General features: G+C 47.2%; 4 protein-coding genes across 5 annotated transcripts; 2 read left to right on the top strand and 2 right to left on the bottom strand.

Moving 5' to 3' along the window:
* The first annotated feature begins 38,391 nt into the window (after positions 1-38,391).
* On the top strand, positions 38,392-39,838 carry LOC108077143 (headcase protein-like). Of its 2 annotated transcripts, none has more exons than XM_070285689.1 (2): positions 38,392-38,617; positions 38,941-39,838. In XM_070285689.1, exons 1-2 carry the CDS (start codon positions 38,604-38,606, stop codon positions 39,707-39,709), a joined length of 783 nt encoding a protein of 260 aa, XP_070141790.1. In that variant the 5' UTR covers positions 38,392-38,603; the 3' UTR covers positions 39,710-39,838. The 2 variants fall into 2 exon arrangements, with proteins under 2 accessions (XP_070141790.1, XP_017025850.1); XM_017170361.3 differs by having other exon boundaries at positions 38,393-38,617; positions 38,960-39,838.
* A 12,774-nt stretch (positions 39,839-52,612) lies between these two features.
* LOC138928404 (uncharacterized) lies at positions 52,613-55,051 on the top strand. The gene has a single exon (XM_070285475.1). The coding sequence runs from the start codon at positions 52,613-52,615 to the stop codon at positions 55,049-55,051; it is 2,439 nt and encodes an 812-aa protein (XP_070141576.1).
* A 1,588-nt stretch (positions 55,052-56,639) lies between these two features.
* On the bottom strand, positions 56,640-56,969 carry LOC138928403 (uncharacterized). The gene has a single exon (XM_070285474.1). The coding sequence runs from the start codon at positions 56,967-56,969 to the stop codon at positions 56,640-56,642; it is 330 nt and encodes a 109-aa protein (XP_070141575.1).
* An 8,986-nt stretch (positions 56,970-65,955) lies between these two features.
* LOC121502778 (uncharacterized) lies at positions 65,956-66,456 on the bottom strand. Its single transcript, XM_041776492.1, has 2 exons — positions 66,384-66,456; positions 65,956-66,326 (listed from the first exon to the last, which is right to left on the bottom strand). The coding sequence occupies exons 1-2, from the start codon at positions 66,454-66,456 to the stop codon at positions 65,956-65,958; spliced, it is 444 nt and encodes a 147-aa protein (XP_041632426.1).
* Positions 66,457-71,193: the final 4,737 nt, after the last annotated feature.

The raw sequence follows: 71,193 nt of genomic DNA, 5'->3' as shown, positions 1-71,193 counted from the left end.
AAAACTTAACTAACTTAACTAGGTGACATTGGTTGTGGATAGATAAAGGCAACAATTAAGTTGAAAAGAGCGAATATAATTTCTTAAGAGAGCCAGCACACAGCATCCAAAGAAAATGGATATCCAACGGCGAAACCAAGCACAGAGCGGCATATACACGCAAAGCAGACGATGAATACAACAACTCCAGCCAAAATTGTTGTATCAGCGGGGGCGTTGAGAGCGTGGATGAAAGCGTCAAGCCAAGGCGAATATCGCATTGTGAAGACTCACATTTTTGCCTTCATATTTTTACATTCACTTTTCTCATATGTACATAGTTTAGGATTAAGTAAATAGTTTAAGTTCACAATTAATAGTTTTAAGTATATATATATACTGCAGTAGTTTTAAGAGACAAAAACCTGAAGTAAATAATTTTAAGTTAGCCCTAAGTGGCAACCCAAAACTATCGAATAAGTCAGGAGAATAGTTGAACTTCCCGCCGAAGCCAGGACACCAACCACGATCACGCCATGGAAAATACTAAGAAGAAATCCCCGATAAAATCCCACAGGGGAGATTTCTTGGAAACGAGACCAACAGCCACACTAACTTCCGGGACTTGGAATTTTGTGCGCGGCGAGAAATGTTCGGAGTTTGGAAAAGCGGAGAAAACGACGAAGAAAGACACCAAGTCCAAGATTGAACCGACGCAGTGCGTCGGACGCACAGTAGCGCCTCTCGAACAATTAGCGTTGCAAAAATAAAAAAAGTCATGTTCGCAAAAACGATTTTAACCATACTTATTCGACAGAAAATTTCCCAAGGATTCAGAATCTGCAATAAAATCTATTTTAAGATTTTTTTGTAGAAGATTTGAGCATTCAAAGTTGAACTTTTTTTCGTTTTTTGCATCATACTAATAAAAATGGGTAAAATGGTCGACTTTCAGGTAATATTACACTAACTTGGGTGATTATTGAATCACCCTAGTATTTAAATGCAAAATCAGCGTAAACACCTTTAGGGGCCGTACCCGATTCCCATTGGTGCACGGTATGGTGAGTTATGTCGGTTTTGCTAGTGTCAGCACTTTGCTGCACGAGCGGTCGGCTTGCCGGCCGGACGTTGACTTATGTAAATTCCTTTGTCTTTAGTTTTAATTCAGATTGAAACTCCGGCATTGGCCGTAACTTATTCTTTATTCATTGAAATTGGTTAATGTGCCTTAAGGGCCGTTAATAACGGAGTCGGTGACTCCCAACATAATCTTCCTAATTTGGAACATATAATAGAGCCAGCGGCAACCGCCCAGCTCGGCCGGAATACAGCTAGCCAAGGCTGAACCATCATCCCCTCCCCCGGAGCCAACTGACTGCAGCGAGGGACTGTGCGGGGAAGATATCTAAATCATAACTGGCGCCCAACTTCAGTAGAGAATCCACGACCCCAAAATATGTAAGTGGGCTGAACAATACTAATACAGTCATACTTCAAATACACGTATAGGGAAAAAATAAATAATAATCCCTACGAGTTTTAAAAATAAATAAATAAATAAAAAACACAAACAACATACGATTTAAATAAAGCAACTGCAAATGTGACTTACTAATAAATAAAGTTTTATAATATTGGCCGTCGCTAAAAAAAAAAATTTTTTTTTCAGACACCAAGCTTCCGGTTATTATTATAAAATCATAATATACAAAATTGATTTTGTCGAATTAAAACATTCGGCCACCCAACAACCAGTGTTAAGTGTCAACCAATTAGTGGCCTTATGAGTTTTCCTGGCCCATATAGGGAAAATAGACGTGAGAGTGAAAGTGATAGTGATAGTGAGGAAGAGTTAGCCATAGAGCCCCGCGAAAATAACACAGGAACAATGAACGCGGCGCAAATAGAGGCGTTAATTCACACCGCATTAACTAATCAAGAACTGAGGATCAAAGCCGCATTCGCGAGTCAGATCAATGCTGTTAATGAACAGCTTCAGAGTTTGCGTGTAGAAGTACCAGAAGTATAATCCTACCAGAGGGTAGCAGTAAAACCAAACGCAAAAAAATTCGATATACCATTACATGTAGTGAAGTCAATCCCAGATTTTACTGGTGTACAAGACGAGTACGTGGCATGGAGACAATCCGCCACCGATGCCTATGAACTATTCGAATCGTATGAGAGCAGTGCCGAGCATTTCCAAGCCGTTACTATTATTAGAAACAAAATTAAGGGTCCAGCTCGCGCGCTGCTAGTTTCGAATAATACAGTGCTTAATTTTAAAGCCATAATAGCAAGATTAGACTGCTCTTACGCAGATAAAACATCTTTGCGCCTATTACGGCAGGGACTTGAGTCGGTCCGGCAGGGCGACCAAACATTAATGCAGTACTACGATGAGGTCGAACGAAGGTTGACCCTCGTTACCAACAAAATTGTCATGACACATGACGACGAAAGGGCTGCACTACTCAATACAGAAGTTAGGGCTGACGCCCTACACGTATTCATTTCCGGTCTAAAAAAATCACTAAGGGATGTTGTTTTTCCAGCACAACCAAGAGACCTGCCAGCAGCACTGGCATTAGCTAGGGAGGCAGAGGCCAGCGTTGAGCAAAGCATGTTCGCGGCCACATATGCCAAGGTAGCTGAGCAAAGAAATCAGAATACTGATTTTCACAAGGGCCAATACCGAACGCCCGAGAAACAAGGGACAAATTCTGATGCCGATCGCGGACCAGAAAAAAACCCCCATTTTTTCAAAAAGCCAAACAAATATCAAAACAATGATTCATGGCGTAAACAAGACAACTGGGTAGATCAGGGTAAACCAAATCAACCACCAGAGCCTATGGACATTGATCCATCGTCTTCCAAATTCCGACAGCCTACGGGCTTTAGACAGGGAAACAACCCTCAATACCAAAATGTTCAGGGTTCAAAAAGACCAAACTCTTCGGAGAGAATGACTGGCCAAAGGCGCCAGCGGGTTAACAATGTTGAGCAAACCGCAAACGCGGATGATTCTCAATATTACGAAAACGCGGCCATAGCAGCACTAAATGCAATCGATGATGACAGTGACTCATTCGACGTTAACGACATCGTCAATTTTTTAGAGGAAGGTCCCGCTTGCCCTTCATTGAGCGAAGGCTGGCGGGAAGAACTATAAAAATCCTCATTGACACTGGAGCGGCAAAAAGTTACGTAAAGCCCCTAAAGGAGCTGAAGAACATAATGCCTGCCGCCTCCCCATTCACTGTGAGTTCCATTCATGGCTCCAGTAAAATCAAAGAAAAGTGCTTTATGCACATATTCGGCCAAAAGGCTAAATTTTTTTTACTTGATACTATCAACACCTTTGATGCCATAATAGGTTTCGACTTGCTAACGCAGGCCGGAGCGGCATTAGATTTACGTAACAGCGTAATCAGGTATGGAAACATATCTGAACAACTCAAATACCACGAGTGCGATAATGTGAAATTCACAAATATCGATGACTTAATAGTCCCAAGTTCAGTGAAAGCTGAGTTTAAAAAAATGATCCTTAAGAGGAAACAAGTGTTTTCGCACTCTAACGAGGCGCTACCCTTTAACACCTCGATCATTGCCACAATTCGCACGGAAACTAACGAACCCGTATATTCCAAGCTATTCCCTTATCCCATGGGAGCAGCTGATTTTGTTAACACAGAAATCAAACAGCTGTTAAAGGATGGCATTATCCAGCCCTCTAGGTCTCCATTTAACAGCCCGACATGGGTTGTTGACAAAAAGGGACTTGATGCAGATGGCAACAAGAAAAAACGGCTGGGGATCGATTTCAGGAAACTGAATGAACGAACCATCGCCGACCGTTACCCTATGCCAAGCATTCCTATGATTCTAACGAACCTAGGAAAGGCAAAATTTTTTACTACTCTAGACTTAAAGTCGGGGTACCACCAGATTTACCTGGCTGAAAAAGACCGGGAAAAAACTGCTTTCTCCATAAACGGAGGAAAGTATGAATTTTGCCGTCTACCCTTTGGACTGAAAAATGCGGGAAGCATCTTTCAAAGGGCAATTAACGACATACTACGTGAACAGATCGGGAAAATTTGTTACGTCTATGTAGACGACGTGATAATTTTCTCCAAAAATGCTGCCGACCACGTCACACACATTGACACAGTCCTAAAATGCCTGTGCGAAGCCAACATGAGAGTGGCTCCAGAAAAAACAAAATTCTTCAAAGAAAGTGTTGAATTTTTAGGCTTCATCGTTACATCAAACGGAGCCAAAACAGATCCGGAAAAGGTAAAAACCATACAGGAGTACACTGAACCAAAAAATTTGTTCAGTCTCAGGTCTTTTCTAGGATTGGCTAGTTACTACAGAAGTTTCGTTAAAGACTTCGCTGCCATAGCTAGACCACTTACCTCCATACTTAAGGGAGAGAATGGCACTGTTAGCAAACACATGTCAAAAAAGGTTGCCATCGAATTTGATGAGTCACAACGCAGAGCGTTTGAGCGCCTGCGAACCATTTTGTCATCAGAAGACGTGATATTAACGTATCCGGATTTCAAACTTCCTTTCGATTTGACCACCGATGCCTCAGCAAGCGGTATCGGTGCAGTACTATCCCAAAACGGCAGGCCTATCACAATGATATCTCGCACATTGAAAGACTGCGAGCTCAATTACGCAACCAACGAAAGGGAATTATTTGCTATTTTTTGGGCAATAGGGAAATTGCAAAACTACCTATACGGCACAAAAGTGATCCGAATTTTTACGGACTATCAACCCCTTACTTTCGCTGTATCCGAGCGAAATACTAACGCAAAAATTAAACGATGGAAAGCATTCATCGAAGAACACAACGCCAAGCTATTCTACAAACCCGGAAAGGAAAATTTCGTTGCCGACGCTTTGTCGCGGCAACACATAAACGCTATGCAAAAAGAACCCCAATCTGATGTAGCCACTCTTCACAGTGAACTCTCGTTGACCTACACGGTCGAATCTACCGATAAACCCGTAAACTGTTACAAGAATCAAATAATCCTAGAGGAAGCAGACCAACCTTATATTGAAAAGGCACAACAGGTTAATCTTGATAGGTGCAACCCAACTAGACAAAACAGAATTTTTGAGGTAGGAGAAAAAGTATACCTCAAAAATAACAAAAGGTTAGGAAATAAACTATCCGCACTGTACACAGAAGAGCGTGTACAAGCAGACATGGGAACGTCAGTTCTTATTAGAGGGAGGGTGGTCCACAAGGACAACCTCAGATAAAAATACCCCTCAACTTTTTTCCTTTTTTACTTTATTTTCCTACACACTACACCTTAGCATACTTACTCCATTTTTTTACACGGTAGATTTAACCTTTCGCCTTCTTACGGGATCGCGGGAATTTTATTGATAACGTTAACTATGGTTAACGCTAGGATTACGGATTATTCGCACGCTCAATACATCCCAACCACGGACGGAATTGCGTTGGTATGGGAACATAGAAATTTGCTTAGACATTCAAGTAACTTGTCCGAATTTTCAATTATAGTAGAAGAAACTGCTAGGTTGTGCGATTTATTCACACATGTAATGCTTACAGTCACACTTGCAAATGCCAACATTATAAACCCAGCAATTTTTAACCAGAATGATTTGAAGTCTGTATTTGTTGATCACCCCACAGAAGTCCCCATCATTAGCTTACTAGAGGCGTCTAACATTAGAGTCCTTCAGTCCGATAGTATAATCCATGTGCTAATCGCATACCCTAAGATTAAAACAACTTGTAAAAAGGTCACGATCTTCCCCGTATCACACCAACATACCATACTGCAATTGAAGGAGAACACGGTAGCCGAATGCAATAACGACGTCTTAGCGGTCACCGATTGCGTACCAACAACTTACGCATCATTTTGCAAGCTGGCGACCCATGAGACGCAAGCCAGCCACCTAAGCCCCATCACGTTAGTAGACGACGGAGTAATAATAATCAACGAGTGCCCAGCTAAAATCAGCACTGATGGCGGCCCTGAAATAGCTACCAACGGCTCACATCTCATCACGTTTGAGCGAGTGGCTTTCATCAATGGCACTAAGTACTCAAACCAACGTGAAGCTATAAGAAAGACCCCGGGCATGGCGGCATCCCCATTAATTAACATCATCGGCCACGACCCCACGCTAAGCATGCCACTTCTCCAAAGACTTAACAACCAAAACTTGGAGGTCATCCAAGGGCTTAAGGAGGAAGTGAAGTCAGCGGGAACTACCGACATCTGGTTCGCGGTCGGCGTGGGAGCCAGCCTTCTCATCAGCTGCTCCTTCCTACTCATCATGATGCTGAGGAGGAGACGAGACGCACGGGAGATCCAGCAAGTAGTCGATAAATTCCAGATGACCGAGGACGGTCATATTCCTAAGGAGGGAATTGTTAACACTATTAAGGAGTAATCATAAGTCAGTACTAACCTTGGGTGATTATTGAATCACCCTAGTATTTAAATGCAAAATCAGCGTAAACACCTTTAGGGGCCGTACCCGATTCCCATTGGTGCACGGTATGGTGAGTTATGTCGGTTTTGCTAGTGTCAGCACTTTGCTGCACGAGCGGTCGGCTTGCCGGCCGGACGTTGACTTATGTAAATTCCTTTGTCTTTAGTTTTAATTCAGATTGAAACTCCGGCATTGGCCGTAACTTATTCTTTATTCATTGAAATTGGTTAATGTGCCTTAAGGGCCGTTAATAACGGAGTCGGTGACTCCCAACATAATCTTCCTAATTTGGAACATATAATAGAGCCAGCGGCAATCGCCCAGCTCGGCCGGAATACAGCTAGCCAAGGCTGAACCATCATCCCCTCCCCCAGAGCCAACTGACTGCAGCGAGGGACTGTGCGGGGAAGATATCTAAATCATAACTTACATTCATAAACTGTTAATTAACCCAAAAAAAATGGCACTTTGGTTTGGGCTTGTACAGGTAAATCGCTACCTGCCAGGTGTCCATTTTTTCACCTTTTTCTGCCTAAAGTAGTCTATAACTTCTGAAGCCGATGAAAGCCACCGACTACACTATGTCTACAAGTTACGTGGATCTTTCCTGGACCAGAATTAACTTTCATCGGCTGCGTCGAGCTGCGTCTGCGAAAATGCAACGACATAAACCAAAACTACTCAGGGTAAAATATACCAAAATACCGACACAATTTCATACATTCCAAGAAATATACTAACAGTAGCGCGTGGCGATTACACTTTGAATTAAAAAAAAATTTTTTTTTTCAGTTTTCAAATTATTTTTATTTGAGCAAATACATAAAAATAAACATAAAAAATTAAAAAAAAAAATATTTTTTAAAAATTGTTTTCTTTGAAAAAAAAATATTTTTTCACTTTGATACCCTTTAAAAAGGCGTATTTGTGGGCGTGGTACTTTATGCAGTACATATATACATTTTACAATAATTACCTGTCCAATGCCGTTTAAATTATTCGATTACCTTATTTGGTTCAAAAGATATGATTTTTGCAACGCTAAATGAGAAAAGGCGCTACTGTGCGACGCGTGGCCAGGAAGTGGAAGCAAGCAACCGACGAGACACAGAAACACTGGCTTCGGCAAGCAGGGTGAGCATAAAGAGTGCGACAGAGACAGATAGGGATTAGAAAGGCAAATCCAGAAAATAAAAGTAAAGTAACTCGGAATCAAAGTGTTGGAATTATTTGTGCAATTGTCAAGCCCCGATCGTGCCGTCTGCGAGTATTCCGGGCATGTGCGCAGTAGTTTTCTCGACAGGATTAGTCGCGCCGGTGCCGTCTGCGAGTATTCCGGGCATTTGCGCAGTAGTTAGGGCTGGCCGTAATTCCTCCGATTTTGCTGTCTGCGAGTATTCCGGGCAGTTTCGTAGTAGGAACTGCGTACCAGAAATAGCCGCGACAGTGCCGTCTGCGAGTATTCCGCGCATTTGCGCAGTAGTTAGGGCTGGCCGTAATGCCTCCGATTTTGCTGTCTGCGAGTATTCCGGGCATTTTCGTAGTAGGAATTGCGTGCCAGAAATAGCCGCGACAGTGCCGTCTGCGAGTATTCCGGGCATTTGCGCAGTAGTTAGGGCTGGTCGTAATACCTCCGATTGTGCTGTCTGCGTGTATTCCGGGCATTTTCGTAGTAGGATTTGCGTGCCAGAAGTAGCCACGACAGTGCCGTCTGCGAGTATTCCGGGCACTTGCGCAGTAGTTAGGGCTGGTCGTAATACCTCCGATTTGGCTGTCTGTGAGTATTCCGGGCATTTTCGTAGTAGGATTTGCGTGCCAGAAATAGCCGCGACAGTGCCGTCTGCGAGTATTCCGGGCATTTGCGCAGTAGTTAGGGCTGGTCGTAATGCCTCCGATTTTGCTGTCTGCGAGTATTCCGGGCATTTTCGTAGTAGGATTTGCGCGCCAGAAGTAGCCGCGACAGTGCCGTCTGCGAGTATTCCGGGCATTTGCGCAGTAGTTAGGGCTGCCAGTGTTACCTCCGATTTTGCTGTCTGTGAGTATTCCGGGCATTTTCGTAGTAGGTTTCGCTGGTCAGAATTAGCTGCGACAGTGCCGTCGGCGAATATTTCGGGCCTGTGACAATATTTGTGGCCACCAGTGTTACCTCCGTTAATGCCGACCGTGAGTACTCCGTGCATTTTCGTAGAAAGATTTCTGGGCAGGATTGGCCGCGACAGCGCCGGCCGTGAGTATTTCGGGCACCCGCATAAATTTTGTACCACCAGGGCTAGCTAGGATAGGGTCAGAGCGTAGCCATACCTATGCGTTATAGATTCTCATATTCATATATATTTTCTTCCATCAGCGTCCGTCGCGGCATAGCCAACGGTACGCGACTCGGTTACCCGAGTAAGAGTTTTCCCCAAATAGAATATTATGAAACCCCTCCTCAACTGTCTCAAAGATAAATAAATTTATCTGATGAGGACTCTGGGCGGACTGAGACGCCGACCCCAGCAAAGTGCATCCTTACAGATTGGCGCCCGAAGCAGGGGCTAATTGAGGAAATTTTGGGGGAAAATTCCAGCCATCGTGGCCTAAAGAACCACTAGATCATTTTATTCTCCACCACTGGGAAAATTTCTGTCAAGGGGAAAATACACTGAGAAAAATTCTGGGAGAAATTTTGTTGCATTTTGTTGTTGAGAAGAAATTTCGAATGCATAGAGAGTAATGTTAAATTGGAAAGTTCGGAATCAGCAAGATAAATAAAATATATCTGAAAACACAAAAATAATTTTTAATGGGGAAAATACTAACAAAAGTAGTAGTAATAGTAGTAACAGTAGTGACAAACAGGGCTCGACCTAACCTCTGAGATCGCACGCTCATAATACCCATAGTAAGCAGAAAACCACGTGCGTGAGTTCGACACGAACAAAAACCGACGAGAAGCAACGTGATCGCGCCGCCATCGGGTATATAACAACGAGAACTCATCGCAATCGGGACAGTCGTTCGCGAGAGCTCAAGCAGTCAACATCGCTCAAGACCAGCAAACAACAAGAACATTTTTTTATCGTGAGCATCGTGCAAATCAAGTACAGTCGTTCGTCGCCAAAGAATAAAACCGCGTGCATTGTACAATTAAAAATCGTGAACCACGTGCCCCATACAGATAACAATTAATTAATTAAACATTCGCGGCTGGCATTTCAAACGAAAAACAACAAAGTAGTCCGTGGTCATCGAAACAATATTTGAGAAAATTTTTTTTGTGTGCCATCGTCGAGAATCTAAACGTCACGTGATCCGAACCGCGTGTATACCCTCAAGTAATGGGTGTCAAGTGGATCTCGTATCGTCGGAAACAGGAACTCGAGACCCTGACCGCCGCGTTCGGTTTAAGTAGCGTTGGAACCGTCGAAGAAATACGCCAACGACTCGCCGAATTTTCGAAGCGGGAGGATCTGTCGCCGGAAACGCAAGGACAATTGGCGAAAATGGAAGCGGCATACGGGAATGCCGTTACTCCCGACCAAAAATCGCCGCTTGCCGTCATGGTTGAACCTACGAGTGAAAAAGTGTCGGGCGACTTCAGGAGTCACACCCTCCAGCTACCACGGACCAATTCGGCTCCTAATTTGGTGTCGCTGCTACAAGCAGACGAACGTCGTAGCGCGCAACCTGAAGGCACCTCTTGCGCCACATTGGTGGACAACATGGCCCGATGGGGGCTTACTTTTGATGGATCTGGCGACCCACTCCGATTTATGGAACACATGGAAGAAAGAGCAGCCACGTATCAGGTCGATCTGAGGGCCCTACCCCAGGCAATGCCAGTGCTCCTAGCCGGAAGGGCAGAGAGCTGGTTCCGAACGAGCAGACTGCAGGGCACGACATGGAAAACTTTTAAGAAGGAGTTTCTGGAATTTCTGGAACAGCGGGCGGCGCAGATCGGACGAGGAAGAGATTGGCGAAAGATTCGCACCCGGATCCGATTGGCGGATGGATCCCATCGAGACCTCACCAGGGGCCTTGTAGTAACCATTCACCTGGGCCAACAGCAAGTAAAACTGTTCTTACTAGTGATGCCCACGGTGCTAGATGACATACTACTGGGAATCAACTTCCTTTGTGGCATCAAGGCCATCATTAGCTGCGGAGGAGAACACTTGCAATTGGATTCGAGGGCGGAATTAACCAGCGAGGAACAAAACAATCCGGAGATTTCAGCGAGGAACGACGCACCGAACGAGGAGTGCGTGGCTGCTCCTTCTGGAATCCTCCGAAGCAACGAGGAAAATTCGGAGATTTCAGCGAGGAACGACGCACCGAACGAGGAGTGCGTGGCTGCTCCTTCTGGAAGCCTGTGAAGCAACGAGGAAAATTCGGAGATTTCAGCGAGGAACGACGCACCGAACGAGGAGTGCGTGGCTGCTCCTTCTGGAAGCCTGTGAAGCAACGAGGAAAATCCGGAGATTTCAGCGAGGCACGACGCACCGAACGAGGAGTGCGTGGCTGCTCCTTCTGGAATTCTGCGAAGCAACGAGGACAATCCGGAGATTTCAGCGAGGAACGACGCACCGAACGAGGAGTGCGCGGCTGCTCCTTCTGGAATTCTGCGAAGCAACGAGGACAATCCGGAGATTTCAGCGAAGAACGACGCACCGAACGAGGAGTGCGTGGCTGATTCCCCCGGAATATCCAGGAGCAACGAGGACACGAAGGAGACCCCCACAGTCAAACACAGACGACCGAATCGTGCCAGACGGAACCGAAACCGACACGGAGACCCGATGGTAAGGGAGGCCCAACCTAGCTGGACTTCGGCCTTGCCTACCAGCAGCCAGACCGCTCGGCAACGCAATCCCTTCCGACAAGGACCAGAGGCACCTCTATCAACCAGGAAAGTCCGGTTCCGAGAACCAATTGTGGAAAGCGAAGACGGCGTTAGGCCTGACGAATCAACATCAACGGACCGCCAAAGGGAGGAAAGCCTAGCCAGCATTGACACCAACCCGAGCTTGACAGCGGCACCGGACACCATGGATCCGAGGGTGAGTGCTTTTCTGCAGACCGAATTAGATAAGTTTGACCATCTGGCGGGCACTTCTAATATCGCGGATCATCACATCGTTATGAGGGATGATAAGCCCATTAAGCAGCGATATTACCCGAAAAATCCAGCAATGCAAGCGGTTATAAACAAACAAGTAGATGAACTATTGTGGGATGGACGGATCGAGCCATTAAAAAGCCCTCATAGCGCACCAATAGTACTAGTCGGGAAAAAGACAGGCGATATCCGAATGTGCGTGGATTATCGGCAACTGAACGCGCGATCAGTCCCCGACGCGTACCCCCTACCCAGAATTCATCACATTCTGGAACGCTTACGGAACGCGCGGTTCATTTCCACTCTCGACCTTAAGAGTGGGTACTGGCAAATTCCGGTCGCGCCTGCCAGTCGGGAATACACCGCTTTTACCATCCCGGGACGAGGCCTCTTCCATTGGAAGGTGATGCCATTCGGGTTACATTCAGCCCCCGCGACGTTTTAAAGAGCTCTCGATAGCGTCATAGGTCCGGAGCTAGAACCTTCTGCCTTCGCGTATTTAGATGACATCATTGTTATCGGCACGACTCTCGACGAACACATCGAAAACCTGCGCGAAGTATTTAGGCGACTTCGGCAAGTTAATCTGAAGCTCAACCGAGACAAATGTAGTTTCTTTCAGCGTAGTCTAAAATACCTGGGTCACGTGATAAGCGAGTCAGGGATCCACACTGACCGTGATAAGACCGCCGCGATTCGCGAACTACAACCGCCTACGAATGTCCGTGAATTACGACGCTGCCTCGGTGTCGCGTCGTGGTACCGCCGTTTCGTCCCGAACTTTGCAGCCATCGTAGAACCGATATCCACACTCTTCCGGAAAGGTAGGAAATGGAGTTGGGACACGGAACAGGAGCAAGCTTTCGAGACTCTAAAAACCCGACTCACCGAAGCACCAGTACTTGCGTGCCCCGATTTTACGCAGAAGTTTTCCCTGCAAACCGACGCTAGCGATCACGGGTTAGGAGCAGTCCTACTACAAAGCATCGACGGGGTGGAACGAGTCATAGCTTATGCCAGTCGACGATTAACCCAAGCCGAGGAAAATTACTCGGTAACAGAAAAGGAGTGCCTCGCGATCGTATGGGCCATTCGCAAAATGCGTTGCTATCTGGAAGGATATCGGTTCGAAGTCGTGACGGACCACCTGGCTCTAAAATGGCTAAACTCAATTGACAACCCAACCGGACGAATCGCAAAATGGGCACTCGAACTACAACAATATCAGTTCGACGTTCAATATCGACGAGGGAAATTCAACATAGTAGCCGACACTCTTTCCCGTCAGCCCTTGGACACTGTACAACAAGCCAACGTAGAGCCATCCCAATGCAAATGGGTGCGCAAGATGATACTTCAAGTGACTCAGGAACCGGGAAAATTCCCAGACTACCGGATCGAAGGAGACCAGCTGTATCGAATGACGGGAAATACACCCCAGGAGGAAGACCAGGTTCCGTGGAAGCTATGCGTTGGCCAGGAATACCGCCAACGAGTCCTACAGGAGTGCCACGATCATCCGACAGCTGGACATCTCGGGACACGGAAAACCGGCAAGCGCGTAGCCCAAAAGTATTACTGGCCAGGACTTTTCAGGGAAGTCACAAAGTACGTACGACGGTGCCCCACCTGCCAAAAATACAAGGTAAGCCAACCTAAACCCGCCGGCCAGATGTTAACACGCCAAGTTGAAGAACCATTCAGCGTAGTATGTGCGGACTTCATGGGCCCATTTCCGCGTTCTCGTCATGGAAACACCATGTTACTGGTATTTTTGGACGCATTCACCAAATGGGTGGAATTAGTCCCACTCCGGAAAGCGACAACACCTCACCTGGAACGATCATTCCGGAATCGGATTCTGAGTCGCTTTGGCGTTCCACATACATTCGTATGTGACAACGGGACCCAGTTCACCAGCCGGTCGATTAAAACTTTCTGCAAGAACCTTGGGATGGAACTTCAGCTCACAGCTCCCTACACTCCACAACAGAACCCAACGGAGAGGGCAAACAGGACTATAAAAACAATGCTGGCCCTGTACTTGGATGGAGCTGAACAAAACACCTGGGACGAGCTACTCCCCGAACTCTCGCTGGCCATAAACTCAAGCGTTTCAGACACCACAGGATTCAGCCCCGCCTTCATCATGCAAGGGAGGGAACCGAGACTACCCAATACATTGTTCGATCACGCCACGCCGACTCACACGTCAAATCAGCCACCACCAGGAAAGAAGGCAGAACAGATGCAGGAATTGTTCCGGATCGTCAAAGACAACAGCGAGCGAGCATCCAACGAACAAAGACGGCACTACAATCTCAGACGCCGGGAATGGCGACTGGCCGTGGGATCACTGGTACTCTTCCGCCGCCACGTACTATCCAAGGCTTCAGAGGGATTCACTGCAAAGCTGGAGGCCAAATACGATGGACCATACAAGGTTCACAAGTTCCTGTCTCCTAATCTCTTACAATTACAGGTGCCTGGGAGTCGACGACGACGCACAGCCGGACTAGGGGACGTAAAGGAATACCATTACGAGGATACCGACGACGACGAGCCACCCGCTGCCGCCGAGGGGACCAAGTCTTGAGAAAAGGGGGCCACTTGCTGGTAGTCGCGACTACCCAACGTCCCTCCCCATCGAGGGGGAACTCAGTGACTGGCCACTCAAAACTTTTTTTTGTTATTTACTATCACTAAAACTTTGTTAGACTAAGAAAACACGAGTTACATAGGAAGGAGCTAGGCTTAGTTTAGTCATTCGCACTCATAGGGATATCAAATATTTAAGATATACTAAGTTTCTTTACCCGCAGTGCCATGAGTTCAAGAGACCCGAGACGCCCAGTGACGGGCACCGTAGATGCAGACGACGATGTGGAGATGCAGGAGGCGCTGGACAATTCAATACGAGACCTCCTGAGCGATCCACTGTGGGAACCAGACCAGCTGATCCTGGAGGCTGAGGCCACCGGCCTCTCCCTGGATGATGTCCTCGACCTCTGCGTCGCATTAGGGGACCCGCTTGGAAGTATAGGCGATGGAGACGTCGAACCAGACGACAGAGTTGGGAGCTACCGCAACCCGAGCTCGCCACGGCAGCGACCCTCTACTGACGCCGCAGCACCAACTAGTGCCAGCGAAGCATCCAGCGGGACATCAAGCGGCACCATCCCAGGCAGTTCGGGCGGATCCTCGCGTGACGCCTTGCTACCCGGATCCAGCGGATCCTCTGGCGACGCGCTGCTACCCAGCTCGGGTGATTCCTCCGCCGACGTGCTGCTACCCAGCTCGGGTGATTCCTCCGCCGACGTCACACTGCCCAGCGTTGGCAGGTCTGACAGGGACGCCATGCTGCCCTCCATCAGGGAAGTGGCCAGGACGACCGTCGAGATGCCCAACCCACCGCCACGGTTCGAGGACATCTCCAGTGCCATCGTACCAGGAACTGTTCGGGCCAGGCCCCTACGACAGCCCCCGCACCATGGCCAAGAAACACCTGCCAGCAGCGACTGCACCACAGCCGAGCCACAACAACACCCGGCGACTCAGCGACGAGCTGCTCCTAGATGGCCCCAGCACATCCAGCCAAGCAGCTAGGGCACGGGCAACTGCACCACAGCCGAGCCACAACAACACCCGGCGACTCAGCGACGAACTGCTCCTAGATGGCCCCAGCACATCCAGCCAAGCAGCCAGGGCACGGGCAGCCATACACCAGCAGAACCGCGACAACAACCGGGCACCCAGCAGCAACACCGGCTTCGCGCAACCGCAGCCGGCAACAAAGAGGAGACGCCGACCCAATGGGAACAGGGCCAGGATCAGTCGGCAGCGACTGGAAGCAGGTCCTCAAACCAGGGAGGAGATCCCATGCGGAGCGGTACAAGAGGTTGTGTACACGGGACGCCCTAACCAGCGACGATCAAGGGGAAGTTCCTCCACGGACAGCTCCCCTGAGCCGACACCGAGATCCGGACCCGTGGAACGACTAAGACCCTCCATGGTAGTGGCCCCGGCCCAGTGGCGAGTGGAGACGGCTCCATCTCTCCAGGAGTGGGCGCGTCACCATCTTTTCAGCCACCCCAAAGTAAAGGGGGGGTGTGAAGACTCACATTTTTGCCTTCATATTTTTACATTCACTTTTCTCATATGTACATAGTTTAGGATTAAGTAAATAGTTTAAGTTCACAATTAATAGTTTTAAGTATATATATATACTGCAGTAGTTTTAAGAGACAAAAACCTGAAGTAAATAATTTTAAGTTAGCCCTAAGTGGCAACCCAAAACTATCGAATAAGTCAGGAGAATAGTTGAACTTCCCGCCGAAGCCAGGACACCAACCACGATCACGCCATGGAAAATACTAAGAAGAAATCCCCGATAAAATCCCACAGGGGAGATTTCTTGGAAACGAGACCAACAGCCACACTAACTTCCGGGACTTGGAATTTTGTGCGCGGCGAGAAATGTTCGGAGTTTGGAAAAGCGGAGAAAACGACGAAGAAAGTCACCAAGTCCAAGATTGAACCGACGCGTGGCCAGGAAGTGGAAGCAAGCAACCGACGAGACACAGAAACACTGGCTTCGGCAAGCAGGGTGAGCATAAAGAGTGCGACAGGGACAGATAGGGATTAGAAAGGCAAATCCAGAAAATAAAAGTAAAGTAACTCGGAATCAAAGTGTTGGAATTATTTGTGCAATTGTCAAGCCCCGATCGTGCCGTCTGCGAGTATTCCGGACATGTGCGCAGTAGTTTTCTCGACAGGATTAGTCGCGCCGGTGCCGTCTGCGAGTATTCCGAGCACATGTGCGCAGTAGTTTTCTCGACAGAATTAGTCGCGACAGTGCCGTCTGCGAGTATTCCGGGCATTTGCGCAGTAGTTAGGGCTGGCCGTAATTCCTCCGATTTTTCTGTCTGCGAGTATTCCGGGCATTTTCGTAGTAGGAACTGCGTACCAGAAATAGCCGCGACAGTGCCGTCTGCGAGTATTCCGGGCATTTGCGCAGTAGTTAGGGCTGGCCGTAATTCCTCCGATTTTGCTGTCTGTGAGTATTCCGGGCATTTTCGTAGTAGGAATTGCGTGCCAGAAATAGCCGCGACAGTGCCGTCTGCGAGTATTCCGGGCATTTGCGCAGTAGTTAGGGCTGGTCGTAATACCTCCGATTTTGCTGTCTGCGAGTATTCCGGGCATTTTCGTAGTAGGATTTGCGTGCCAGAAGTAGCCACGACAGTGCCGTCTGCGAGTATTCCGGGCACTTGCGCCGTAGTTAGGGCTGGTCGTAATACCTCCGATTTTGCTGTCTGTGAGTATTCCGGGCATTTTCGTAGTAGGATTTGCGCGCCAGAAATAGCCGCGACAGTGCCGTCTGCGAGTATTCCGGGCATTTGCGCAGTAGTTAGGGCTGCCAGTGTTACCTCCGATTTTGCTGTCTGTGAGTATTCCGGGCATTTTCGTAGTAGGAACTGCGTACCAGAAATAGCCGCGACAGTGCCGTCTGCGAGTATTCCGGGCATTTGCGCAGTAGTTAGGGCTGGTCGTAATACCTCCGATTTTGCTGTCTGCGAGTATTCCGGGCATTTTCGTAGTAGGATTTGCGTGCCAGAAGTAGCCACGACAGTGCCGTCTGCGAGTATTCCGGGCATTTGCGCAGTAGTTAGGGCTGGCCGTAATTCCTCCGATTTTGCTGTCTGCGAGTATTCCGGGCATTTTCGTAGTACGTTCGCTGGTCAGAATTAGCTGCGACAGTGCCGTCGGCGAGTATTTCGGGCCTGTGACAATATTTGTGGCCACCGGTGTTACCTCCAATATTGCTGTCTGTGAGTATTCCGGGCATTTTCGTAGTAGGAATTGCGTGCCAGAAATAGCCGCGACAGTGCCGTCTGCGAGTATTCCGGGCATTTGCGCAGTAGTTAGGGCTGGTCGTAATACCTCCGATTTTGCTGTCTGCGAGTATTCCGGGCATTTTCGTAGTAGGACTTGCGTGCCAGAAGTAGCCACGACAGTGCCGTCTGCGAGTATTCCGGGCATTTGCGCAGTAGTTAGGGCTGGCCGTAATGCCTCCGATTTTGCTGTCTGCGAGTATTCCGGGCATTTTCGTAGTACGTTCGCTGGTCAGAATTAGCTGCGACAGTGCCGTCGGCGAGTATTTCGGGCCTGTGACAATATTTGTGGCCACCGGTGTTACCTCCAATATTGCTGTCTGTGAGTATTCCGGGCATTTTCGTAGTAGGTTTCGCTGGTCAGAATTAGCTGCGACAGTGCCGTCGGCGAGTATTTCGGGCCTGTGACAATATTTGTGGCCACCAGTGTTACCTCCGTTAATGCCGACCGTGAGTACTCCGAGCATTTTCGTATAAGGATTTCTGGGCAGGATTGGCCGCGACAGCGCCGGCCGTGAGTATTTCGGGCACCCGCATAAAGTTTGTACCACCAGGGCCAGCTAGGATACGGTCAGAGCGTAGCCATACCTATGCGTTATAGATTCTCATATTCATATATATTTTCTTCCATCAGCGTCCGTCGCGGCATAGCCAAAGGTACGCGACTCGGTGACCCGAGTAAGAGTTTTCCCCAAATAGAATATTATGAAACCCCTCCTCAACTGTCTCAAAGATAAATAAATTTATCTGATGAGGACTCTGGGCGGTCTGAGACGCCGACCCCAGCAAAATGCATCCTTACAGCATAAAGAAGACGGCAAAAGCCCAGCTGATGTAGTTGTTGGTGCATAGAAAGTGATGATGACAAGCGCAGGTGCAGAGGAAGAGGAAGCTGCTGCGAGTGCTGTAGGCTTAGCACGAGCATATGATTATGCCCATATGATACTCTAATGCAGTTTTCATTAATTAGTTACTTCATTAGAACCTTGAAAGAGTCCACTATATGTGTAAGTTGGCTTGAATTTTGCTTGGATAATTTTGGTAATACGACTACGGTCACACCGAACGTAAAAGGTAAACAAAAAAAACGGCCGCCATTCGCGGCGTATTACTATAAATTTCTGAACTCCTCGTCGAAGTATTCTTGCATAAATAAATGCAGAATCCTTTAAATTTATGTTTTTAACCTATAATGCTTAAATTTTTTTTATATTATTACCAAAAAAAAATTTTTAATTAATTTTAAAGCGCAAGAACCTTGCCACCGCAAAACATAGTATTTTTGCTAATTTTCTAATATATTTTGAGTTCAAAAACCAGCGAAATGATATAAAAAGAAAATTCTCATTGTGAGACCATACTGTCAATGAGCTGGCTAATACATTTTTCAATTACAATTTTCTTCATTAAACCCGTATTTTGTTATCGAGTATCTAGTATATTTAATGTAGCTCTATCGATTATCGCGGCAATGAATTAGAGCGCCATATAGTCGTCTTGCTCGCACTTGTGTAAAACGCTATAGCGCTGTCAAATCTTTAATGAAGTCTCTAATTAATGCGCCAGTGTCATGCCCGTATTACGGGGGGATGGGCAAGAAGAGTATGATCCACAAAGACGTCGACACCAGCGGCGTCGATCACTGGGGGTTTTTTGACAAATGAGTTTGGGTTGATGTTCTTGAAGGACCACCCAGATCAATAATAGTATCCTCTTTATTTGTCCTCTCCCTATGGACAAGCCTTTTGACCTTGACAGAGCCAAAACTCATTACTGAAGATAGCCTTATAATGTTGGTCAGGAACGCCGAGTTTGAAGTTGACGAATTTTAAAGTAGATACGTCTACGTCTTTTTTTATAAGTTTGATGCAGGAAAATGCTTTGGCATCAACATTTAATTTAGAAGAGACATAATTTAAAACAGCCTCGGGCTCCGTAGTCGCTTTGAACTTCCCGGCATGTAGATATTTGACGATTGGTAAAACTTGGAGAGAATCCGAAGCCGATGCAACTCCAACGACGGTTTTTTTATTATTGTTATTATTCTTCCTCTTCCTATGTAGAACTTTTACAAAACCGTCTCTCTCAGCATTCAGGGGTCGTAGACCTTGGCCCTGGACCGACGATGAAGAAGCAGCGGCAGTGTACTATTGAGGAGCTACCGTTGCATTAGCAGCTTGCCTATGGCTAGGCCTAACAGTGACGTTGTTGATGTGTTCAATGAGTCCGTTTTGGTAGGAAAAGCTTCCGAAAATTTAGAGTTTAGATGCTGGTACAAACTCTCTAGATTTTTGATTTTAGAATCGAGTTCATCAATTTTTGAGAGCGAGTCATTGGCTACAACACAGCCATCGCACTGCCACAGTATATTCGGATTAAGTAGGAGTTTGATTGCATCAGCAGGCAAATCAGTTCACAGTCTCGTGAACTTTCATAGCGAACGGTCGTGTTTTTGTTTTGCGCTCCGAACTTTTGTGTTGTTTTGCATTTAAAACCACCGGGGTCCAGATTTTAACTTGTTAAAATACAATATACACTTGGCCCTCGCTTAACACGAACTCTTTTAGCACGAACTCGGTCTTACACGGTTTCAAATTTGCTCCCATCCCCCTTTTAACACGCTAAAAACCTCGTTCTTAAACGATTGCAAAATATCGAAACAATCAAAAATTACTGATTTTTACAAGGAGCCACCAAAAAAGAAACCATGTTAAAACAAATAGGCTTTAACTATAAATGCCACCAAGTGCATTTCATATTATGAATTATGAATTTTTAGTTATCAACTATGAATTAAAATTATGAATTGAAATTATGAATTAAAATTATGAATTATGAATTAAAATTATGAATTATGAATTAAAATTATGAACTATGAATTCAAATTATGAATTATGATATGAATAAAACATATGATATCCTTACTTTTTAACATTTTTAAGTTTCTATAAAATTTAACCTATTAATTAATTATAAAAAGCTACTTTTTTAATAAAATACCAACTTTTAAGTTTGAAAATATGAATAGTATGCTTTTATTAAAGGCATATACATAATAACTTTTGGTTAATTTTGAACAAATGTTTCATACATTTTACTTTAATAAAAACATACCAAATTTGAACAATAAAAAAATTTTTTTGCTGCCAATTTTGAATTTTTAGAACGTAACCCCTTATTTTGTACTGAATCCATGTTTCGCTTAACACGATTTCGCTTAACACGAGGTTTTCTAGGAACGTAACCCCCGTGTTAAGCGAGGGCCAGGTGTATAACTTTGCCGTTTTGCTACGCGAGTGCATGTGCATGTGTCTTTAAGTGTTTATTTAATATATACATATATCTCATTTAATCACTTTTAGTTTTTTGCGTTTTCCTGCCTCCTCTTTGTGTAGTCCCGTTTATTTGCGTCTAGCTGCACTTAGGCGGTTCGAAGCTTTCGTTGTGTCTCTGCTCACCCACGCTTACGCTCCCGCTCTCTTGTTTTTTTTGTTCTCGTTTCGGCTCTGCTTATCGGTGCACCGTGGTTGTAGGTTGTGTAAAATGGTGTCGAATACTGTTTGTGCTATTAAAGGCTGCCAAAAAGAAGTTTTGGCAGAACAGCCCAGCCTTTATTGCTGGCTTTGCGATGCGGTCGTACACGCTAAGTGTCTCGACTTAACGGGCCGTATCGCCGACGTAATTTCTGCCAATAAAGGCATACGTTACTGTTGCCATGCCTGCCGGGAGGTTCAGAAGGAAATGTTATCCTTCATGCGGCAGACCAGGGGCGGATTTAATGAACTTAGGGTCAATTTTCGCAAAGCGAACGACCTGTTCACAGCGCTGGACGCTCAATTTAACGGGATGAAGCTGTTAAGTGAGTCGCCAAAGCGCAAAAAATCAGCTTCTGGTCGGCAGCAATTGGGCGAGCCCCAGCAACCTACGATCTGGCATACCCCCTCGGCCCAGCCCCCGGCACCGACACCAACTCCAATGGTGTTGAGATCGGGAACGGCGAAAGATTCGGCAATCGAACGTGACGAGAATGAAATGGCAGCAGCTCCGCCCGTTTTATTAGTTGAGTCCGCTGCGGAGTCTCAATCACTGACACCGCAGACCTCTGTGGAGCGAAGCTGGGATGCCGAAATATCTAAATTACACTCGGCACACAACATAACGAAAGCGATAATGGCACGTCCGAACGCTTTGAAAGCTAATCAGCGACTTTTTAAAAATGATTTTCAATTATATATATCGGTTCGAATGCTCTACAAGTGGCCGCGACTGTCTGGGATTCCATAAAAATAACATATATGTTGGGTCAACCCCAATTGGATTAAACAGCAAAGACACAACAACAACACACAAGCTTATCTTACGTTTTAGGCACATTTGCGAGCAAATGCAGCTGATCTCTCTGGCTCCGCTGGAGAGGCTTTTTTTTATGATTAGATCTTTATCTTGGCTCTGGCCACTCTTGTAATTGCACTCTTGTAAAAATAGCTGAACTGAACTGAATTGATTAATGAAATATAAATTAATGTCACCTCCTAATAATAATAAATAAATATTCAAGAACAAGCTTTTGAATCAAACATTTTGGCGACCGTGACAGGACACGTGACATTGTTTATATTAATTAATTGGTGAAGTCCGCAGCTTTCAACATTTGTATGTAAAGGTACATGCATGTGTTGTGAGGTTAAGTCGAAAATCATCAGCTACTTTGGAAAACAAAGTTCTCCTCTACAAAGCTATTTTGAAACCTGTTTGGACCTACGGTATACAGCTCTAGGGAACGCTCTATTTTACGTATCAAACGCAAACATTCACAAAGATCTAAATATTCCAACAATAAGAGAAGAAATTAAAAAATATAGTACGAAATATATAGGAAGACTTCACAATCACGAAAATAATTTAGCCCTAGGTCTCGTAGACAATAGCCTAACAGTAAGAAGACTCAAAAGATTTCACATTCTTGATCTCCCTGATAGGTAAAGATATGTAAACAATAAACTAGATTTAGTAGTAGGTTTCACTGGACATCTACTACTCCTGTTATGTAAATATTAGTTATAAAATTTACCTATTGTCACTAGACAGATTGTAAATAAAATATGTACAAAAAAAAAAAAACTCTTGTTACTTCGTTTGGATATCGCTGAGCGTAAGTTATTTGCACAGCGATTTCACTCAAATTGGCACTGCAATTTCACTCAAGTTTCAAACTGAGTGAAACACACACGTACGTATTTACATTGGAGGGTTGCCAGATTATAACAGTAGTGTCGCTGCAGTTGTTTTAGTCTTTGGCAACTTAATTTGCAATCATGGCTTCATTAAAACTTTTAAAACAACAACGCACTAATATCCGTAGAAACATTACTCGAATTCGGACTACTGTGGATCCACGCCATGGACTTTCGCCAGCGGAACTGAATTGCCGATTGTCAATATTGGAGGCGTATTTCAAACAAGTCTTGTCGGTACAAAACGACATCGAGCAGCAAGATGTGGATGAGCAGCAACGAGATTTTCGTGGAGAGTTGGAAGACATGCTTGTGAGCATCAAGGTTAGCATCAAGGATCAACTCGGCCCTGATGTTCACAATACATCTGGCAATGATACGACGCTCAGCGTATTCAACACGTCATCTATCAAACTACCCAGACTCGCATTACCTACATTTGATGGCAAGTACTCGGAATATCAAAACTTTATTACGTCATTTAAACAAGTTGTAGATGCTCAAGCTTTGTTATCCCCAATCGAGAAATTTAATCAGTTGCTAAATTGTCTACGTGGATCAGCTCTTGAAACGGTTAAGGCATTCCAAGTTACACCTGAAAACTACGCAAAGGCTCTCGAGCGTCTAAAGAGTCGTTATGACAACCCAACCCTGGTTTTTCTGGACAATATATCGTCGCTCTTCATTTTGCCAAAGGTTGCGAAATCCAATAGCCAAACGTTGCGCAGCCTTATTGACAATGGAACGGCATTGTTTAACTCGTTGTTATCTCTCGGAAGTGAAACCCAAATTGTTCAGGCGATGCTCATCTCAATTGTTATGAATAAAGTCGATCAGGAGACGAAGAGAAAGTGGAATGAATCTTTAGATTACGGAACTCTGCCGTCCTGGCCCAAATGCGTTGAGGTCGTAGAGCGTCACTGCCAATATCTAGAAGCTCTTAGCAATGCTAACGGTGATGCTAATGTGACCCAGCAGATTGCCACTAAACAACGTCCTCCACAGCAGCATCTGGGGTTTACCTTTTCTTGCTCCACACCAATATGCCATGTTTGTTCCAGTAGCGAACACAAAACATTTAGATGTTCCCAACTTAGTAACACTTCTGTCGATCATCGCTTTCAAATCATAAAGAGTTTGGGTCTCTGTATTTATTGTTTCGGCAAGGGTCACCACGTGGCCAAATGCCCGTCGACACAGAAGTGCCGAATCTGTTCCCAATCCCATCACACTATGTTGCATCCAGAAGTCGTTCGAGCCACTCCTTCGCCACCGTGGCCTTCTCAACCTCAGTCAAATGCTCCTCAGATATCGAATGCAGTTGTTCACACTCACAGGGAATCGCAAGTAGATCGTGTAATATTGGCCACGGCATTGGTTCTGGTCAAGGATGCCTCAGGTTGTTACAAGATAGGTCGCGCTCTGCTAGACTCGTGCTCACAAGTTAACTTTATGTCTGATGAGTTTGCTCAAGCGCTTCGCATACCACGTATCAAGCGCCACATGGAAATACGCAGCATTGGAGAATCTCAAACGCAGATAAAGCATCGCGCATCTACCACAATCAAATCACGCTTTAACGCATTAGAATTGTCGCTAGATTGTTGCATTACATCACATATCGCATACAACCCAGATTCAGATATAGACATATCATCATGGCAGTTACCTCAAAACACGCCCCTCGCTGACGATAAATTCAATAAGTCTCGTCGAATTGATTTGCTACTTGGAACAGAAACATTCTTCGAAATCTTATCGGCTGGTCAAATTAAGCTCGGTCCCCATCTGCCAATTCTCCAAAAAACGTTGTTAGGTTGGATAATCTCTGGTCGTTGCCAAACCAAGCCCACTATAGTTCACAGCTACTCATTAACTCTGGAGGATGCTGTTAACCGAAACGTTGAGCGATTGTGGAAGGTTGAAGATGTTAGCAAGTCGGCTGACATATACACACCAGAGCAGCGGAAATGTGAGGAGAAATTCGTGGACTCTGTTCGCCGTGACGATGATGGCCGCATAGTGGTTCGGCTGCCATTTAAAACGGATCCCAGCTTTCTTGGCAATTCGTATGAAACTGCACGAAGACGATTTCAAGCGCTTGAACGCCGACTCAGTCGCTCAGCAGATATGAGGTCGAAATACATAGACTTCATAGACTTCTGGGACATATGAGTTTAGTAGAGATACCTCGACTCAATGTACCACATTTTTATATACCTCATCATTGTGTGCTCAAGCCAACGAGTACGTCAACCAAACTAAGAGTTGTCTTCGACGCATCCTGTCAGACAACGAGTCAGAAATCGCTAAATGATTTGCTCATGGTCGGACCAACAATTCAACCCGATCTATATACACTGCTTTTACGCTTTCGCACATATCGCTACGTGATCACGGCTGACGTGCTTAAGATGTTTAGACAAGTCCTCGTTGACGCGGATGACCGTAAGTTTCATTACATTCTCTGGAGAAGCAACCCCGTAGAACCAGTACGCACCTTCGAACTCAACACTGTAACTTATGGGACCCCAACGGCACCATACATAGCCATACGAAGCATGATATATCTGGCGGATCAATATTCGAACAAGTTCAAGGTCGGTGCTGATGCCATTAAGACCTCGTTTTATGTTGATGATTTCCTTTGCGGAGCGGACACAGTGGACGGCCTCGCTCGAATCAAGGCAGAGGTCTCCGAAATTCTTAGTAGTGGCGGATTTGAGCTTGCAAACGGCACTCAAATTACACTAAGTTCGTCGACGATCGCACTATTAAGGATTTGAATTTAGAAGAAGATTCAGTGACCAGCACGTTAGGTTTGAAATGGGATCAACGATACTATATATTTAAATTCGCATTTGTACCAAAACACACATCGGAAACAGTCTCAAAACGGACAATACTATCGATAGCCTCATCATTATTTGGCCCATTGGGCTTAGTCACGACAATAATAATAGTTGCTAAAATCATTCTGCAGGAACTATGGCTGCTCAAGTTAGACTGGGATGAATCGGTGCCGCAAAATCTTCATGCAGCATGGACATCGTTTCTCTCATCACTTTCGTCGTTGGAATCGCTGTCAATACCACGCCTTTGCTTACAGCCGAGTCTCCGGAGTCTACAGTTACATGGATTCTGCGACGCCTCGATCAGAGCCTATGGCTGCTGTATATATGCACGTACAGTTGGGGCAGATGGCAGCATTAAGATACAACTCATAACATCGAAATCCAGAGTCGCTCCCACTAGGAAATTGTCGCAACCAAGGTTGGAGTTATGTGGAGCGCACTTGTTATCAAATCTATTGCGCAAGATACAGAAGATATTTGCAGACTACCAACCAACGGTATTCTTATGGAGTGATTCTCAGATTGTTCTTCACTGGATTCAACAACATTCGGCAACACTTTCTACGTTTGTCGGAAACCGTATTTCCGAAATCCAGGAAAACACTTCCAGTTGCGACTGGAGACATGTTCCGACGCACGATAATCCAGCAGATCTACTCTCCAGGGGCTGCAACGCAGCTGAATTACAGCAGTCGATATGGTTCGACGGTCCCGCATATTTACTACAAGATCAGCTACACTGGCCAGCGGATAGTTCTGGCAGTATTGATCTGGATGTGATCCAGCTGGAAAAACGCAAATCGGCCTTTACTATAGTCACCATCAACAATAGTCTTCTGGAAGCTGTATATACTATTAGCTCTCACAATCGTTGCATACTAGTTGTCGCCTGGGTACTTCGTTTTGTTCACTTCGCCAGAAAGCTGCAACCGTTCGCAACATTATCGCCGTCACCAGAAGAATTGTCTCGCGCATTGCACTGCACTTGTTGGAACTTGCAGGCCAAGCATTTCTCTGAGGATATAGGACTGTTGCAAAAGGGCAAGCTGACTCGTACTAACTTAAGAAATCTGAATCCCTTCCTACAGGTTACTGATGGGTTCGAGTTGCTCAAGGTCGGAGGTCGTCTGGAACGTGCCAATGTTCCTGACACCCAAAGGCATCCAATTCTTCTCCCAAGCAAGGACTTCTTTGTGCACCAATACGTACAGCACATCCATTTGAAGAACTCCCACGTCGGCCCAAAGGCTCTAGTCGCACTTATACTCCTACGATTTTGGATCGTCAATGCACGGGACTTGGCACGCAGCGTCGTAAGGGCATGCATACACTGCGTACGCTATCGACCAACTCTGGAGAAACAAGTCATGGGTCAACTGCCCGTCGAACGCCTGACGCAATCAAGACCATTCTCTAGATGCGGTGTTGACTTTTGCGGTCCGATTAACATATACGCGCGTATTCGAGGCAAGACACCGTCTAAGGGATACATTGCAGTCTTCATATGCTTCGAAGTAGTGTCAGTAACAGACAGTCTACTGTCCTTTTCCTGTTACCGACTCAACTGTCATTGCGCCTGCGCGCCAGCGACACCTACAGGCTACCAATACCTGAGCACGCCGAATAATTCTGTTGCCATAGCAACAAGCTTTCCAAATTTGCACTTAGCAACCAACTCGCCGACATTTATATATTTTTATTCTCTATATATATTTTTTTTTTTTTTTATATATGAATATTCACAAAAATCGTTATACTACGCAGAACACGCCATGGGACTGCGCAGATCAACTTTTCGTATATATTTATGTATCGACATCTCTTCTTTTCTATAGTAATAATTTGTAATGTATATAAAACACAATGCAAGGGTAAGACCAATATCGGTAGTACTCGCCGAACACGTCATGGGACTGCGAAACTAAGTCCGAATTGTCCACCTATCCAGTTTAGTATTTCTATAATATTTTTTTGTTTTAATATATGTATATTTGTGAACATAACACCACGCTTGGGTAGAACCAATATCGGTAGTATTCGCCGAACACGTCATGGGACTGCGAAACTAATTCCGAATTGTCTCCCACTTAATTCTTGTATATCTTTATTATTATAATTCCTTTTTTTTATACAATATTTGGGTACCACTGATATCGGTAGTATTCGCTGAACACGCCATGGGACTGCGAAACTACCTCCGATTTATCTTTGTTCACATTAATTTATTTATTATTTTATTTTATATATATCTCTTCCTTTTTTTTTTATATATCGGCCCACCACAGTCGCTACACTGGTTTGCATAATTATTATTTGCATTAGCTTCTTGGTCTTCTTTTATTACTTTATTGCACTTGCACTGATTAATTCACTTCATCTCAATTTATTTATTTTACACAGTCTACAACCCTACTTGTGTGTTTGTGCTTACAATAGTATTAGTGTGAGTAGATCCATCCTTTGTCCGTGATCGGCTGCGCCAGTTATGATCCTGTAAGGATGCGGGTCCGGAGTGGATTTTTGGAATGTCCCTTTTTTTAATTTAGTGAGGAAATAATTACGACTTGCTCGTTTGAGTTTCGTTTTTCGAATCATGAATATATTATTCAGCGGTGGCCAAGTTGCCTCCGCTGCCGAATTATACATAAGTCTTATTTACTAATACATAGAGTGCTTAGGAAATAAACAAATATAGTTTCCAACGAATTCAGCCCAAGTGGCTGCTCGTGTCGAGTTTCCTGTAGAGAGGGAGGTTGGGGCATCCTGTTGCGGCGTCAGCGGAATCGATGTAGGGCAACGACTCAAGTGGTCGTTGCCCGGCTTTGGGTGATGTTGGATTGCAACATATGTATGTAAAAATGCTGACCTCGTCTGGCCGCTGCCCATGAAGTCCATCCGTTAGCGTACCACTTCTAGGGTAGCTCTGGGAGGTTTAGCCGGCGGGTTGTTACCTACCGACTGGTCGGTAACTCGTGCGCGTCGCTGACGTGCGCACCGCTAAGGGAGTCTACCGACGCCCCGTACATAAACTCGCTCTGCTACCTGTCTCTTGAAAGTTGGCTTCAGACTTTCAATGGGGCCGGGATGTTGGGTCAAACCCAATTGGATTAAAACAGCCAAGACACAACCCAGCTTATCTTACGTTTAGGCACATTTGCGAGCGAATGCAGCTGATCTCTCCGGCTCCGCTGGAGAGGCTTTTTTTATGATTAGATCTTTATCTTGGCTCTGGCCACTCTTGTAATTGCACTCTTGTAAAAATAGCTGAACTGAACTGAATTGATTAATGAAATATAAATTAATGTCACCTCCTAATAATAATAAATAAATTTTCAAGAACAAGCTTTTGAATCAAACAATATATTTAAATGATTTGGAACACGAGTTTTACTTTATTTTCCCCAGTGCAGTCAGGCAAGGGTGGGCTCAATACGTCCGACAGTGGCGAGAAAAGATCTAAGTTTTCCCTTTACAATATTTCCAGAATTTTAATTAGGGAATAATCATGGCGAGCGCCGTATTTTTAAATGTGCGAGAAATATTTATTTAAAGAAATTTACAACAGGTTTTCCTCAAATTTGGTCCACCCCTTTTCTCGCGGTGTGGTTTGGTTTGGCGAAAATTTGCAAAGGTCAAGAAAGATAAAACATGGCGGCGACAAATTGGTTTAGATTTGTAAGAAAATATTGGTTTTATTAAACTGTTCCATTTTATTTGTTTTTGTTCTGCGTTTGCTTGCTTTGGGTTTTTTTATTGTCTTAATTTATATATTTTTCGCTCGGTGTTAAAGGTTAGGTTCGGCAGGTCATGGTTATGCAAATTGAGTTTTTGTATATCTAGCCTACTCTAAGTGACGCCTCATCGAGGCCTTTGAGAAATTTCTCTACGCACGTGATTCTCGCTGGCCAGAATGCGGTTCACCCTAAACACTCACCCGTCTCACTCGCACGCCACACATAGGCGCGATCTCCAAATGTCCCGCCGCTGGTCCAGGGCTGGGCACCCGCTCTTCCCAACTAGATCCCCTCCAGAAATTGTCAGCCGGTGGCTGGGTTTCGCTGTTGGCCTCGCTCGCCGAAGGCTGGGTTCCGCGCTGGCCACTGGCTGCAGCACGTCTCGCGGGATGGTTTCCTTCGGTCACTCGGCACATTTCGTCGAGAAACCTCCGGTTTGATCTCGGGTTAAATCAAGAGAAAATTGTCACTGTCAATTTGCTAATCCGTTGGCAAAACTTCCTCGCACCAAAAACTCCGTCGCGCTAGTCAAAAATTCTCGAGAAACTTTCCGCTCGCACTTCCACTGTCTTCGGTCACGTACGCCAGACTCAAAAAATGCCATGCGTTTTTGGCGAATTTCTGCAGCTCCGGTAATTTTCCACTTCTCGAAGTTTCGGTGCATTCCTTCGCTCTCGCTCGTTCTCGTGGGCGCGCGCCAATTTTCGGGGGTTGATTTTGCGCTCGATCGTATGTCCTCTCTTTCTTGCTCTTGCACGGCGCTGGCTCCGTGACCACTTGTTCGTGGTGCTCTCCGGGTTTTTTTTTTTTTTTTGTATTCAATATATTTTATTCCATCTTACAATAACTAATAAACTATAATACACTCAAAGTTACAACTAGGACAAGACGGAAAAGGTACATGGGAATAGAAGCTCACGCCGTGCGGTACCGCCGCCTGGCATTGCTTCGCGGGCGTGGAGGCCCCTACTTCGGCCGCTGCTTCCGCCTTTCCTCCATCGCCCTGAGGGTCTTCATGGCGTGAGCGGCAAATGTTTCTGCCGCTTCCCAAACTTTTGGGTCTTCCAGCATCCTCGGCACCAAAGTTTCGGCGCTAATCGGGGATCCCGCTGCTACCTCCAGTTCCTGTCTCTCGAGGCCGAACCTGCGGCACTCGAAGAGAACGTGGTGCGCATTCTCCAGTATGCCAGAGCCGCACTCAGGGCACCAGTCTTCCGCCTCGTGGCCAAAGCGCTTCAGGTACTGGCGGAAGCATCCGTGGCCGCTAAGCACCTGGCTGAGGTAGAAGCTCACCTGGCCATGCGCCCTCTCTACCCACCGCGCTAGGTCTGGGATGAGCCTGTGCGTCCACCGGCCTTTCGGAGAAGAGTCCCATCCAGCTTGCCAATTCTCCAAGCTCCTTCTTCTAGCGGCAAGCTTCACCTCAGCTTGGGACAGCGGTGATCGCCTGTCCTGTAGTGGTTCAGAGATCTCCTTCCTCTCCCTGATGAGCTCCGTCAGTGGGACTTGCCCTGCGATCACTAGTGCCGCGTCCTCCGAAATTGTCCGGAACGAGCATGCGACCCGGATGGCACATAGCCGGTAGGTCGCCTCCACTAATCGCATGTAGCTTTTGACGGCTGCTGCTTTGGCCCATACTGGTGCCGCGTAAAGGATCTGCGCGGTCACTACTGTTCATAGCAGTATCCTTTAGCACTGCTTCGGCCCTCTCGTGTTCGGCAGCAGTCTGGAGAGCGTTCCTACCGTCCCACTGGCCTTTTTGTGGACGTACTCCAGGTGCTCCTTGAAGGATAGTCGGGTGTCGATAAGAACCGCCCGCTGCGACCGGATCCTCGTCCCTCCCACAAGAACGCTGGCCGTCTCCACTGCCTTCCGACTCGAGATGAGGACAGCTTCCGTCTTGTGAGCCGCCAACTTCAGCCCCGCATGAGCCAGCCACGACTCTACGGTCTGGATGGCCGTGTCCGCTCGCGCCTCCACGGAAGCTATTTCCTTCGCTGCCACAACGATAGCGACGTCGTCCGCAAAGCCAACCAGGCTAGTGCTGGCAGGCATCGGAAGCCTTAGTACGCCGTCATACATAGCGTTCCAGAGAAGTGGTCCCAGGACGGAGCCCTGTGGGACCCCGGCTGAGATGTTATACTCGTGTCCAACGTGAGAACCCTGTTGCTGAAGTAGCTGAGCGCTACATTCAGCAGGTACCCCGGGATGTTGAAGTTCCTCAGGGACTCTAGCGTTCGGCTCCAGTCCGCAGAATTGAATGCATTCCTGATGTCAAGGGTGACGACCAGGCAATAGGCTTTGCTTCCACCTTTCCATCTGGTTCCTGCAATGGCATCCTCAGCGACCTTGACGACCATCGCAATGGCGTCCAGCGTGGACCTTCCCTTTGTGAAGCCGTATTGCTCAGGGGAGAGACCACCAGCGGCTTCGATAGCTTCGCCCACCCGAGTTGAGATCACTCTCTCGAAGACCTTGCCAACCGTGTCCAGCAGACAAATTGGCCTATACGACGATGCCTCGCCTGGTGGCTTGCATGGCTTGGGCAGCAGCAGAAGCCGTTGCCTTTTCCACCTGTCGGGGAACGTCCCCTCCAGGAGGCACTTGTTAAACAAGCAAGCCACCTCAGACGCCAGCAGCGAAAGAGATAGCTTGGTTGCTCTGCTCGGAATGGCGTCCGGCCCCGGCGCTTTCTTGAGTTTCAGGCTTCTCCCGGCCTGTAGAACCTCAGCTTCCGTGACCCAGCGAATGTCGCCTATCTCGGTACTGGGGCAGATCTCTCTCCAGTGTCGCCGGGTCAGTTGGGGCACTGCCGCTCGCATTGAGCCTCTTCACCACCATTCTGTAGGCTCCTCCCCAAGGATCCTCATCAGCGGCGTCGCACAGCTTGAGGAAGCACTCGCGTTTGCTGTTCCTGATGGCAAACTTCAGCTCCTTCCTTGCCACCTTGTACCGATCGTTGCACATGAGAAGGCGCGGGGTGCCTCTGGCTCGCTGCAACAGCCTTGTGCTTCGGAGGCATTTGCGGCGAAGGTCAGCAATCTCCTCGCTCCACCAGAACACCGGAGAGTGGTGCTTCCTAAACGGCTTCCTCTAGATCATGCTTTGGTTGCACGCGTCCTCTACTGCAGCTGCTAGTTTGTTGGCCGACTCGTTGGCTCCAGCACCCTCCCCTGCCATGAAGCCCTCGAGGGCGTTTGCAAAGGCCCGCGGCCTAAAGGTGTCTTGCCTGAACGCCTTCCAATCCGGGAGTAGGGACCCTCTTGTGCGGTGTGCGGTGTGCGGTGCCTATCGAGCACACAATGGCCTCGTGGTCGCTGGCGGTGTAGGCCTCGCTGATCCTATAGTGGGATCTACTGGCAATCGAGCTACTGGCGAAGGTGAGGTCGATTACCGAACCCGCCCTGCCCTGCTAAAGGTCTGCCTGGACTACGTCCAGGGAGGCGAAGGTCTCCAGCACCGCTCGGCCTCTGGCGTTGGTCCGGGAGGATCCCCATTCCATGGCCCAGGCGTTGAAGTCGCCGCCAACCACGACGTTGCTCCGACCACGCAGATCGCTGCTCAGCTCATCCAGAATCCTGCCGAACGCCTCCAGTGAGAGACTGGGTGCCAAATAGCAGCTGTACAACCAAGTGTCGCCGACGTTCGCCCGGACGAAGCCTTCCGCTGCTTTGGTGTCGCACAGCTCCGGAGCATCCGCTCCGCAGAGCCACAAGGCCGCCTTGCCAGAGCCATCAGTGGCCCAGACGCAGCTGCTACCAACCCTGTAGGGTTCGCTCAGGACTGCCACCTCCAAGCCCAGCTCCCGCACCGTCTGCGACAGGAGATCCTGCGCAGCCCTGCAGTGATTCAGATTGAGTTGAATCAACTGCATGCAGGCTTGGGATTCGCATACCCACTGTTTGAGGCTGGACATCCCCTGGCGCCTGGCTTGTGCCTCATCTCCTAATGCAGCAACCGCTCCTGTCCACAGGGCCCTTGCAGTGGATCGCAATACGCCCTGGTTCTAGGCATCTGAAGCACCTCACGGGACCAAGTCGTTCCCGGATCCTGCAGATGGTCCATCCAATCCGAACTTTACCACTATGGAGGACGGCTTTGGCAAGGGATACGGGAAGGCTGACTATTGCAGTTTGGGTTTCAGCAAAGCTGCGGCGCATACTCCGCACTTTCACCCTCTCCGCCTCGAAGTTAAACTGGCCCGCGAGGGCGGCGCAGACCTCCTGCTTCGTCGCGATCGGGTCGATATTGCGCACCTCCAAGACGAGGACTTTTGAGTCCTCTGTCGTTGCGCGCACCGACGCTGAATCTCCGAGCACCTTCTCGATGCTCTCCCTCATTGTCGTGGCGCTCTCGGCGCTACCTTTCGCCACCTCCAGGAGCAGGTTGCCGTTGTTGGTTCGGCAAACCTTTGCCACACAGCATCCCAGGTCCGACAGCTGCTTGTCATCTCTCCTCGCCACCATTGCGAGCACCTCGCTGTAGGACTTGCCGCTCGCTTGGACAATGACAGCGTCTGGGCGAGTGCGGCGCGCTGTTCTCGGCTTCCTCGCCACGACCTCCCAGTCGTTTTCGGGGTTTGCCTGGCTCACAGGCTTCCGGGCTGGCCTATGCTGCTCCGATGCATCATGCACAGCCGCTGGCGGCTTCGCACGGGGCTTCTTGGGCGCCTTTGCGCTTTTCTGCTGCGCTAGACGAGGGAGTGGCGAGGCCAGCACCGGTGCGGGTAATCCCGGCGCATCTGACTGGCTTAGCCTTCTCCAAGGCTCTGTTTAGACCGAAACCTCCTTTTTCCAGGCGGTCACCGTTTGCTGCTCCTTGTCCGCGCTTTTGGTGATCTGGGCGCATTTCCGGCACAGGTTGTTTGCGACCCGGCTCACCTGCCGCGGCCGCTCTGCTTGCCACGAGGATGCTCGAGTGCAGGGCTTTCACTCTGGCAATCATTTCCCTCAGCGGCACGGTAATATGCCGCGTCGACTTGTCCATCATTCTAGATGAGAACTCCTGCAATAGATTGCCCATCTCCTGCAGATCCTGCAGGCAGGCTGCCTTCTCTGACGCCTTGCTCTTCTTGGCCGGCGTAGTTCTCGGTGAACTGGTCGGGTTAGCCGGGTCCCTCAACCTCTTAGGGGGCGGCGTAGAGCCTGTGCTCTGCCCACCTTCTTGAGCCTCGTACATCGGTGGCGTACGGGAGAGCTCATTGCTCCTCCCGAACGCCGCCGCCTCCTCCTCATCCCTCGGTGCACATGGCGAACTCGCTAGTGCAGACCTGGGGTTTTCCTCCTCCATATCCGGCTAGTCGGTTCGCGCAGGGCTCCCACGCTGGCCAAGAATTTCCTCCTGGCTCTACGACGGGGGATATACCGCCCCAACTCGGTCCCCGAAGCCCGTTGCTCGGGACACCGCCTAGGCGGGGAATCGGGAATTGGTCAGATCCGAGACCTTGCACAGTTCCGGGTTGATAATTAATGAGTTAATTAATTATATACCGATTTAAATTTGAAATATAATTTTTAAATTTAAAACGGCACAGGGCGGGAAGGCTTAGCCGCAAGCACTTTCCAACACTAAAGTGTGCTGTTAAGCGCGGCTGTACAAGCTCCCGCGATAGCGTTACACAACACTGGATCAGCTGCGATCAGCTGTGTTTGTGAGCCAAAAAGAAAACGCGGGGAAAGGCTTGTGGAAAGTGGAAAGCAGCGAGAGCGCAAAAGCAAGAGTGGAAGGCGTCTCCTGGGAAGAGAGGCTGGAGTTCCCCCTCCCCCATGCCCACCGGTTCCTGAGGCGGCTTGGATTGCCGAAAACTTTTGGGCGTCCGGAGCCTAGTGGAGCCGAAACTAGGAACGCACCTTTTTCAAGATGCCTGACACACTTAACCGTCTTACAAGGATAAACTAGCGGAGCGCGGTAGAAACACAACTTGTACGTATATCACTCTCACCAGAACCACCTCTCCGCGTGTGTGTGTGTGTGCTAGTGATGCGAGAACGGGGAACAAAAGATAACTACAGATTATCGGTTAAGCTTAAATTTATACAATTATTAATTAGATATAATACAAATCGTAAACTAGAAATATACAAAGTTTATTTTAAAAATTTAGAAATGATTCGTGGGCGTTTTGTTTTGCTCCGACGCCGGTTTGTTTTTATATTGTTTTCGCTGCTAGCTGCTGTTGCGGCTCTCCATGAGCGTTGGCGGCTGTTGTTGTTGCCTTTGTTGTGGCTCTCCATGAGCGTTGGCGGCTGTTGGTATTGCCGCTGGCTGCGGTTGTTGTTGCTGCTGTTGGCTCTGACCGCTGTTGTTGTTGGCTGCGGGAGCTGTTGTTGTCGACGGCTGGCGCTGGCTGCCGTTGTTGTTGGCTGCTGGCGCGAGCTGTTTGCCGGTGTTGTTGGTCGGCGTCGCTGTTGTTGTTGCTGATGACGCGGCTGCTGGCGTTGTTGCCGTTGTTGTTGGCTGCCAGTATTTGTGGGGAGTCAAACGACTCTTCACACTTGGATTGTAGCCAGGTTGATGAACAACCTCGGCTCCAAATGACTACATTTGAAAGCATTCGTTATATTTTTGTGAAAGCTTCAGGAAATTGTTTGATTGGGCTGAATTTCCATATAGTAGCGAATACAACGGCTCTGTTGGATGAGCCAAAACGGGAAATTTAATTTTGCCACCTGCACAGCATAAGCCGGGGGTTTCCAATCGAAACTTCAGTGCATTACAATGCACAGTGGTTGCGCACATAGGCCAAAAATAAAAAAAATTATTACAACAAAAATGTACGAAAAGTAACAAAATTGTCTCTTAAATATCCAAACTTCTTTGTAGCATACCAGATTTTATTGGAAATCTAACAGGACTTTCTAAAAATTGAATTGAAGATTTGAACACGTGTTCATTTGCAAAGCGTAGCTACGCGCATCGCGAATGTTTCACAACCAAACCTAACTTTAAAGTGGTCCGATCGTTTATTACGTGTCCAAATTAATATTTTTTGTAATGGATTTTGAAGTTCAAGGTATTTTCTATAAAATGAGATATAATTTTATATATTAATAATAATTATTGTTTTCATTATATTAATGTGAAATAATCATGTTTTTTGCCTATATTTTGCATGTATTTTTTATGTTTATCTAAAGTTATAGTTGTGACCCCACAAAAATCTACAGTTCATATGTATGCCAATGTCTTTGACGGGCTTTTAAGGAGACAAATGTGAAAAAAAATTTTGCCGAAATTTGCCTATGTGCCTATAATCTTAAAAATACTATCACAGGTGAGGGTAAGGATTTTAATATTTTTTTTCGTATCTTTTTTTTTTTTGTTAAATAAAGGTTTAATATCTTAAAAATATTGTGTGAAAGTTTTACATCGATTATTAGAAAATTGACGAAGTTATGGGTAGTTGAACGGAGGTCGTTTGGTGTTCGATGTATGAGTATCACAAAGTTTAAAGCGCTCTCCTGAAAAAGGCCATTTTGAAAATCGGTCTACTTGATAACTCAAAAACTACTTAAACAATCGGTTTGAAATTTCGAACATAACTTTTTAATTTAATTGTTCAGGTACTCATGTAGAGCTTTTTTAATTTTAAATTTTATTATATTTTTTTTTTTTTAACAAATTAACTTAATTTTTTAATAAACAATCCGGCTTTGGACTTCCAATTTCGATACAAAGTCGGGAAATATTTTTGAAAATAAAAGCATCACCTGAGTACCAAGGGGCACTTATTTTTTAACGAATGCAATAAATTTTTTTGATATCGGATGTTTTTTTGGACAGTTAGGATGTACACCGAAAATCAACTTTTCTTTTTGTGGGGACTCAGGAATTAAAAAAAAAAATTGAACAAATGTTTTGTTAATTTATGGTATTTAATTCATTAAGCTAACTTTAGCCGTTTCGCCAAAATATTTTTTTGAAAAGTGTGCAGTTTTGCACCAAATTAACCATACCCCCCCTTAAGCTGTGTGCATTTGTTGCTAGACAAATAAAATACACAATATATAAGTTAATAATTTATTGTTACTTTTGGGCACTTATATTTCACCAACATTCTCTTAAGAGATCAAAAAATAATTTTAGGTCTTGAAAAAAAAAATTTTTTTTGATATTTTGTATGGGAGCTATATGATGTAGATCCGATTTTAACCAAATTTTGTAAGAATGTATAAACCTGTACCGAACATATAATCTGTGAAATTGGTTAAGATATTTTGAAAAACAAAAAAGTTTTTCATACTAAATGTTGATTTTTAACAGATTGTTCCTATGACAGCTATATGTTATAGACGTGCTATATGGCCAATTTTTTGTGGATATACTTAAAACATTTTTATAGATTTTTGGTGCAAATTTTAACTAGAAGTATTTTTGGCCGCGGCTCCATACAAGCCCAACCACTGTGCAATGCTGACATACGACAGACAATGAACCAATAACAACGCAGCTATGATCTTTGTCGGGTGTTTCAGAATTGTATGCGAATGCAGCGCGATTCAAGTTTTTATTCGGGGTTCGTCTTCCTCTATTATTTTGTCGGGTGGTCTTGAGGTGCCATTTGGGCACGTATTGATGCATTTATTTCTGTACGTTCCTCTTGCGTCCGACTATTACGGAAATTCTGATTACTTATTGCATTACGTGAACGCCGTCCAAGACTTGATCGTCAAACAGCAGGCATTACTTCCAATTGTTTAAGCTCACTTTGGTAATGCTTCGTTAACTCGATTTTTTTTTTGTTTAAATATTTTTTTTTACCGATTTCAACGAAACACAATATCAACGCAGCTATGATCTTTGTTGGGTGTTTCAGAATTTGACATACAACAGTGTGTACAGACCAGCGACTTTTCCAAAAGGTATTCCCAAAATTTCTCTTGTAATATCTTTCTTCTGGCAATTACAAACAACTGAAAAAAATGAGCCAAATCGGCCCAGCCGTTCTCTTGTAATGCCATTGTGAACATTTTTTGTCTATATTTTTATGTATATAGATTATTAAATTTATAAATATCGGCAGATCTCGGCAGGCTTTCGTTTCCGAAAACTGATGGGCTGACAGATGTCAATGGGCCCGGCGGGCGAACTCAGCCAGTCTCACTCGCTCGATTAGTCAGTACACTTCGGCTCGTCTTTTTCCTTTTTCGCTCTCGATTTTCATTTCAAATAAAGGTCAAATTCAAATTGAAAATTTGCTATTGCTATAAATTAATATCTATATTTCGAAGCAGTTTTTCATGAGTGATTAAAGTTCAGCCACACCAACATGAAGCGCATTACAGCTCGCCGAAACCATGGCAGTCGATCGGTAAGACACTGAGGGGGTTTCTAGTGGGTAGTTTCAAGGTCTTAAGCCATGTATCTTGGTAATAAAAGGGAATATGTAGGTAATACAAAAGATAAAAAAAATAAATAATAAATAATAATAATATTAATAATAAAATAAAATTTAGTCGCTCATATTTTGGGCTTTCTTTAAAAATAAATAATACAACAAAATAAATCAAATAATAAATAAGCATTGTTTTAGTTTCTAATACCAAAAACAAAAATTAAATCCAAAAAAATTGTTTTATTATTTATTGATTTAGTTTATATCGAACTTTAAATTAAAAGCCTACTTTGATATAGAAAAACCTTTTTTCCCCAGCACCACCTCCACCTCTACCGATCTTCCTATCAGCCCGCCAGCAACAAGCCAAAGGTCCCCCAAATTGCCACCGCTCAGCAGCAGCAGCAACAGCAGTCATTCCTGGCTCAGACCGGCTTCGGAGGTCCAGCCGACAGCCTGCCAGCTGGAGCTGGTACCGGTGCCAGAGTTGGCGTTGGCCTGATGACCATTCCCAGCTATGCGGACCAGATGCATTCCGCCTTCTTGGATTACCAGCACCAGAGGGTGGAGTTTGAGCAGCAGCAGAACCAGCTGCTGCAGAAGCTTTACCAACAGTATCCCGATGTCTCCGGGGCTCAGATACGTGCCCAGGGGCAGAAAGAGCAACAGCAGCAGCCACCTCAACAGAAGCAGCACCCGTCAGAGTGTCTGCAGGCTGCCAATGGCTTCGTCTACCAACGTCAACAATTTGGCATCAATGGCCTGCAACCCGGAGGGCCACCCAAACCCACTGGAGGATCCATGCCGTTACGCTTTATGAGGGGAGCTGGTGACTTCTATTCGACGCAACAGCACATGGGATTCATGCAGCAGCAGCAACAGGAAGTGCTCCATGACCAGCAGCAGTTGGTGGCGCAACAGTTTGCCACCAGCCAGTTGGCGCCCACCACCAGGCAAAGCTATGGCATGGCAGTGCCCATGTCCTCGGTGCTCAGTGCCCCCAGCTTCCCGGAGCCGTTGGATATCAACCAAGTGAACTTCACAGGCGGCAATCTCGGCTTATTGTAAAGGACTTTGTAGATTAGTTTCGTGATTTTGGAGTTCTACGATTTGATCTGGCTATTGTTATTTTTGCGAAAAATATTTGTGGTATCGACAAGTGGTTATATAATGCGGTAATAAAGTGTGCGACCGATATTTGAATATTTGATTTATTTAGAGTGGGGATTTATTAAACTAAATTAATAAGTTTCTTTAAAGGGGGTCTTCTCATTCTTAACCCGTGTTTTGACCCTTTTTAAAAAAATTCTTATTTGAAAACGCAAAGAATAATTGAAAACTTTTTTTATTTATTGTATTACAAAAAGTTCAAAGTAAATAAACAAATTTTCGATACGAGGGCTGTTTAAAAAGTAATGACACTTCAAAGTGGGTGGTGAAAAAAAAGGTGTCGTCACTGCGGCCACGATTCCGGGTCTCCGGAGCGTCTCAAATGAAAAAAAGTGAGTTAATGGCAGAGTTAAGTTCTATTAGATTTATGTTTTTTCTATTTCTAAGGCTGTTGGGGATGGGGTATTTGTATGGTGGGGAGTAAGGAGCACTTTGTTAGTGCGGAATTCAGGGGAAAAGTTGGAGTCTTTTGCCTGTTTTGACCATAGGTCTCCGAGTGAGTTACCTACCTCAGTTGGGTCTATTGTAGTTGTTTGGCTTGATTTCGGAAATGAACTTTAAAATAGAGTCTCTAATTGACCTCCTGAATATGGCATTAGCTCTTTTATATTCAATCATGTTTTCTGTATTGATATTGTTTCTAAGGTTTCTCCATTTGAGGTTTTTAAATTTTTTTAGGTGGGCTAGGTTTTGTGTTGTTACTGGATTGTCTGAGTGAGGAGAGTTTGGTGATGTGCTCACTAAAGATGTCCCAGTTGGCATTTTTTAGTTTGAATGACGGTTTGGAAATGAATTTTGGGGGGGAAGGGTTTGGGAATATTGAGATTAAGATAGGGAAGTGGTCACTTCCGTGTAAATCATCTAGGATTTTCCAAGAGATCTCTGGGGAAATGTTGGCTGTGGCAAGAGAGAGGTCTATATGAGTTAATGTGTTGTGTGTTGTGTAGTGTGTAGGGGATTTGTCATTTAGCAGGGTATAATCTGTTCTCTCAATGAATTTAGCTATTGTGTTGCCCCTGGTATTGGCTCTAGGGGAACCCCAATAAGGATGCCAGCTGTTGAAGTCGCCCAGGACGATAGCATGTGGGGTAGATGGGGCTAAAACATTTTCTAGGTTTTTTAGGTTAAATTGGCTTGAAGGAGAGATGTATGCTGATATGAGATCTATATTTGTTTTTGTTTTTATTGAGATCCCAACGGCTTCAAATTCCGTGTTAAGAGTTTTTTGTGAGTGGGAGATAGAGTTATGTACTAGGAAGGCTGCTCCTCCGAAACTATTGGTGGTATTACTGCAGTATAGGGAAAAGTTAATGGGGATTGGTAATGAAGTTAAAATGTTAATGTGGATTTCTTGGAGTGCTATGATTTGTGGGGGGTATTGCTTAATGAGGATTTGTACTTCTGGGTAGTTGTTTCTATAACCTTTGATATTCCATTGGATAATTCTTAACATATTAAATTATAGATATATGAGTTGGATGTAGATCTCCTCTGATTCGCTTGTAGTGTTTATGAGTGTTTTGAGCTTTTTTGTGTCTTTTTTTATGGAAGAAGTTATTCGTTTTGATGTGTCTAGTGATAGTTTTGGGGTGGTTTTGGTTGGGGTTTTCTTGGTTGTTTGTGGAGAATTGCTGTCGGTTAAGGTTTTCCTGGTGCTAGGATAAAGGTCGGCATAGGATGTAGGTGCTGGTTTGGAAGTGGATTGATCATGGTTGGAGTTACCTGGACCGGGTCCTTTGAGTTGATGAAGTCCTGTTGTATTGTTAGATTTTTGAAGATTTGAGTGCTCGTGGTGCGTGAGTCCGGGTCCTTTGAGTTGTTGAGGTCCTGTTGAATTGTTGAATTTTTCAAGATTAGATTGCTCATGGTTTGAGAGTCCGGGTTCTTTGGGTAGTCGAAGTCCTGTAGAAATGTTGGGTTGTTGGCGATTTGATTTCTTGGCGATAGAAGAGTATAATTGTGAAGTTTTGATGGACAAGCGTGCATTGAGAATTGTATTGGTCGTTTTGTTGTCACATTTATGCGTTGTTTTAATGGCTTGGAGTTCTTGTTGTCTGAGGAAGACAGGACTTTTCTTGCTGGTGGAGTTGTGAGGATTCGCTAGTTGCTCAATGTTGCAGTTGATGCATTTTAGGGGTCTATTGCATTTGTCGTTGTAGGTCGGGTCGATATGATGTTCTTCTCCGCAGTTGTAGCAAATTTGTTTATTTTTACAGAATTTGTGGAGGTGGCCGAACTTAAAGCAGTTCTGGAGATGGTAAGATACTTTGGTCCGGGAAATGTTAGCAGTTGATCTGTTATTGCTCTTGGTGGGCCACGGTCAGAGGGGTCCCCCATCACTACGTCACAATGTTGAACCGTTTGTTCAGTTGATCTTTTTTTTCACTTGAACTTGACATCAGTAATGAACGGTAAGGATGAAAAGGGTTAATTTTGTCCAATAATAAAATTTGGTTTGTCGGAAAGAAACTGAAAATGATTGTTTTTTCAGAGAAAGAATTTCATTACACTACTTTGAATTATTGTTTCACGTAGTTGATGATAATTTTCTTAAATATGACATGATAATTCTAAAAGATGTTTTTTATTTAACAAATTCGATATTTATAGAACTCAAACTTTTTTAGCGGTAATTGATTATGACATGTTAAATAAGGAAGACCTAATTAATAGTGATAAGTCAAAACTAAACGACATATTGGCCAAGTATTTCATATTTTTCATTGACGGTATCCCTAGTAGGCGTGTAACTACGGGTTTATTGAAAATTTGCCTGCTAGACATAAATAAAATGGTTCAGAGGCGGCCGTATCGCCTTAGTGAGAACAAGAAGCAAATAGTAAGGGAAAAGTTCCAATTCTTCCTTCAAAGTGAACGGACGTGTTTTTTTCTTGCGCTCCCGATTTGTGTAGAATTTGTCTAAAAACCTCCGGGGTTTACTAACATTTAATATTTGGTGTTTCAAATAATTCCCGTTCACTTCGCGTGTGCATTCTACTTGTTTATTTTGTGCTATTTAATTCAATTTTAATTGCATTTTAGTTTGGGCTGCTGCGGTTGCTTTGCATTTTGGTCTTTTTGCATTCCCTTTTGTGCCTTTAGCGTTTGTTGTTGTTTTCGTTGCCGCGACAGCTATAAACGGTTCTACTCAGTGCTTATCTCTCGCTCTCCTGCTCATTGCCCCCCCGCTCATCAAGTGCCGCTGCATTTAATCCCTTGCGCCCTCTCTTAAATAGTGGAAGTACAGTGGTAAGTCTTTATAATGTCCCATAATATGGTCTGCTTCGCCAAAAATTGTAAGAAAAATATTACTTACGGTGAACTCACCATCACCTGTTGGCTGTGTGACAACATAGTACATGCCAAGTGCATTGGCGTTGTTGCACGGACAGTAGATGACGTGGCCAAAAATATCGGCGTACGTTACTGCTGCGAGGCCTGCCGCGAGGTGGAGAGGGAAATGATGTCTTTTATGCGGCAAACCAGGGGTGGTTTTAAAGAGCAATTATTGAGTTTTCGCAAAACTCAAGATATGCTCTTGGCGCTGGATACTCAATTTAATAGCCTCAAGCTGTTAAATGAGTCTCCTAGGCGCAAAAAAACCGCAACTGGTGGGCAGCATATTGGCGGATCCCAGCCACCAGTGATAGGCACTGCACAGCAGCCTCCCTCGACTCTGCCCCCGACCTCGGGACAAATTCCAAGAATCATGAGATCGAGCGCTAAAAAAGATTCGGTATCCGAATGCGTCGCGGGTGCGACCGTGCCCCCGGTGTTGCCCAGTTCCGTTTTGTCCACTGGGGGGTCCCAACTGTTGTCTCAGCCCTCTTAGAGCCCTATAACCAGTCCCTGCCAGGGTATCAGGCCCGGACTACCGGCCGAAAGTGGTATGGTGGCTCAGTCTGCCGTACCAAAACCCCTTACGGCAATTCCACCAACAAAACAGTTATTTGTTTCGCGGCTTTCCCCTGATCAGACATCGGAAGATGTCATAGCTTTTATCCAAGGCAAAATAAAAGTCGATAGTGAAAAAATTAAGGTGGAAAAATTTAAATTTTCTTACCCTAGGAACATTTCGTCTTTCAAGATAAATGTTCCTGACGAAGTCTTTAGCACTCTATGATCTGCCCAAACCTGGCCACAGTATGTGGTTGTCAAACAGTTTGAAGGTACGAAAAAGAAAAAGCGGCCTGTAGGAATTGCTCTTCCTAGGCCAGATTTGCCCAATGCTCCGTCTACGTCTTCCAATTCCGTCCCAAAAAACTAACCAGTTCCCTTGGTATTTCCTATCAGAATGCAAGAGGCTTACGCAGTAAGCTTCCTAAATTGTATTCCGACAGCGTCGCATTTGCTTCCCAAGTTATTGTGTTCACAGAAACCTGGTTAAAGCCGGAGATTCTGAGCTCCGAAGTTTTTCCAGCTGCGTTCACAGTATACCGGCTAGATCGGCCTATCAGACGTGGGGGAGGTGTCCTTATAGCGGTCGACTCCACTCTCACGTCCGAATTAATAATTTTCGAGGAATCCAACAATGTTGAATTCCTTTGCGTGAAGCTATCAGTTTATGGTAGTTCCATTTTTGTAACATGTTCCTACATTCCTCCATTGTCGGAACTTCCTATTTATTGGAACCATCTTTCCGCTATTCAGTTGGTCTCCAAAAGACTTTCGGATAGGGACCATTTAGTAGTTCTTGGTGATTTTAACATCCCAGGGGCTATTTGGTCCCTTGATAATTCCACTAACACACTTCTTACCACAACACATAATGATTTTATTGCTGGCTTGTTTGACATTTCGCTGTCCCAAGTCAATCATGTTCGAAATTCCTTAGAGCGCTTGCTTGATCTTTGTTCTGTCTCAGATCCGGAAAGAGTTAGTTTAGCTAGGGTGGCGCCCCTGACGCAACCCGAAGATCCCTATCATCCCACTTTTGATATGACTATCGACATGGGGACTGTTTCACGGAATAAATCTGACAGTCCAGCCCAAGAAGTCTTCTGCTTTAACAAGACGGATTTCGTACGGCTGAATAATTTCATAACTAATTACAACTGGTCCGATCTATACACATGCACTGACATGGCGGAAGCCGTGGGTATTTTTTATCGTGTTATGAATTCATTTTTTATTGACTGTGTTCCGTTATACTGTCCGTCTACATCAAACAAGCCTCCTTGGTTTACCAAAGAGTTGACCCGCCTCAAAAATAGAAAATCAAATGTATATGCTAAATATCAACGTACCGGTTCTCCGATTGTCCTATCTAGTTTTTTATCTGCTCGATCCACTTTTACTGTGTATAACGCGCAGTGCTACAATAATTATTTGACTCGTTGCAGGTCCCAGTTCTTTCTCTCCGTCCTCGCTCTCTTTCGGTAATTCAACAGCAGATAATGATCAGGCAATAGTCGATCTTTTTGCTCAGTTTTTTCAAACCACTTACTCCAACTCAATAGACCCAAATCAGGCTTATCCTTACATCATCTCCAAATCGAACCAAATTTTCAGTCCTACCATTAACGAAAGCTCTCTTCTTAGAGATCTTCATCGTGTTAAGCCAGTTTTTTTACCAGGTCCCGACGGAATACCAGGCTGTGTGCTTAGGAATTGTGCCGAAGCCCTGTGCAATCCACACCTCAAATTGTTTACCTTATCCTTAGAAACCTCCCACTTTCCCCTTATTTGGAAGGAATCATTCGTTATTACTCTCCACAAAAAAGGTAGCAAATTGAATGCCAACAATTACAGAGGTATCTCTAAGTTGTCGGCCATCCCTAAACTGTTCGAAAATGTTATTACTCCTCATCTGCAGCACCTGTGTAGGTCAATTATTTCTCCATGTCAACATGGTTTTATTAGGCGAAGATCAATTACAACGAATCTGTTGGAGCTTACTTCCTTTATTATAAAGGGATACCGAAATAACTTTCAGACAGATGTAATCTATACTGATTTCAGTAAAGCATTTGACTCTGTTAACCATTCTCTTCTTGTTCGGAAACTCGATTTAATGGGATTTCCGACTAATCTTCTTAATTGAATCTCAGGTTATCTAAATGGCAGGACGCAGAAGGTCCTTTTCGAAAATAAACTATCTAATGTTCTTAGGGTTACATCTGGCGTCCCGCAAGGGAATCATTTGGGTCCCCTACTGTTTACATTATTTATCAACGATCTGCCCGAAGTTTTGACCAATTCCAGAGTACTTATGTGTGCTAATGACGTCAAGCTTTGTGTGCAATATAACGATGCTAGTTGCCAATCAGACTTACAGACAGATCTTAGAACTTAAACGGCTCTACGTGCAAGCTAATGACATTCTCCCGTGTCACACCTAAGCCTGCAACTTATACGCTAAACGGCTGCTCTTTGGAAAAAATTAATATAGTTGATAATTTAGGTGTCCGTCTGGATCCTAAACTCGACTTTATCGATCATATTTCGTGCATGGTGAATAAAGCCAGGGGTGTGCTTGGTTTCATTAAACGGTGGTCGAAGGAATTCAGTGACCCCTATGTTACAAAAACGTTATATACTTCACTTGTTCGTCCTATCTTAGAATATGGATCCTGCGTTTGGAGCCCTCAGTATGGCGTCCATAGTAAACGCATAGAATCGGTTCAAAAGAACTTCTTACTTTTCGCTTTACGCGGTTTAAACTGGGATGCAAACCAGAGGTTACCGTCTTATTCTAGTAGACTCTTACTAATTAACTTACCCTCCTTATCTAATCGTAGAACCATGCTAGGTATTACATTCTTATACAACTTAATCCGTGGTGACGTGGAAAGTTCTGACTTCCTCGGTCAGCTAAATTTTCACGTACCAATTAGAAACACTAGATCATTTTTACCATTAGTTTTGCCCCACTGTAGAACATCCTTTGAACTGCATGAACCCTTTAGAGTCCTCTGTGCAAATTATAACGATTTGTACACAATAATATCTAACGTTGATAGCCTCCCAAAACTAAAAACTTCAATCTTAACCTACTTACGCATGCAAGCAACCAATCCGGCAGTACGACAGTAGTAGTTTCCCCGCATCCTTTTTTTAAGTCCTTCGCGTTTACTAATTGCTAACAGAACAAGCACGTGCTTGGTGTCGCAAGTTCCACTTGATATGTACTGTACATAGTGCATCAACGTCTTGCAAAAAAAAAAGTTCAGCATATTATGGAAGCAAAAGTATTAAGACCTATTTGTTCTCCTTTCGATATCCCAATGTTAATGGTTAAACAAATTGTGCATTGATTATAGAGAACTAAACACAAATACAGTATCCCTTGCCATTAATTTCACATCAGATTGATCGCCTGCGAGGCGGAAAATATTTTTCAAGCTTAGATAGGGCTACTGGTTTTTATCAGGTATCTATTCATCTGGATTCGATAGAAAGAACTGCATTTGTAACCACGGAGGGTTAATATGAATTTTTAATTAACAATGCCGGTTGGACTGTTTTTCAACGTTCCATAGTCAAAGCCTTGGGTGACTTAGTCAATACGTGTGCGGTGGTCTACATAGATGACGTTTTAATAATTTCAAATTCTTAAGAGGAAGCATACGAGAGATTAGTTGAGTGTCCTATCAAAGTCTGGGTTTCCTTTCAATGAAAAAAAATTTCAATTTCTGAGTACAGAGATAGAATACTTGCGTTTCGTTATAAATAATGGTGAACTAAAGCCCAACCCGCGAAAAATATTATAGCAGGTGCACTACGTTAGCGGAATTAAAAGATCATTCTTATGAGCTCGGAACATTGCACTATGTGGAATTTGACCCGTTGCCGTTGTCAAAATTAAAATTTTTAAAATTAAAATTTTTTACTTCAGGTTTCTTGTATAATAATAATTATGACTATAGGAAGGTATTTTAGAAAAGTGGGCACTGCACAGCAGCCTCCCTCGACTCTGCCCCCGACCTCGGGACAAATTCCAAGAATCATGAGATCGAGCGCTAAAAAAGATTCGGTATCCGAATGCGTCGCGGGTGCGACCGTGCCCCCGGTGTTGCCCAGTTCCGTTTTGTCCACTGGGGGGTCCCAACTGTTGTCTCAGCCCTCTTAGAGCCCTATAACCAGTCCCTGCCAGGGTATCAGGCCCGGACTACCGGCCGAAAGTGGTATGGTGGCTCAGTCTGCCGTACCAAAACCCCTTACGGCAATTCCACCAACAAAACAGTTATTTGTTTCGCGGCTTTCCCCTGATCAGACATCGGAAGATGTCATAGCTTTTATCCAAGGCAAAATAAAAGTCGATAGTGAAAAAATTAAGGTGGAAAAATTTAAATTTTCTTACCCTAGGAACATTTCGTCTTTCAAGATAAATGTTCCTGACGAAGTCTTTAGCACTCTATGATCTGCCCAAACCTGGCCACAGTATGTGGTTGTCAAACAGTTTGAAGGTACGAAAAAGAAAAAGCGGCCTGTAGGAATTGCTCTTCCTAGGCCAGATTTGCCCAATGCTCCGTCTACGTCTTCCAATTCCGTCCCAAAAAACTAACCAGTTCCCTTGGTATTTCCTATCAGAATGCAAGAGGCTTACGCAGTAAGCTTCCTAAATTGTATTCCGACAGCGTCGCATTTGCTTCCCAAGTTATTGTGTTCACAGAAACCTGGTTAAAGCCGGAGATTCTGAGCTCCGAAGTTTTTCCAGCTGCGTTCACAGTATACCGGCTAGATCGGCCTATCAGACGTGGGGGAGGTGTCCTTATAGCGGTCGACTCCACTCTCACGTCCGAATTAATAATTTTCGAGGAATCCAACAATGTTGAATTCCTTTGCGTGAAGCTATCAGTTTATGGTAGTTCCATTTTTGTTACATACTTGCGTTTGTAGAATACTTGCGTTTCGTTATAAATAATGGTGAACTAAAGCCCAACCCGCGAAAAATATTATAGCAGGTGCACTACGTTAGCGGAATTAAAAGATCATTCTTATGAGCTCGGAACATTGCACTATGTGGAATTTGACCCGTTGCCGTTGTCAAAATTAAAATTTTTAAAATTAAAATTTTTAAAATTAAAATTTTTTACTTCAGGTTTCTTGTATAATAATAATTATTACTATAGGAAGGTATTTTAGAAAAGTGGGCTTGTCAACGCCCCCCATACGCCCAAAGAAATCGGAAAAAACAAAAATATAAAGCAATTATGAAGTTAGAGACAAATTTGAAGCACAGGATGAATGTGCTATTTCAAATGTGTCCTGCAAATTTGGTCCAGATCGCATCATAAATAAAAAAGTTATTTAATAAGAAAAAGCTCTTCTACCTTTTATATTGAATATCATTTTTGGACGTCCAACTGTTTTTTTTTTATTTCCTCTATGTTGGCTTCTTTTCTAGTTAAATTAAGACTTATATAACCTTTCACCCAATTTTAATATTTATTTTTGAACGTAACCACCTTTCTACAGCATTTTTGCCAATTTCGCCATAAATTTGCACAAAAATGTCGGACTTTATCTGATTAAGATGTTGCTTCGTAATAAATCAAATAACACAAAAAACCGCAAAAAGTGCACAATGAGCTTACCAGTTCTGAATTCAGAATTGACAACTGTACAACATGTATATAGACACTCACTGAAACAATTTGAAATTTGCTTTTAAACTCTTATGAAAGTTCAACTTTCTTTCTAAAAGTAACAACGGGACATACCTTTCTAAATACACTGTAGGTAGTTTCGACGGCTGGGATATACGCAGTCACCCTGGCGTGACTTTACAGACAAAAATTTATAAAGATCTGGGACAAAAGGTCTTTGACGAAAACGGTGGGCTGACGTGAGATGTTGAATGTCAGCCACCGGGATACTGAGTAAGGAAAGGAATTGATTCGGTATTTGCAGAAGAGCGAAAAGGGTCAGCGTTAACGCGTATTGGGTCTGGCTCATGGAACTCGCCACGAGGAGACCGAGAGAGGGGATCGATTATGGAGACACGTTTTTCTAAGGCAGAATCTACGGCCTAAAATCTAGGCATAAAATGCTAGACATAAATAAAATGGTTCAGAGGCGGCCGTATCGCCCTAGTGAGAACAAGAAGTAAATACTAAGGGAGAAAGTTCAGCATAGTTTGGAAGCAAAAGTACTAAGACCTAGTTGTTCTCCTTTCGCTAGCCCAATGTTAATGGTTAAAAAATGGATGGTAGTGAAAGATTGTGCATTGATTATAGAGAACTAAACACAAATACAGTATCCCTTGCCATTAATTTCACATCAGATTGATCGCCTGCGAGGCGGAAAATATTTTTCGGATATGCTTTCGTCAGCACTCGCTGCCGTTCGGCAGTATGCGGCCGGCTAAGCCTGGCCCTGAACAAGTGTCGGTTTTCGAAATACATATATGTCGGAGATAACCGTTATTTAATTCACCCGTAGTCGAGCCAGCGAATTCTGTTCGCCTGCGCAGTCCAATCGTATCTGTCATCATGCCACTTTTCCTGTGGCCCTTTCACCTTTTCTTACTTTTCACTCAGACATCATTCCTAGACAATCTCAAGCTGTCTCTCTCACTCTCTCCTATTGTTGCGACAGACGAACAGGCCTCACTCAGTAACAGACAGTCTTCTGTCCTTATCCTGTTACCGACTCAACTGTCATTGCGCCTGCGCGCCAGCGACACCTACAGGGCTACCAATACCTGAGCATGCCGAATAATTCTGTTGCCAAGGCAACAAGCATTCCAAATTTGCACTTAGCAACCAACTTTCCGACATATATTTATGCGCGGCCAGTTTTTGTTATATTTTCCTACGGGTGCGTTGAAATAGCCGAGAAATATTTATTTTATTATGGGGCCTAACTTTTTTTTCCTAACTTTTTTTTTTTTTTTTTTTTTTTTATTAGGTTTTGCTTTTATTTATTGAATCTTCTCATTTATGAGACTAACAATAAGTGTATCAAATCTTACAATACTACTGTTTACGCCAGGAGGCCCCTGTTCCCCCTCTGCCCACCGAGCGTCTGAGCGTCCAAAAGCTCAAGCGCTCCCAGCGTAGCAACGCTCGCCCGCTCTCGCCCTCTTGATCTCCCGCGCTCGCTCTCCAGCAGCGCTAAGCGCTTTCGCACTCTCGAGCGCGGGCCTCGGGCTTCGTTGCCGAACACTCGGATCGGCCGCTGCCGCTCTCTCGCTCTCGCTTAGCGGAGTAAGCGGGCCGTTTGCTTAAGCTTAGAGTTAGTACCATGTATGCAGCGAAATAAAGCTGATCGACTACGCTGAGATTACCCACGACGCCCTCGTTTTTTTATTTTCTACTTCGCCACTACTTCGCTCGCGCCGTGGGAATTTTCCATCTCCTAAAACTCCACTTTTTCCGAAGGAAGGAAGCGCCGCCCCCAACATTTTGGTCCTTCGAGCCGGATTTTTTGGATTCCGGATTATTTTCAATTCCGCCCCACCAGCAGTTATCGGCGTTTTTTTTCCAAAGATAAGTACGAGCATTCCGTCTCCCCCCCTCTCTGCCGATCTTCAGCAGTGGTCCGAACATTGAATTTCGTTCACTCTGCTGCAAGTTTTTTCCGTGTCAACTCCAAGTCCGAGTTTTCCTGACACAACGGCAGTTGAGGAATTTCCATTCCTCCATTCGTTTCGTGGAAATTTTCTATCCGCCTCCGCTTTGTGTGTGTCGCCATATTCCTGGCTTTTTTCGATTCTCCGTTCCTCCGTTGCTCCGGTGTACATACATACATACTCGCGCGCCAAATATCGGCAGCTCCGCGAAAATCAAAAGGCAAAGTGAAATTGTGTGGTGAAGGAAAAAAAGGCATAATTAATATTAGGCAGCCGCAAAGTAATTGTTTCGAGAGTTCCCTGTCCGCCAAACAGTTCGCCGCTGCCGCGATATTTTTTTTGTGTGCAATTTTTTTCTCCACATAATTTGTGCTCTCCGCCAATCCAAATACAGTCCACTTCTCGAAGCTCCACTGTGAAACACAAGCCTTACACATACACATATATTTCCATATGCATGCATGCCCATACAATATATTTTCCGCCTCCTACACAGGAACGACCAATAAATAAACATTTCAAAATTCAAATAAAATAAATTAAAATAAAATATAAAATATATTAAAATATATATATAAACCGCGACAAAACAACAAACGTTTAGGACAAAACGGCAAATCAATTCACGGGTGCGATTACGACTGTGTTTTTTTTTCCGCCTTTTCCAAATTAACCTGTGTTTTTTATTGGGGTTGTTTTTGCCGGCGGCAGAACCCAGTGCCCGTGTTCTTCCAAACGAAAGCCAAGGTTTTAATTTCACCTTTCCGGCTCGTGGGTCGCCGTTTAGTCCTGTTCTGAGCCGACCAAAGCCGGATACAACTTTCTCATCCGAGACAGCTAAATACAGAATTTTTGTTCCTCGACATTCCGGTCGACGTTCGTTGTTTTATTTATTTCTGGTCCAAGTCGGCGCCCGACGCCCTTACTCGAGTGATTTCCTCCTTCCCGAGTTTTCGTCAATTCTTTTCTCGGTGGTGCCCGAGGCTCTCAGAACCTGAGCCCGGCATTTAATTTGTGAATTCACCCGCAGCATCCACTGATAGTGTGACCGTAAGCGAGCACATTGTCCTCCTCTCCGAGTGCGGAGAATTTTCTGGGATATTTTGTACTGCATAAGTTATACAATTCCGCGGCTTCTGGCAGTTCCTATTGCGCCCCTTTGCCAAAGTGACCCCAAGTCCCATTCCAAAACTTGTTTTCCGTCACGTTTTCGAACCATTGAGTTCGGGACTTGTCCGTTTCCTGCGGCGACCAACTGATTCGCGACCCATTCGACGTCAAGGATGCCCACGGGAGACGAGGAACAGACTCCCCTGATTCCGGCAATTACTCTGGAGGGGTCCCAGTCCGTATCTCCTCGGCCTGATCAAGTAAAGCCAAAGGCGACCACTGCCACTCCAAGGGCAAAAGGTCAAGAGGCACTCGACACTGCCCCCAGTACCTCATCCAGATCCACTCGGTCGGTAGCCAAGATGGCTCAATCCGCTCTCGATATCGCCCTCCGCAAGTTCATTTCCACAACGGACCGTGTGAGCCATTTCGAGGCTGACTTCAACACTCCGAGCGCCCCTGAAACCGATAGATTTTCCCCCGCCATGTGCAAGGTTCATCGGGATCAGATTCGGGCCCTGTGGGATAAGGTGGAGAACAGCTATGACAACTGCTCCGACCTACTTTCAGTGTCCTCCGACCGTACAGCCACCGCCACTGAGCTTGAATCCAAGTACAGTGAGTGCTACTCCGTATATTCGAGGTGTCTTGTACAGCTGCAGGGAATTATCGACAGGGCCGCCGCCCAGTCCACTCCGGCTTCCGCCCCTATGCCCACACCCCCGTCCATGGGTTGTCGATTACCACCAGTGGACACAGAAGTTTTCGCTGGCGATTATCTTCGGTGGCCCACCTTCAGAGACCTTTTCACCGCGATATATATTCACAACTCGCGCCTCACACCGGTGGAAAAGTTGTTCCACTTGTTATCCAAAACAAGTGGCGATGCGCACGCCATCGTATCCAAGGCCCCTCTGACAAATGATGGCTTCATCTCCGCGTGGCAAAGCCTCACCGACCGCTTCGAGAATCGGCGGCTACTTGTCAACAGCCAGTTGAAAATCCTTTTCAACATTCAGGCTGTCCCCCAAGAGTCCGGAGCCGCTCTAAAAGAGCTGCAAGGCACCGTCCAAAGTTGTCTGACAGCCTTAGAGATGTCCTCCATTCAAATCGAGGCGTGGGATTGTCTCTTAGTGTATATGGTTTCCTTAAAGCTTCCCAAAATCACACTTTCGATGTGGGAGCAATCCATACACAACAAGGCTGAAATTCCGACCTGGAACGAGTTAGATTCGTTTCTGACAGAGCGGCATCGCACTCTGGAAGCGATCGACGACATCAGGCCTAGCAATTCAGGGCAAATTCCGCCAAGACCGACAGCTGCGAGCGCCCCAGTGCGCAGGCTGAATTCCTACGAGGCCAGAGTGGCTCCGGCCCCAAGAGGGTGCGATCTCTGTTTGAGGGAGAACCATCCTATTCGCCTATGTCCGCGTTTCCTTGAAATGGATGTAGATGGTCGCTCCGACTACATTAGGAGAAAGCAGTTTTGCCTGAACTGCTTTGCAAGAGGGCACCAACAGCGGGATTGCACTAGTGCCCATAGCTGCTTGACGTGCCGCAGCCGTCATCACACCCTTCTGCACCGCGATAATCCCTCCGCGACCGCACCAAGTCCGACGGCGCCACCCAGGCCTCGACCGGCGCCTACTCCTCAGGGCACGAGCTCCGCTCAAGATCACACTGATGTGCAAGTGTGCTTCGCATCCAGCTCAAGAGCCGTTCTACTGGGCACAGCCCTCATTAACATTTGCCATTTAGGCCGCGATTTCCAAGCGCGAGCCTTAATCGACTCTGGTTCCGAGGCAACCTTCATCACGGAGAGGTTGTTCCGTCAAATTAGTCCAACATTTACGCCAGTTCAGACCAGAGTGTCTGGGCTCAACGAGACAGTTGCCGCCCAATCCACCAAGCTCTGCACTCTCGCCATCCGAGCGCCTTCCAGACCCGGGCTGCAGCTGGAAACTGCAGCGTATGTTCTTCCGCAGTTAGCCGGGAAGCTCCCCTCGTATCCGATTCCACAAAACCTACTGAAGGAACTTCCTGACGTGCCGCTTGCTGATCCAACGTTCTTCGAGAGCTCCGAAATCGACGTCCTGATTGGAGCTGACATTATTCCGTCCGTGCTTCTAGGCGGCTCCAAGAATAACATTTTCGGCTCTCTCCTGGCGCAAGAGACGATTTTCGGATGGGTGCTCTCAGGTCCAGTGTCTTCAGAGGCCACGAGCGGCGTGTCTGTGTTCTCGACACGAATTTCCGTCCAGTCAAACCGATCGGTGGACAAATTCCGTCCCATTCGCAGTGCCGAAAGCAGGCGTACCCAAAGCGCGCAGTCCTACCGTCGCCGAATCTGCAACGGGTTCCACCCGCTCAGGAAATGCCAGCAGTTCCTGAAGCTCAGCGCTCATAAGAGGCTCCGTGCGGTTCTCGACAACCGCTATTGTTCAAACTGCTTGGCCCACGAACATTCTGAGGGAACCTGCCGCAGTGGTGACCAATGCAAGACGTGCAATCAGCACCACCACACACTCCTGCATAAGCATGATCCAGGGCATGCACCCCGTTCGCAGCAGCGGGCACCTTCATATGTCAAATTCGCACACCAACGACCATAGCGAAGGTCGTCCCTTTCCCGATGGAAGCGCCCGTCTGCCCGCAATAACCAGTCGCCTGTCACTCCGATGTTATATGTAACTGTGGTGTTGTAGCTCTATTCCGTGTTCCAAATCGCAAGGGTTCTATTACTAATTCCGATTTTTATCTCCGTCCTATTCCGCCAGTAATAGCCAACCGCATGTCTCCACATCCACGCAGCGCCATAGCGCTGGAGCGCAGATGTACTCGAGGTTCCAGTTCCTACCGATGCCGTGTCTGCAACAAGATCCATCCGCTCAAGATCCGTCGCCGATTTCTCCGACCAGCGAGGTGATTGCTGCACCTATCCGAACAGCCAATGGATCCGCACCAGTCGCGTCAGGAGGCGCGACGGTCCCGGAGCGCCGGTGCCCGGCCTCGGAAGTCTACTGCTGCTCCTCGGACCTTGTCTCCACGGCAATCTTCAGCCGCTCCTCGGCCCTCGTCCGGCACTCCGCGGCGTTCTGCAGCCGCTCCTCTACCATCGTCCAATCACATACGAGGGCTTCATTTCCATACACCGCGATCGCTCTGGAAGGCAGACGTACCCGAGCGCACAGTGATGCGTCCTGTTCGCGGCATTCGACGCCTCCGCCTTGTTCAGCAAGCTCCTTACGACAAGTTTTCGCCTCTCCATGGCAATCATCCGCCTCTCCTTGGCACTCATCCGTCCTTCATCGCTACTCGTCGCTCCAGCATCAACGATCTACGCAGCGCTCTGACGCCCCTCCATACCATCGTCCTGTACGGGTTTATTGCAACCCGAGTGATTGCAAGGGGGGGGGAGAATGTTTACGCCAGGAGGCCCCTGTTCCCCCTCTGCCCACCGAGCGTCTGAGCGTCCAAAAGCTCAAGCGCTCCCAGCGTAGCAACGCTCGCCCGCTCTCGCCCTCTTGATCTCCCGCGCTCGCTCTCCAGCAGCGCTAAGCGCTTTCGCACTCTCGAGCGCGGGCCTCGGGCTTCGTTGCCGAACACTCGGATCGGCCGCTGCCGCTCTCTCGCTCTCGCTTAGCGGAGTAAGCGGGCCGTTTGCTTAAGCTTAGAGTTAGTACCATGTATGCAGCGAAATAAAGCTGATCGACTACGCTGAGATTACCCACGACGCCCCCGTTTTTTTATTTTCTACTTCGCCACTACTTCGCTCGCGCCGTGGGAATTTTCCATCTCCTAAAACTCCACTTTTCCCGAAGGAAGGAAGCGCCACCCCCAACAACTACCTAACTAGCAGTCATGAGACTGGTACAGAGTAAATGGCCCTGACTAATTATGGCTGGGTTGGATGGTCGTTACGTAGTAGGCGGCTTCTTCTGGAAACTCGTATCAAGTCCCTTGCTTAAGGATTTGGATGGGTGGAGAGTTTTTTCTTGTATGACGCTTTTTGTTTTTCTATTTCGTTCTTAACTGCAGGAATGCCGAGATTTTTTATTTATTTATTTATTTTTTTTTTTTTTATTGATATAGATATGTACAAACAGGAAAAGTAGGAGAAAGAAAGGAAAAGTAAAGGTCCACTCCCGCGGGACTGCCGCAAAGCTATACTTCGCGGGGCGGCAGGAGGTCAGGTGCCGCTCATCGTTCGCCGTCCATGCGTCGGATCTTCTCCCGGCGCCTTAGCTCTCTCAATACGGTTGCTGCCATGTTCGTAACCGCCTCCCAATTGGACGGCGTCTCCAGCATACACCCGATTATGTTTTCCGGTGTAATACGACAGCTCGTTGCTGCTTCCAGGGCAGCTCTATCCGCGCTGAATAGTGAGCATGAGAAGAATGCATGCTCTGCGTCCTCAACGACTCTGCTGCCGCAGTAATCGCAGAAGGGATCAGCCTCGTGTTTGAATCTATGGAGGTATGCCTTGAAGCATCCATGGCCTGTAATCAGTTGCGTCGTGTAGAAATCCATCTGCCCGTGTCTTCTATATAGCCATGGTTCCAGTTCGGGGATGAGTCGGTACGTCCACCGTCCAGTGCTCGCACTATCCCACCTCGTTTGTCATAGGGAGATGGTTCTGCTCCGCTGGGTTCCACTACCCGAGTTGCCAGTCCTGCGCTCCGCTGCCAGTAGGTCGATTGGGATTGTTCCAGCCACAACCAGTGCAGCCTCTTCCGATACTGTGCAGAAGCAGCTGGAGATGCGCAGTGCGCTGCGTCTATATACCATCTTGCATTGTCGACTGTAGCTCGCGGTCGACATAGCTTCCGTCCATATCGGCGCGGCATATAGGATGGTAGACGTCACCACGGTTGCTATTAGCCTTCGACTGTGCTGCTTTGGGCCTCGTGTGTTGGCCATCATCCTTGAGATGGCGCCAGTGGCCTTAGAAGCCTTGGCCGCTACGTACTCCAGGTGGCTCTTGTAGTTTAGCCTGTGGTCGATCTGGACGCCTAGGTACTTGACCGCTGGGCAGGACTCGATGGTAGTCGACCCGACACGGAAGCTCACTTTCTCTACGGCCTTCCTGCTGCTGATGAGCACTGCTTCCGTCTTGTGTTCGGCAAGCGAGAGTCCGTTGTCCGCTAGCCAGCACATCAGCATGTCGATGGCAAGGCTGCATTTTGTGGAAACATCAGCCAGGTGCTTCTCCACAGTGACCAATGCGATGTCGTCTGCGAAGCCCACTACAGAGCAGCCTTCGGGCAGATTCAGCCTCAGTACACCGTCGTACATGACATTCTATAGGATTGGCCCGAGGACTGAGCTTTGGGGTACGCCTCCTGTTACTTGGTGCTCCTGGTTTCCGGCGTCCGATTTGTATTGCAGAACGCGGTCTTTGAAGTAATCGGCTATCAGCTGTACGAGGTATCCGGATATGCCGCCCCGTTGGAGTGCTTGGAGGACTCGGCTCCAGTTTGCAGAATTGAAGGCGTTCTTGACGTCCAGGGTGCACACAAGGCAGTATTTCTTGGTGCCTCCTTGCCATCTTTCGCCTTCAATCGCATTTTCTGCCAGCTGCGTTACCTCGCGGATTGCATCGATAGTGATGCGTTTCTTACGAAACCCGTGCTGGTGGCTCCGCGCTCTTCGATTTCCGCTTCCTGTCTGCTGCATATAATCCGCTCGAATATTTTTCCGAGGGAGTTCAGCATGCAGAGGGGCCGGTATGAAGATGGATCGTCGTCCAATTTTCCCGGCTTCGGAACGAGTACAAGCCTTTGCTGCTTCCAGCCTGTAGGTTGTTGTTGTACAGTTGTTGTACACCTCCGCGAACAACTTTGGGTGGGACTTCACTATCGCAAGCAGGGCCGCGTTTGGAATGCCGTCTGGTCCAGGGGCCTTGGAGGCTTTGCAGCTGGTTAGCGCGCTTAGGACCTCCTCTTCATCAATGGGAATTGGTTCCCCCACGGTCACGTTGGGAAGCACTAGGGGCGGCTGGGCTGGGAACAGCGTGGTAACTATTGCTCCCAATTGCTCATGGGAGGTTGGTGTCGGCTGTCTGATTAGCTTTCCCATTACCATCTTGTAGGCCGACCCGAACGGCTCCTGGTCTGCCGCGTCGCAGAGGTCCTGGAAGCACCTGTTTTTGCTCGCCCTGATGGCCACTTTGAGGGCTTTCTTCCTCTCCCTGTAGATGGACTCGTACATCCCTTGCAGAGGGCGTCCTCTGTTTCGCTGGCATCTCCGCCTTGCTGAGAGGCACTCGCTTCGGGCTGTGGCTATCTCCTGGTTCCACCACGGGACTGGTCGCCTGCCACATCCCCTGTTGGAGCTCTCCATTGCCGCATCGCAGGCAGCCTTGATCCTGGCAGATAACCCATCCGCACAGCTATTTGCATCCCCAATGATGGCGTTGCAATCCATGCTGGCTAGAAGCACTTCTACGTTTAGGGTGTGTACCCTATACGCAGTTTGCCGGTCAGGAAGTCGCTGCTGGCTGTGCATCGTCTTGAAGGTTATCGCGGCATGGTCGCTGTATGTTAGCAGGTCCGTGACTTCCCATTGGCTGTTCCGGGTGAGTTCCGGGCTGGCAAAGGTCAGGTCGATGACTGACTCTCTGCCTGCCTTGCTGTAGGTGCACCTGTTACCGTCATTGAGGAGGCAAACATTCAAAGTGGCCAGGGCATCCAGGAGGATGGTTCCCCTTTGCGTTGTCCTCGAGCTCCCCCAAGCGGTGGACCATGCATTGAAGTCCCCAGCGATTAATACAGGCGACCTTCCACGAGCGTCCTGGGCGATCTCCTGAACCACATCTCGGAAGGCGTCTATGTGCATGCTCGGAGCAAGGTAACAGCTGTACACGGTCACCTCATGGATCTTGGCCCTGGTGTAGCCAGGTCTCGACGCTCTCTGCGTCATATGGCCCGCAGGCTGCCCGCAGCTCCAGATGGCTGCCCCGCCGTCGGTGCTCTGCTGCCACACACCGTCAGGTTTTGCCCTACACGGTTCGCTTAGTATAGCGATGTCCGTTTTCAGCTCCGTAGCCGTTTGGGACAGGAGGTCCTGGGCTGCTCTGCAGTGGTTGAGGTTAAGTTGGAGAAACTTAACCATTCTGCATGTGTTTGGTGGCCTTCTGGTACTCTGGGCAGGACCTGCTCAGAGTCGCGTACTCCGCGTCCCTCGCGGTCTTACCCGCTCGGGTGCATAAAATGCACCTAGTCTTGGCATGTTTTGTGCTTATGGCCAGCGCCTCCGCATTTGAAGCAGGAGTCTTGCGTGGTCTTGGCTGTTGCTTCCGGGGCTCGGCATCTCACAGCATTATGTCCAAAGCCCATGCACTTAAAGCAGCGCATCGGTTCTGTCTTCTGCCTAATGCGGCAGACGACCCGACCGATCCGGATTTTGCCCTTCTCCAGCAGCCTCCGCGCATGCTCAGGTCTAAGGTTGACCGTAGCGATCTGAGTCCCGCCGAATGCTTTCCGCATCCTGGGTGCAGCGTCGCCTGGGATGTCGCATTCTTCGCCAGCGAAAAGCGCCATGGGGACCTCCTCTCCGCTGGTCATGTCGTCCAGGTCGCGAATCTCCACCTGGACTGTTTCATGCATGACAGTCACTTCCGCTTTGCCGAAGATGGCTGTCTTTATGGCAGCTTGTAGCTGTTGCGTAGCTGGATCGAGGGGCTTTTGCATCCTAAGCAGGAGCCCGCCATTAGCTGTCCTTCGCACACCTTGCACGCTATTCTTGAGTCCCTGTAGGGAGGGCTCGGTTTTTACGATCTTCAGCATGTCTGCGTAGGATCCTTCGTTGCATTTGATTAGAATAGCGTCAGAGCGCTGTTTCCTTGGCATCGGAATGCGTGGTGGGCGATCTTCCTCCCGCTCGCTGGTCTCAGCTCTGGTCTGAGGGATCTTTGGCTTGGGCTTGGCCTTAACAAGTTGCCAAGCTGGCTTTCCTGGCCTGCCTGCGGGTGCATCTGCATGCTTCGTGCCAGTCAGCGTCGGGGTTGTCTGCTGGCTTGCGCATAGGGTGGTCCGCTCGGGGTGGGCGTCGGGAATCGCTTCTGCAATTTCGAGCTGTAGCTTTTTCATAGCCAGCATCGAGTCTATTGTGCTCTGCGTGACGTGACGGACTACCTTTTTGTTGTTGCTATTGGTGTCCGTGAACTTCGCGATCATGTCATCCAGCATCGTTCCAAGCTTCTCAACCAGGGCTTGTGCGCTAGCTTCGACCTTCTGCTTTTTGGCTCCGTCGGATTTTCCGTCTGGGCTCACAGCATCGCGGTTTCTTTTTGGGGTGGCCGACTCCTCTTCCTTATCGCCAAATACGAACACCGGGCCATGCACATCCGGTGGTGCTCACATCGGGTGCGTCTCGGTCGTGGTCGTTGGAGGCGAGAGTTGTACCTTCTGCTTTACACGCTGAAAGTTACGCAGCAGCTCCTCCTCTGCTCTCGCTACCGCCAGTGCCTGGGTCTCGTCATCCCGGCCTGCTGGCAGCTTCTCCTTGCTCATCGCATCTGCTCTTGGTGGGGTCCCTCGGTGCGCGGGAATTTCCCCTTGCGGATGCCTGATGGGAGTTATACCGCTCCTTCTCGGTCCCCAGAGCCCCTTTTTAATTGGCGCCGCCGCAGCGGAGGGGTTGGAAAATGGCGAGTTCCTTGGCCTTGTGCTCTTAGCCCCACTAGAGCCAACTGCGGATGTGAGTGACAATTCCTAAGCCGTTTAGATTTAAATTAAAATTTTGGCTGTGGCGGGAACTTGTCTACTCGCGTTTTCCAATACTACGCGTTTTCCAACACTACGCGAAAGCTCGCTACACAACACTACGATCAGCTGATCGTGTGTTGCGCCGTGAAGGAAAAACGCGAGGGAAAAATTGGCGTGTGGAAACTATTCCAAGCCGTGAGAGAGTTTGCGGGAAATAATCCACTTGTTGGACAGGAGAGAGTCCCCCCCCCCCCTTTGCCCTCGAGTTCCTGTGGCGGTTCCAAGTGCCAAGATTCAGGGAGCCCGGATAGCCAGCCGGGGCCGATTTTGGTACGTACCTCTCCCAGTTGTCTCAACACTCAGTAAAAACTCCTTTCTTAGTGCCCTCCGAACCGTCTACACTACTTTTCTTTTGGAGCTCGGAAAAACACGTCCAATCACTGTGAGTAAACAAACGCGTGTATCAGGAATGCCGAGATCCCTGTGGATGTGTTTGTTGCGAATATACCATGGTGCCCCAGCGATAATTCTCAGGATTTTTGATTGGGCGCGCTGTATGATGTCTAGATTGGTACTGCACGCGTTCCCCCAGAGCTGGGAGCCATACGTCCATATTGGCTTCAGTGTGGAGTTGTAGAGCAGGACCTTGTAGTCCAGACACAGGGGCGATCGGGAGTTTATGAGCCAGTGGAGGCTGCTGGCTTTTAGTTTTAGATGAAGTTTCTTGCATTCAATATGTCTTCGCCATGTTAGGCGATTGTCCAGGTGGGCTCCCAGGTACGTTACCACGTTGACTTCGGGGATCAGTGTGCTGTTCAGGTAGAGCGGGGGGCATGTTTGTTGTTGTTTGTTGTAGGGATACGACTCAAGTAATTTGTGTGTGTATACCGGCAAAAGTGTTTTTATTTTGTGCATGAGGCCGTTGAGCCAGACGCGGTCGAATGCTTGAGAAACATCGAGAAATATCGCGCTACAATATTCTCGATGTTCGAAGGCTGTGCGAATTTCTGATGTTATTCTGTTAACTTGCTCTATAGTTCCATGCTTTTCTCTGAAGCCAAATTGATGAGCTGGGATGATGTTGTGAGCTCCCAGATAAGGAATTATGCGCTTTAGTAGGCATTTTTCAAATAACTTGGACAAGCATGATAGTAGACTTATTGGTCGGTAAGATGATGGAATCGTGTGGTCTTTTCCGGGCTTCGGTATCATTATAATTATAGATTTTTTCCATTTAGTTGGGTAATGGCCGAGACTTATGATCCCATTGAAGATTTTACAGATGACCTCAATAGCACAATTCGGAAGTTCAATTATCATTTTTTGAGTTATTAGGTCATCGCCGGGAGCCTTTTTCGGCTTCAGTTCCCTGATGACCTTCGTGATCTCGTTCGGACGAAATGATGCTGGAGTAGATTCCGTTTCAGTTTGGTTTTGCGGTAGTTCAAATGGTAATTCAAATGAATGTGCAGCAGGATTCGGCTGGAAAACGCCCTGGAGATGTGAGCCAAAAGTTTCGGCTCTGTCTTTGTCGCTGCGGGCCCAATAACCAGATGATTTTCTAATCGGGGTAATGGTTTCAGTCGGAGAGCTTAAGATTGGGTGAGCTCTCCATAAGGGATGCTTTGTGCTGGTTGGCGAGAGTTTCTCAATATATCTTAATTGTGCATTTTCGGTATCTTGCTTCAGGGCCCGGCTTAGTTTGCGTGTGGCTTCATTTAGACGTTGCTTTGAGCATGGCGATCTATTGTTTTGCCACGCCCGTCGCAGACGCCTCTTTTTTGCACATCCTTCTGTTGTGGTGTTGAGATCCTGGCTGCAGTCAAAAGTACCTCTTCCAGAGCGGAGGTGGAGGAGCCGATGTCTGCTTCAGTATTGAGCTGGGGGGCTAGCTCAATGTGGGAACTCACATACTTTTTGTATTTCATCCAATTGGTTCTGTGCGACGTCAGCCTGTGAGGGCGATCCGTAGTTTCTGGGCTTTGAAGGAGGGTTATCAACAGCGGCGAGTGATCTGAAGAAAGGTCCGGAAGGGCCTTGGCGTTTATTATATTGCGTGGGATGTTTTTTGTCACCGCAAAGTCAATTAGATCAGGTATCTTTCTGGGGTCTGCTGGCCAATAGGTTGGGCTACCAGGGGAGCGGGAGGAGAGCGTTATACAGTTGTCTTCCCTTGGGAGTCACGAGGCGCGATCCCCAATGCGTGTGCTTGGCGTTGTAATCACCTGCAGCTATGAAACGATCTCCAAGAGAGTTGTAAAAGTCCATGAATTGGCCTTCAGAGATTGTAAAGCGAGGTGGGCAGTAGACAGCAGCAATGCAAAGGTTGCCGTTTCCTGACTGCACTTTAATGGACGTAGCTTGCAAGTAATTTGTAGCAAACCTTTGGTGGAAATGGTGTTTGATGCGTTCTCTGATAAGGATGCCGGTCCCGCCGTGGGCTTTACCATCTGGCTGATCTATGCGGTGGAAGGTATAACCTCTTATATGGAAGTTGTATCTGCTTGTGAGGTGCGTTTCAACCAGTAGCATGGCGTCGATGTGGTTTTCATTTAGGAATTGTGTTAGTTCAAGTTTATGCCGTGAGACGCCGTTGGCATTCCACGTGGATATACGTAGATTAGACATTGATTATTTTGACTGTTGTGCTACGAGCAGCTGTATCACCATATTCTGATTCTGGACGAGCGTTTGCATGGTCGTTTTCATAAATGACATGAGTTCCATCATACTTTGTTGCATGGTCACCATCATGGATTCCAGGTTGTTTTGTGACTGCCCTGGGGCCTGGTGAGGGTTTACCGAGTTTGAGGGGGGAGGATTTTGCATACCTGTTCGTAGAGCTTCAGCGTAGGAGTTGCCCGTGGGGGCATTTAGCGGACCAAAAGAGGATCTGGTTGCTTTGGCAAAGAATACATCTGGAGTAGTTTTTGAATTATAATACACATTTTGTGTATTTTGTTGGCGTGTAGCAGTTGCTCGTCGCATGCGACTCTTCAGCTCCTTGTAGACCACGCAGCCTCTGTAGTTAGCTGTGTGATTTCCTCCACAGTTTCCGCATTTTTCCTTTTTTGGGTCTTCTTTGTTCGCAGGGCAGTGTGCGGAATTGTGGAAGTCTCCACAGACTACGCAGACTGACCGAAGGGTGCAGTATGTCCTTGTATGTCCACACTCCTGGCAATTTGTGCATTGCACAGGACCGTTGCGTTTGTGTGGTTCTTCCACGGTGATTCTTCGATGCAATAGGAACTGCAACTTGTAGATCGGGTGAACTTCATTCTTCTTCAGGGTTTTACTTTCTGGCTCCAGTTCGACTTTGAATAGTGGTTGCGGCTTTTTGTTTTTTTTTATAATGTTGCTGACGTTCTTGGCAAGGAAACCCTTGCCTTTCAGGGCTTCCACTATCTCAGAGGGGGCGACGTCTGGTTCAATTCCTTTTAACACGACTTGCAGTCCATTGATGCTTTTCAGTTGGTATGTGTAAAAATTTTTTTGGAATCTTCCAGGTATTTTGACACAGCCCGAAAGTGTTCTTCTGTTTTGGTTTGAATTTTTGTTTCGCAAATGTTTCTTTTAATAAGCGGAACAACATGAAAGTTTCCGTCCCCGACCAGCGCAACAATTTTGTTGACCAGGGCGTTTGAGCTTTTCTCCCTATTATAAATGGGTGGGGGCTTTGGCTGTTTTTGGGTCTCCTGCTCTTCGGCTCTGCTTGGTTATTCTCATCAGCTGCTAGCGGAGAAAATTTGTTGGTGTTGTTTGGGTCGTAGCTTTTGGTGACACGGTTGATCTTAGGCTTGTTACCAACCGTGTTATGTGGGCTAAGCTTACGCTTAATTTGGATGTAGCGATCCATGCCAGTCTGTATGGCCGGAATCGCTTGTTGCTTATCGGAGTTCACGGTTTTTGTTACCATTGAATTTGGCGCTGCGTCCGTTGGCACCGATTTCGCAATATTGGTCGTTGGTTGGTTGCTGTTGCTTTTGCTGCGTTTGCAGAAATTGCAACTCTGCTTGTTGTTGGTGCGTCTTCCATCGAAGCCGGTGGTGGTGGGGTTTGGCATTGGGAGCTCCAAGATGTAGGAGCTGGCATGAGTAGGGCGGGTGAGCAAGAGCGCGCTCTCGTGCCGTCGGCGGTCAGTAGAGCCGGGTTGGGCTTGGTAGACGTTTTTTCTGCTTCGATATCACGAGTTGAGAAATAGGTGAAGCAACCGTTTCTTTGGTTTACAGAGGTTCTACCCTCATTCTTTTTATCGCCGCTCATTATTTTGAGCTCGTTTCGCGTGGCACCATATAAATGAACTTTGCAGCTTAAAAACACGTCTCACGCACTAATGTCCGTATGTCATACGCACTGTAGGGCTTGGCCTAGCTGACAGTACGTAGTTTAGAGTTCCGAATTTACTTTTTCACCATGAAAAAACACTTCAAGAATAAACCCCGCGTAGCGGTCGTCCGTAAGCACGTCTGCACTCGATGATGGTCGAATGCTTTTCCTAACTAGCAACGTTTTTCATAAAGTTCGGATCACCAATTTCTCCCAGTGTCTCGGCAGAGAAATCAAAAGAAATTAAAAGAATCATGGCGGGTGTTCATAAGTTTTCAGAAAATATTTCTTTTATTTAACTCATTTGCATCGTTTTGGTTTTCATTTTTATTTCAGTCGTTTTTCTCTCAGTGTTCAGGGGGTTAACAGGTTAGGTCAGGTTAATGTTTCAATTTCTCTGTGCACGTGATATTCTCGCTGGTGGTCTGCGGAAAGTCTCACTTGGCACTTTGGGTCAAAAGCCTGTTGGTCTCGGGTTCTGGTCACTCGATTGTCTGTCCCTTGGAATCGCAAAATGTTTCCCCGCACTTTGAATTACAAAAATTGTTCTCTCGAAATGAGTTTGCCGCTTCCCACACTCTCTGGTCTTCGAGCATCCTCGGTACCAAGGATTCGGCGCTGATCGAAGATCCTGCTACCTCCTCTAGCTCCTGCCTCTGAAAGCCAAACCTCCGGCACTCAAAGAGCACGTGTTCCGCGTCTTCCACAATGTCAGATCCGCACTCCGGGCACCAATCCTCCGTCTCGTGTCCGAAGCGCTTTAGATACTGGCGAAAGCATCCGTGGCCGCTTAGCACCTGGCTCAGGTAGAAGTTGACCTGCCCATGCGTCCTCTCTTGCCATCGCGCTATGTCTGGGATGAGTCGGTGCGTTCATCGGCCTTTAGAAGAGGATTCCCATTGAGACTGACAGTTTTCCATGCTCCTCCTTCTGGCGGCAGCCTTAAGCTCTGGTCTAGACGGCAATGCCTTCCTGTCCTGCATGGCTACGAAAATCTCCTTCCTCTCCCTGATGAGCTCCGCCAGTGGGACTTGCCCTGCGACGACCAGTGCCTCGTCTTCGGAGATCGTCCGGAACGAGCACGCGATCCTGATGGCACACAGTCTGTAGGTGTGTGTGTGTGTTTTTTTTTTGTATTCAATTTATTATGTACAACTAAAAATAACAAATATACTATAGTTACGATAGATGTTAACTCCTCCTCTGTCGCGGGCGGGACCTTGGCCTCACTGTGCGGTACGGCCGCAAAGCATTGCTTCGCACAGTGGCAGGCCGCTTAGCTCATCCGCTCGTTCCTGCCCCTCTTCAGCAGCCCAAGTGATTTCATCACTTTCGCCGCGAATTCCGCCGTCGCTTCCCATGTCCATGGGCACTCCAACATTAGCGGCACCACACCGATCTCCGCTCCTACTGCCGCCTCGGCGAATCGGCGGCACTCGAAGACGACGTGTCGCGCCCCTTCCAGTACGCCAGATCCGCACTCCGGACAGCCATCCTCGTTTTCATGGCCGAACCTCTTGAGGTAGCTACGGAAGCAGCCATGCCCGCTTAGCACCTGGGTCAGGTAGAAATCCACCTGCCCGTACTTCCGTTCATTCCAGGCCTCAATGTTGATCAAGCTGTGTTTTTTTTTTTTTATGAAAAGAATATAGGGTTAAGTACATATATTAAAGTGGATGGATAGAGTGGAAGAGTCCGCACCCGCGGGACTGCCGCGAAGCTATACTTCACGGGGGCGGTTGGCGGTCCTGTTGCCGCTCATCGGTCGCCTTCAGTGCGACGGGTCTGCTCCCGGCGCCTCAGCTCTCGCATCACGGTTGCTGCCATTTCGGCAGCCGCATTCCATTTGGAGGGGGTCTCCAACATGCAACCGACTAAGTTGTCGGGTGTTAGGCGGCGGTTCATGGCTGCTTCCAGCGCCGCTCGCTCCGCCGAGAATAGGGGGCATACGAAAAAGGCATGCTCCGCGTCCTCAGTGAAATCGCTGCCACAATAGTCGCAGTATGGGTCATCCTCATGCTTAAACCTGTGCAGGTAAGCCTTGAAGCAGCCATGTCCTGTGATGAACTGCGTGGTATAGAAGTCCAACTGACCATGTCTTCTCTGCAACCAGGGAGCCAGATCGGGAATGAGCCTGTAGGTCCATCGTCCTGTGCTCGCGTTGTTCCATCTGTCCTGCCACCGAGCCATGGTGCTGCTTCTCTGGTTTCTGCTACCCGAGTTACCAGTCCTGCGCTCATCCGCCAGTAGGTCTATTGGGATTGCTCCCGACACCACCAATGCAGCTTCTTCTGACACCGTGCAGAAGCAGCTCGAGATGCGCAATGCACAACGTCTATAGACAGACTTACACTGCCGGCTGTAGCTGGCAGTCCTCATGGCTTCCGCCCAAATCGGCGCGGCATACAGGATGGTCGAGGTCACCACTGTAGCTATTAGATGTCTGCTATGCTGCTTGGAGCCACGAGTGTTGGCCATCATCCTCGAGATAGCAGCTGTGGCCTTGGATGCCTTGGCCGCTGCGTACTCCAGGTGGCTCTTGAAGTTCAACCTATGGTCGATCATGACCCCAAGGTACTTAATCGCAGGGCTGGGACTCGACGTTTGTCGAGCCTACCCGGAAGTTGACCTTCTCAACGGTCTTTCTGCTGCTTATGAGCACTGCTTCCGTTTTATGTTCGGTGAGCGAGAGACCGTTGTCTTTCAGCCATGACATCATCATGTCGATCGCGAGGCTGCATTTAACGGAGACATCGGACAGGTGCTTCTCCACCGTGACCAGCGCTATATCGTCGGCGAACCCTACTACGGCGCAGCCATCAGGTAGCGGAAGTCTCAGGATGCCGTCATACATGACATTCCACAGTATTGGCCCAAGAACAGAGCCCTGGGGTACACCTCCTGTCACGTGGTGTGTCTTGTTGCCGTCATCAGATGTGTATAGAAGGACGCGATCCTTGAAGTAGTCCGCTATCAGGAGGGTGAGGTTCCCTGATATGCCGCCGCGGTGGAGTGCCTGCAGGACTAGGCTCCAGTTTGTTGAGTTAAAAGCGTTTTTGACATCCAGGGTGCAGACCAGGCAGTATTGCTTGGTGCCTCCCTGCCATCTTTCGCCTTCAATCGCGTTCGCGGCCATTAGCGTAACCTCGCGTATCGCGTCAATCGTGCTCCGCTTCTTTCTGAAACCGTGCTGTTGATTCGATAGGGCGCCACGCTCTTCGATTTCTCTCTCCAACCTGCTGCAGATGATGCGCTCGAATATCTTCCCCAGAGTGTTGAGCATGCAAAGGGGGCGATATGAGGATGGTTCGTCGTTCATCTTGCCAGGTTTAGGGATGAGCACTAGCCTCTGCTGCTTCCATGCTCTTGGGAATGTGCGCTCAGCAATGCACCTGTTGTATACCCGTGCAAATAAGCTTGGGTAGGCCTTCATTATGGCATGCAATGCAGCGTTGGGAATGCCATCGGGACCCGGGGCTTTTGCTGCCTTGCTGCTGGCCAACGCGCAGTTGGTGAAGATCGCTTCACTCGCAGCCATGTTTGGCAGCACGAGGGGCGGTTGCGACGGGAACAGCGTGGAGATTATAGCTCCAAGTTGTTCCTGGGAGGTTGGAGTCGGCGGTCTGTAGAGCTTGCCTATGACCAGCTTGTAGGCCCAACCGAAGGGTTCCTGGTCTGCTGCATCGCACAGCTCTTGGAAACACCAGCGTTAAGGGTGTGTACCTTGTACGCAGATTGCCGGAGAGACGGGCCCTGCTGGCTGTGCGTCGTCTGGGTGATAATGGCTGCGTGGTCGCTGTATGTGAGCAAATCCGTGACCTTCCAGTGGCTGGTCCGGCAGAGCTTCGGGCTGGCGAAAGTCAGGTCAATGATTGACTCTCTGCCTGCCTTGCTATAGGTGCATCTAGCTCCATCGTTCAGGAGACAAACGTCTAATGTGGCCAGGGCGTCCAGAAGGATGGTTCCCCGCTGAGTCGTTTTCGAGCTCCCCCAGGCGGTGAACCACACATTGAAGTCCCCAGCGATTAGTTCTGGGGATCTTCCGCGGGCATCTCGGGCGATCTCCTGCAAGATGTCTCTAAAGGCATCTATATGCTAGCTCGGGGCTAGGTAGCAGCTGTAGATGGTGGTTGCTTGGACCTTAGTCCTTGCATAGCCAGGTCTCGACGCCCTCTGCGACAGGTGTCCGGGGGACTGCCCGCAGCTCCATATGGCTGCACCACCATCCGCACTCTGTTGCCATACTCCCTCTGCCTTTGACTTATACGGTTCACTCAGTACAGCAATGTCAATTTTCTCCTCGAAAACCGTCTGTGACAGCAGATCTTGGGCAGCTCTGCAGTGGTTTAAGTTAAGCTGTAAAAACTTAACCATTCTGCGTGTTATGGGTGGCCTTCAGGTACTCAGGGCAGATCCTGCTCAGCGTAGCGTGCGCAGTTTCACCCGCGGGTTTGCCTCCTCTGGTGCATAGGATACACCTGGGCTTGGCTTTGCACGTGTAGTGCTTGTGGCCTTCTTCCCCGCACCTGAAGCAGGAGTTTTGTGTGGCCTTGGCTACTGAGTCTGAGGCCCTGCATCTCGTCGAGGTATGCCCATAGCCCATGCATTTGAAGCACCTGTTGCCATGCCGAATTTCCTGGCCCGGTGGTACAGGCCGCTTTGGGGATCATGGTTGTTAGCGTGGAGTGGTCTGCTGGCTTGCGCTCGAGGTAGAGCCCTTGATGTGGCCCTCGGCCAGCGCTGCACTGATTTCGACCTGCAGCTTTTTCATCGCCAGCATGAAGTCGATTGTCCCCTGGGTGACGTGGCGGACCACCTTTTTGTTGTTTGTCTTGGTGTCCGTGAACTTGGAGATCATCTCATCTAGCATCTTCCCCAGCTTTTCGGCTAGTGCTGGTGCGCTAGTGTCCACTCTCTGCTTCTTGTGCGCTCCCGTCTGGTTCGCTTCGGGGCTCACAGCATCCCAGCTTCTCTTTGGTGTGGCTGTTTCCTCCTTAGTCTCGCCGAAAACAAACACAGGTCCCTACACATTTGGGGGTGCCGATACCGGTTGCTTCCCTGGCATGCTCGCGGGAGGCGAGTGTTGCATCTTCTGCTTGTTGCGCTGGAAGTTTCGCAGCAGTTCCTCCTCTGCTCTAGCTACTGCTAATGCCTGGGTCTCGTCGTCCCGGCCTGCAGGCGGTTTCGTTTGGTCATCGCACCTGCTCCGTAGTGGGGTCCCTCGGTGCACAGGAATTTCCCCCAGTGGATGCCTGATGGGAGTTATACCGCTCCTTCTCGGTCCCCAGAGTCCCTTTTGACTGGCGCCGCCTCAGCGGAGGGGTTGGATAGCGGCTAGTTCCTTGGCCTTCTGCCCTTTGCCCCACTGGAGCCAGCTGCGGAATATTAACTGGGGCCGTATGGGTGGGCCTTCCAGCTGTACGCACAAATTTAGGATTAAATTAAAGGCCAACACTTGGTTTAGCCTCTAGTTAAAATTTTTAAATTTGCGCGGGCTACTCTCGTTTTCCAACACTACCTCAAGTGCGAAAGCTCCCTATGCGTGCGTTACGCAACACTGTGATCAGCTGATCTTGTTGTGCTGCTGAAAACGCGAGGGAAAATGTAAAAAAGAGTGGCTTGTGGAAACTGTTCCAATTCGTGAGAGTGAGATAGAGGTGCTCACTGGACGAGAGAGCGGTCCCCCCCCCCTTGCCCTGGGGATCTATGGCGATCGCGAG

This window comes from Drosophila kikkawai, chromosome 3L (assembly GCF_030179895.1).
Source record: "Drosophila kikkawai strain 14028-0561.14 chromosome 3L, DkikHiC1v2, whole genome shotgun sequence".
NCBI classification, from domain to species: Eukaryota; Metazoa; Arthropoda; class Insecta; order Diptera; family Drosophilidae; genus Drosophila; species Drosophila kikkawai.
Note: the sequence above shows the minus strand (reverse complement) of the source record. Positions and strands in the feature narration are given on the sequence as shown.

Excerpts from the sequence above, each read along its gene's own strand:
- LOC108077143 (XM_017170361.3), top strand. The coding sequence starts at position 38,576 with ATGAAGCGCATTACAGCTCGCCGAAACCATGGCAGTCGATCG. Across the intron at positions 38,618-38,959 it reads GAAACCATGGCAGTCGATCG|CACCACCTCCACCTCTACCG; the intron begins GTAAGACACTGA and ends TTTTTTCCCCAG.
- LOC138928403 (XM_070285474.1), bottom strand. The coding sequence starts at position 56,969 with ATGGATTTCTACACGACGCAACTGATTACAGGCCATGGATGCTTCAAG.
- LOC138928404 (XM_070285475.1), top strand. The coding sequence starts at position 52,613 with ATGCCCACGGGAGACGAGGAACAGACTCCCCTGATTCCGGCAATTACT.
- LOC121502778 (XM_041776492.1), bottom strand. The coding sequence starts at position 66,456 with ATGCAGGACAGGAAGGCATTGCCGTCTAGACCAGAGCTTAAGGCTGCC. Across the intron at positions 66,327-66,383 it reads AAGGAGGAGCATGGAAAACT|ACATAGCGCGATGGCAAGAG; the intron begins GTCAGTCTCAAT and ends GACTCATCCCAG.